The sequence below is a fragment of the Callithrix jacchus genome, chromosome 16 (genome assembly GCF_049354715.1).
Source record: "Callithrix jacchus isolate 240 chromosome 16, calJac240_pri, whole genome shotgun sequence".
Classification (NCBI taxonomy): domain Eukaryota; kingdom Metazoa; phylum Chordata; class Mammalia; order Primates; family Cebidae; genus Callithrix; species Callithrix jacchus.
In genome coordinates, this window is record NC_133517.1 from 55,847,030 (window position 1) to 55,917,981 (window position 70,952).

Sequence of the window (70,952 nt, forward strand, 5' to 3'; positions counted from 1 at the left end):
TTGCCCCAGCCCCTCCATGGCCAACTGCACAGGAAGGAAGTGCTTTCCTGACCAGTCCTCTATGCTAGCCCTATGGTCAGGCCCATGGGCCTCAGTTTCCCCAACTATAGGTTGAGGTGACAACCCTGACCAATGAAGAACAATGCCGGGCCCCAACCCAACAGGGCAGACAGTGGGTGACACGGAGCCCAAACCGGAGTGCTGCCAAGGATGGAGTCTCCAGAGCAGGAGAGAGCGACCCCCAGGGGGCAGATAGAAACAGTCATAGCGGAAGCAGTGGCTATGCCCCAGGGGCTGAGTGCCCAGTTCTGGAGTGCTTGTCTCCTTCATCCATCCCATGGAAACTCCTCAAAGAAGGCAGGAGCAAGCCTGTGTCCCAGGAGAGGAGCCAGATGCCACCGGCCCCAGCCAGCAGCAGGAGGCCAGCAGACACCAGCCTGAACCTGCCTGCCTTCCCCCTTGGCTCCGGGCAGGTGCAGAGAACCAGGCAGCCAGGGGTCGCAGGGAGTAACCACCAGGCAACACTTGGTTCCTGGGTCTGTTTGCTCAGCAGAGAGTCTGGCAGGCACGTGCTCCCTGGTTCCAGTCCCTTTCAAATCAGAGCCACTTGACTTCTCATCTATATTTTGGCAGGGGAGGAAAACATAATCTTTTTCTAATTTTTAAAATTTGAAAGTTTTCAAATTTCAAAAACCATCATCCTCATCCACATGCACTCAGCTCAGATGGTGTTTGGGAAATCAACTCTGTCACTCACACACACAGCAGCACAGCAGGGGTAGGCTCTCCCACCCTGGGCACGCTGTACCCCCCACTTGCCTGATGGGACAGTGCTGAGCCCCCCATGGGCTGAAGGAAGCATCCGGGGACCCCAGAGAGCAGGACTGTCCAACTTTCTGTGTGCCGTCCACCTTGTGAACTCACCTCTCCAGCCTGGATCATCTCTCTGATAAGCAGATGGCCTCACAGGGGACACGTAATGATGTCATCGGGGCTCGCAAGAATTGTGGAGAAGGTCATGGAAGGCCCAAGCACCAGCTGAAGACTTAGACCAGCCATGGCATTACATCTGGGTGTACCATTCGCGTGTTGTCTGACTTGGGGAAGCCAAGGGACCTCGCTGACCTGCAGCTTCCTCATCTGCAGAAGGGTGTTTCTGCCCAGAGTTCTCATGAGGCACATGAGCAGTGTGTGCGTGGCCTGGCCCAGGGTCACACCTCCTGTAGGAGTTCATTCCAGACAGGTTTTGGGATTTCTGTGCTATGCACATGGAGGGCTGCACACTCTGTGCCTGGGAACAGGAAGACTATCAGCTCTGATGACTAGAGACGTTCCATTTGGGGAGCCAAAGACTGACCTCATCAAATCCTGCATTTTCCAGACAGACACCAAGGGAGGTTGAACACAGTGGGGGTGGCTCCAGATATGAGGTCTGCACCCACACCCCCTACCCCACGAGGGAGCCTGAGCCTGGCTCTGCTCCTGAGAGCATGTGAGGGGCTGGCACACTCCCAGGTCTCACCATTATCTCTACAGTGCTACCATCTCCTCCTGCTTTGCAAGAAGAAGAGCCACAGCCAGAGAGGGGAAGAGACTTTCCCAAGGCCACAGACACTGGCATTCCTCGGGGTTCTGGCTGTAAGGGGCAGAAACATGACAAGTGCTCACTTTGACAAAAACAGGATTAATTGGCTACAGAATCCCAGGAAGCTCAGCATGCCTCTGTGTAAAATGTGCATACTGGGTGCCTACAGAGGGCAGGTGCCATTCCCAGTGCTGGAAAAATCAAGGTGACAAGGGGACAGATGGACAACAAGAAAAAGCATAAGGAAGAAGCCAGTGCTCACACAATGGAACACGACAGGGAGGGCTTGGCACTGGATGGGCAGGGGAGACCTCGCAACATCAGAAACGTCAGGCTCAGGAAGCCCTGGAGCCTCATGAGTACTGCCACTGAGGGAACTCTCTCTCCCCTCTGCTTTCTTCTAAATGTCAGCCTAATCTCTCACCATCTGGTGAAGAACAGGGCTGAAGGTTCACACTGAAGTTCAAATAAGGGTCCAGAGTCTGACCTTTATTAACAGAAAATCCCAGGGAAGCACTTTGATTGGCCCAGGTTGGGTCGAGCAGCTGTCTCTGCACCAGTCAACTATAGACAGTGGTTGGGCTCCCATGAGGATTGGCTGGAGCTCCCATGGTACCCACTCAATTGCAATGACCAGGATCCTGGAGACAGAGCGGGCAGCTCTCAACAGTGTCAGAGCCAGATGGAGTGCAGGTCACACACCCCTCCTTCTCATCCTCACAGCTGCCCCAGGAAGGGGCTAGCATTCTCATCTCCCTTCAAACAGCACCAAGACTGCAGGTAAATTATCATCTCCCATTTGGTTTGAGACCCCCCTCTTTGCCTGCTCCATGCCTGATACCCTTTCAGAACCCATCTGTGTGCTCCTGACCAGGTATCTGCCCTGAGCTCTAAGCTTTCCTCCACGCCTCATCCCACCCTCTTTTCAAACCTCCAAGGGCCATTCAGACCCATAACTGAGACAGCTGTGGTTTGCTCTGGGCAGAGCTTTGTAAACACCACCATTTTCCTGCAGAAGAGGCTGGACCACTCTCTATTTGTGAGCACCAGCTTCCTGTCCTGTAAGACGGAAATTTACAGGGCTGCTCCCAATGTCATCACATGGAATAAAGCACATGGCAAGTAGGCTTGATGTGCCCGGTGTGGTGGCTGCTGTATAGGGGTTGCTGATGGCCCATTTGGTGCCCATGATGGCGGGAGAAAGGTGGCCCACCTCAGCTGCCTGGGCGCTGTCCACAGAGGCAAGGTGCTGAAGTCCCAGCTTCTAATGAGCCCACTGGCCTGCAGGGAAATGGTGGGTGGGAGGGGCATGGGAATGCAGCAAATGGCTGAATTGGGAGCAAAAGGTCACAAGTTCTGAGCCTCCTCACTGAAGGGCCAACAGACAGGCCCAGGAGGAGGAGGAGAAAGCCCAGTGTGTGTTCCTGGCCAACCCTTTTTGGAATTGCTTGTTTTTAAATGCCTACTGGTCTGGACTTTCCTAGAGGAAAAGCCTCCCTCCCTCCCTCATGGTCTGTAGACAAGCTCAATGGGGATAGAACCCCCTGCCCCCTGGGAGAACTCAACTCATGAAATTCTTTGATGAGTCATGTGTCATGTAGGCTATGAATTTCAGCCCCTGCCAGGCCACCTTGAAAGCTAGTATGAGTGGCAGCCACACACAGCCACTCTGGCCCAGGAGGTAAAATCAGTGGACAAGAAAGAATGCCCCCAACGTCCAGGGGCTGGGGCAGGGGGTGTGGAGAATTTTAAGTTTAACATTATTACTGGGATACTGTCACTACCATAACCCAACAGCAGCCTTGGTACGAGGGTTTCCTGGTGAGTTCCAGGCAGATACCTGTTTCTCTCCACCTGGGGATCTGGCAAAACCTCTGGTGTAGCATGAGTTCTTACTCTCAGAAGAGCCCAACCTCCATCCAAGATGGCTGGACAGCCACTGAACAAGGTGATGGCAGAGGCCAGTTGCCCCATGAGCCATGTTCCGCAGTGTCTTGTCACACTGTAAAATCCCACCATTAATTCTCTGTTCCTTGAGTCAAGCATTGCCTTGTAGAATGCACTATTAAACACACACATCCCCTGGGGATAAGGAGCTGTTACATTCTCTCATTGCCCAGAAAAGACCCAGGAATATGTCAAAATAGAAGACTTCCTATTTACCACTAAGGTGAGCCTCTGCATGGAGCTTGCTGCGGACAGTCTCCCCCACCAGCTTACTGTAGTGTCTGCCCCACGACCATCTGGCTCAGACACTGGGAATGCTTGATAAAATTGAAACATTCTGCTTAAGAGGAAGACACTAACAGCTGTTGAATCCCTGTCCTTTGTCAAGCACCTGATGGATGTTACCCCATTACCTCCTCTTAGCCACCTTCTGTGCCAGCTAAGGAGCTGGTCAACGTCACGGCGGCACTTAGACTTGGATTTGAATTCGATTCTGCCTCTCTTGGGAAGGACTTTGTGGCACCAGCAGATCGATAGGTGCTTCCAGCTGAAGAGGGGCCGAGGGGTTACAGAGGGAGGGGGAGGAAAGGTAGCTCGGGACCAGAGCGCTGTCCATACTTGTGGTGCTGAAGCTGGATCCTCCATGCTGCAGGGAGAGTTTCAGAATGTGTGCCTGAGGCAGAGAGAACTAAATAAATGCTGAGTGGATGTAAAAGGAAGGTGGAGGTCACAACCCCCTTAATTCTTCCCTGGATTCATGCCTCCCACGGGAAAAGCAAATGGCCCCAAACTTCCTCTGACTCCTCAGTCCCCTTCTTCCTTCCCATCACCCTCATTTTATTTCCATTTATCCTTGTTGACCTCCAAGCCCTTGTTTCCACTTCTTGGATTATCCTCTTAGCATATATTTCTAATTGTCAAAGTCCTACTGCTTTTGGGAGACTAGAACTCAGCTAGGAGAGTAAAAACATGAGATGGCCATTGCAGTGGACAGGGGGTTTCTCCAGAGCAGCTGAAGTCAGCGAATCCAGGACTGAGGGGTTATCCTATGGGGGCTGAAACCATGGTAGCCAGTCTTACATTAAGGACCAGTTAGGATGCAGGTGGAGTGCGGCACTGATTGAAGCAGGGAAGACCGCTCAGAACAAAGTCTGAGGTTGAAGTGGCTGTGGCCCTGGTCACTTTTTGTGCCATGAGCAGGAGTGAAATTATCCAGGTTCAAGCAAGGACATGATTCCAGGTGACAGTCAACTCTAGATGCCCAAGGAAGGTCATGACTCAGTTATTCTTGACCACTATCCACGTCTGTGTCTCTGCAGACGTGGTACCACCAGCTCTTGCAAGCGTTTCCTGACCCCACCAGAGCTGGGGGTGCCCAGCCTGTGCTATGGGGCCAGCACACATTGCCCATGTGATCTGCCACCTTCCACCATGAGCCATGGGTACCTAGGGCTAGGGCCATGGCTCCCTCCCTCACCACCACATCTGCACTGCCTGGAACATTTATTAGCGCATAGGAATCAGTTAACATTGTTGAACAAATTCATTGACTAAATTGGGATATTAGTTTTTCATGTACATGTCAAGCAAGAGCTTCACTGTGGAACAGACCAGATTCAAGGCATGAAGGCTTTCTCTCAAAGGCCTATTTCTGGTGTGAAATCCTGTGTGCCTCCTTCTCCGCTCCTCCATAATGGCGATCATGACCATAACACAAACCTCCTCTTGGAGTTGTCCTGCAAAGAAAGGGAGGTGACAGGCATGCAAGAGCGTTGCCCACAGCAAATGCATGTGTGTGTGTGTCTGCGTGCGTGTAACTTTTTTCCAGATCCTTCTCCAGGAGGAAGCCTCTTTGTCACACATCCTGGAGGATTGTGCCCTGCAGGACTCAGGTGCTCAAAGGTGCCCAGGACAAAATTGAGATCACTCATCCAGCAAGGGTGTCCAAGAAGGAGCTGGAGGGCCCAAGGTGAGCTGAATGGGGTTTGGGTCAAATTGGAAAAATTGACTGAAGTTGGATTAACAGCCAGGATCTGGTTAAAGTAAAAAAAAAAAAAAAAAAAAAACTGGGCTGAGGACAATTGAAATGAATTGAAAGAATCGAATTTAGCCGGACTGAAGAGAGGAAATCCAATTGAATGAAAGGAATCCAATAGAATGAAATTAAAATAAATTGAATTGAGGAGTCAAAGCAAAAATTGGAAGGAGGTAGCTGGGGGCCTGGGATTGAGTTGAACAGAGGGAGCTGGAAGAATTTGAGACGAATGAGATGAATTGAGTTGAACTGAAATGTTTGCAGCCTGAGTTAATTTTAACTGGAGTCAGGAGCACCCACACCAAAGTTCTCCCATCTGCCACGTACGTGTCCCCTGGCTCTGGTTGTTCAAAGAACGACTAAGGGGCACCAGTTGCATGCAGGTGCTGGATGAGGACCTGAATCAAGCCTGGCCCTGCCCGCTGGGTGCTCAAGCACAGATGCCTGTCAGTGCGCTGAGTTCCTGAGGTCAGACCAAAGAAGGGGACCCAGCACAACAATCAGGAAGACCCAGAGAACTCGTGCCTTGAAGGAGGGGGCATCTACCCCCCCACCCTCCTTTGGCAAAATGTTTTGAGTGCATGGTGCAAATCTAGCTTAAGGGCTAGGCAAAGTGGGCCACAGGTGCATAGTCATAGAGACAAGCGCTGGGAAATTCGTGAGGCTTTGGGCTCTGTATCCTCCCTGACCCTCAGTGTTCTCGTCTGTGAAGTGGGGACAACAGGAGCTTCCCTGGAAGAGTGTTTCGAGAAGATGGAGGAAGTCAGAGTTTCTTTCCTGCAACGTCCCTTTTCCCCACTGACAGTGCGTTTGTTAATTTCTGCAACTTTTCTTCACGCTCTCCAAAGGCACTGGAATTTTTTGGAGAAACTTTTGCGCTCCTTTGATGACAAAGTCAAAGGCCACAAATGCCTCCTCCAGGCAGGCCTCCCTTGCTCCCAGAGAGGGCCCATATCACCCTCTGCCCACCCACCTGTGGTCGACCCTCTGCTCCAACCACCTGCCACACCACTGACTTTCTCAGCTCCCTGCAGCCCCTGGCGGACAAAGCAGAGGCGCCCCCACCTTGGAGCCATAGAACAGAACGTGCAGGGCTCCGCTCTTGGAAGGGACAGGGTCCATCTGCATCAACATGGGGCTTTCTTTCTGAGGCCTTTTATCCCCTGGTTTGTTTTCATCTGAAGCTTTTCAAGGACTTTTTAGGACAATTCATCTAAGGACACCTCCCCCTTAACAGCACAATTATGATGAAAATGCACCAAGTGTGGCCTGTGTCTATCCCAGGATGATAAGTTCAGCTGCTTCCGAGTGTTTCTGCATCATCTTTTCTCTGTTATTTTTCCCCAACTTGTCAAGTTCAAGGATTTTGAGTCAATTAGTCTAAGAATACCTCGGCCTTGTTTTCTTATTTCCAGCAAGCATTTATTGCTTGTGGAGAGATCGGCCTGTTTTGTTTCCTATCTGTTTCCACACCTCCCTCCCCAAGTGACAAGGGGTCCTTCAGCCCATCAGCACATGCTGGGGCTCTTCTTCCAGGTGAGGTAGGTTTGCGCTCCTCCAGGTGAGGTAGGTGTGCGCTCCTCCAGGTGAGGTAGGTTTGCGCTCCTCCAGGTGAGGTAGGTTTGCGCTCCTCCAGGTGAGGTAGGTGTGCGCTCCTCCAGGTGAGGTAGGTGTGCGCTCCTCCAGGTGAGGTAGGTTTGTGCTCCTCCAGGTGAGGTAGGTGTGCGCTCCTCCAGGTGAGGTAGGTTTGTGCTCCTCCAGGTGAGGTAGGTTTGGGCTCCTCCAGGTGAGGTAGGTTTGCGCTCCTCCAGGTGAGGTAGGTTTGGGCTCCTCCAGGTGAGGTAGGTTTGGGCTCCTCCAGGTGAGGTAGGTTTGCGCTCCTCCAGGTGAGGTAGGTTTGCGCTCCTCCAGGTGAGGTAGGTTTGCGCTCTTGGGCAGAATGCATGTAGGAGATGCCATGGGACTGCAGAGGGACCCTCCGCTCTGGGCACCACACATCCTGCTGCACAGCTCGGGGCCCGGGCCTCATATGCAAACCTAGCTCTCCCCGTTACCAGCTGTCGTGCCTGGCTGGAGTCCTTCACCTCTTTGGGTCTCGGTTTTCATATCTTTAAAATGGGCATAATAAGTACCTCCCATGGGCATCCTGTGGATTAAATGAGATGATGTGCAGAAAATATTTCATGCACAGCACTCGCTTAAACAGTGGTTATTGCTAAGAATTATTATAAAACAACAATAGATCACAAAATATTAACCAACTCCTATCATATGTTTAGACAAAATGTACCCCTTAAAGAAAATTAGAAAAAAGAAAAAACAGAAAAATGCCAAGAAAAAGACAAATGAATCACTGCCAGCCCTAGCACCTGCCGAAATCGTTCTCATCTTCACAGCACTCATGCAATCAGTTTTTCTCCACGCATAAAACTTTCAGCATTTTAATAACCCCTTCCCCCTTAAAAACAATCAAACTTTATATCATATGCATTTCCATGTCTTTACAGAAATTCTTATGAGGTCTGTATTTAATAAAGAAACTAAGTCTTTGTCATATTTGCTGGAAATACATTTCCCAGGCCATGGTTTTTTTTTTTTTTTTTTTTTTTTTTTGCCAGTTTATTTGATGGTTTAATTTTGACTTGCAGAAGATTTTCATTTTTATGCAATCAAATCTGTCCATATTTTCTCTCCTGATTCCTTGTATTAGTTCTAAACTTAGGAAATCTTCCCTCTCTCCAGGCCTGATGAATATTAAATTCTACTTAATTCTCACTTTTCTGTGCCCTAATTTTTAAAAAATATGCTTAATGCTAATCCTGATGGAATTCAGTTTGTGACAGGGTTGAGATGGAGCTGCGCCAGTCTCCCGGCCCCCTGTGTGGAGGGGGGTTGCCCTCCACGCTCCTGCTGCCCCCTGAGCCCCTTCCTGGGGTCCTGCTGGGCCTCTGCCAATGCCACACCTCCCTGCCTGCTCCTCCCAGAGCACAGCTGGAGTGAGCTCACGTGCTGGATGTTCACTACCAGAGAAACAAATGGACTAAAATCCTTGAAATGCTCAAAAGTGGCCCCCAGAGAAAATGACCTCAAAAATGCGCCAGATTACTGCTAATGTGACACATTTGGTGAGTAACTCTGCTGTCAGCCTCTCCACCTCCCGCACCTGCCTCTGTGCCTTCAGCTTGCTCTGGCCCTGCTGGCTCCAGCACACCATGCCCTTCCCTGCTGCCCTCAGTCGTGGCCCCACCTCGCGGGCCCCCACCCCCACAGGCCCCCACCCCCGCCTGCCTGACCAGCTTCCCTGGAAGCCCTTACCCAGGCCAAATGCTGTTCTGAGGACTTTAGAAAACGCTCCCAATGAATGCAATGTACTGACTACCTCATGAGAGGTGCACCTTTGCCCACATCGCAGATGGCTAAACCAAGGCCTCAAGGGATAAACCATCTCCCACAGTCACTCAGGGTGTGAGTGGTGGGGCTGCACAGCAGACCAAGCTGGTCGGACTCTGGCCCCGTCATTCTGTGATGTGCACCTGCCAACCAACCTCAAGGGACAGCCTGTCTTTGTTGGCCTGTCCCTCCCAGGAGGGGAAGGCAGGAGATGAAGGACGGGGGTGCATGAGGCCCAGGGGTGCTGTGGTCACAGCCCATCATCCCTCTCATGGGAGGCAGGGTATAGGCTGCACAGAATTTGGGATGCCTGACCTGTGCCCCATGAGCCTCAGTTTACCTCCCTTTAAAATGCGAGTCCAGGACTGGGTGCTGATCTTCCTGTCCTTCCCGACAGCCCTGCCATGCTTTCCAGCCCCATAGGTCCCATTCTGAGTGTAGTGGGCTTAGTGGCTGAGCCCAGCCCCACACCCTCCTCAGCACTGTCCTTTCCTGCAGAGCCGACAGGCAGGGGGACTGGAGAGGGCTCCCCACACCCAGTGCAAGGCGGCTGGACCCCAGACTCATGGGCTCCCCACGCCCAGTGCAGGTGGCTGGACCCCCAGACTCATGGGCTCCCCACACCCAGTGCCAGGTGGCTGGACCCCCAGAGTCATGGGCTCCTCACACCCAGTGCCAGGCAGCTGGACCCCAAACTCATGGGCCCCCCACACCCAGTGCAAGGTGACTGGACCCCCAGACTCATGGGCTCCCCACCCCGAGTGCAAGGCAGCTGAACCCCCAGACTCACAGCCTTGGCGGGGGAAGCAGGAGGGTGAGAGGATGGGGAACTGCTGCTGCTGTCTGTCTGGCAGCATGAGGGCATGAATGCTGACCCTTTAGGGTCACCCACAACACATAGAGGACACTGCGTCAAAGCCTCAGACTCCTGCCAACCAGGTCAGCAATGCCTCCGCAGGCAAGTGGGAAGCTGGGGCGAAAGCTGGGGCAGGAGTCAGGAGGCATTGTAAGTGGAACGTGCACCTCACACCCATCTCTGCTCTAACCCCCTGGGCAGGCCCACAGCATGGCAGCATCGCCTCTGCTGTACAAAGGAGAAAATGGAGGCAGGAATGAGGCCCCAGTGCAGGAGACGGGGCTCTGGAAAGGCCCATGAGTCGCCGAGCACTGATGGATGGACGGGCCTGGAGCTGAGCCACTCAGCGGCATTTGGATTCCAGTGTGTTTACGGGGTTCCAAGGCGCTGGCCAGGAAGAGAGGGAGTATTTGGCCTATTAATTTCCTAGTTAATCATGCAGGGCATTCGGTAATTAGCGCACTTACTGTTCCTTCACACTGGCTAGCCCTGGGCTGGGCCATAATTCACTCTCAATGGTGCAAACAGGTGCCAGGAGCCTCCGCCGAGGGGCTGGCTGCAGGGCTGCCTGCTGGGGCCGCCGTCTCCTGCCTTCCAGCTTGAGAGGCTCAGTGCCCCATGATGGAGTGGGGGGCCCCAGCAGGGCAGGGGCTCAGTGTGGCCCCAGGAGTCTATCTGGTCGTGGAGGCAGTGAGGCACCCTGGGAGGCCCACAAGCATCAGCCCCTGCAGGCCGGGCCCCACTCTCTGCAGGAGCCTGGCCAGGCCTCACTCCTCGAGCACTCCTGGCCTGTAACAGGGGTCCTGTGTCTGCCCAGAGGACAGCCACGGGGATGAGGAAGAGCAAGGCAGTTCTTCAGGTTACTGCTGTCAGCGCATCCAAGAAGGCAGGAGTTTCTGAGAGCTCCACCCTGGCCCCCTCGCACCCAGGACCACTCACTGCAGCAGATCACTGCCGTTGCGAACCTCTTTCTACTGCAGCCCTCCTCTGTGAGGGGGCCAGGCCCGGGCCTCTGCCCCAAGCCTGAGTGCTGGCTGGGGAGACCTTACTGCATCCCCACATGTGAAGCCCTCCCGGGCTGTCCTGAGGAGGAACAGAGACGGGAATGTGAGGACAGGGATGAGAGCCGGTGGCTATTTGCCCAGTGCTGACTGGCAGTGTAAGGGTCCATCACACCACACCAGCCGAGCCAAGGCCAGGGAGCGCAGGCCGTGGGCTGCTGGTCTCCTCTGTGCCCAGCAAGACCTGGACGTCCCATGAGGGACCTCGCTAAGGCCTGGCCTATGTCACACATGGCATACTTTTGTTTTCTAGGGACAAGAAATACTCAGAGTAGTTCTAGGATTTGCTCAGGGCGTTGCCTGCAGGACCAGAGCCCGAGATTTAAAAACAACCCTCCTTTCCTAGTCCCTTTGGCTGCTGTGACAAAGTGCCAGAGTCCTGGTGGCTTAAGCCACAGACACATATTGTGGCTGCAGATGGCTTTCCTCCTACTGTGTCTGCATAGAGTGGAGGGCGCGAGAGGGCTCTCTGAGACCCCTTTCATGAGAGCACTGATCCTACTAGTGAGGACCCCACCCTGATGACCCTTGGGTGGGGTCCTCACCTCCCCAAGGCCCCCTACTGATACCATCACATCAGGGGCTGGGATTTCAACCTGTGAACTTGGCAGGGGCATGGACATTCAGCACTGCACCACCAGGCCCTAGGTTCTACGTCTCTCCCTCTCTGCCTTCCCCATGCCCAAATGTCCTGCCTGTGAGGCAGACAGGACAGACAGGTAAGCTGAGGCACAGAGAGCCTATCGAGCCTATCACATAGAAAAAGCACTGGGTTGGAGCAGAAGAGTACAGTTGCCACCACTGGACCCCAGCATGCACCTGTGATGTGCCTGGCTCCAGGGACTCAGGGACCAATAAGGCAGCGCCCGCCATGGGGACCCAGCAGCCTGCAGGGAGGGGGGGACAAAGGCAAGGCCACACACCCTGAGTTCGTGGGCAGAGGCGTGGCAGATGGCCATGCATTCAGTGACATCCTGTGGCCTCTGCCCACAGATGCTTGGTGAGTGCGTGGGGGTGGCTGGCTGGATGTTTGAGGGAACCTAGACAGCAGACTCCCAGGCAGCAGGGCCTTGCTCTAGGCATACTGAGAACCTCACACAGGCACCTGCTCAGCAACCATTTCCCGAGTGGGTGAATGGACAACGGGTCCTCCCTGTAGCCCTCCAGCTCCGACAGCCCCAGGGTTCATGGGGCTGAGGCTGTCTGTGGGCAGCTTTTGCCCACAGCCCCAGGACAGCCCTGCTGTCTGAGCAGCACCACCTAGAGCAGAGCCCACGCTGCCAGCAGCTGTCCCAGTGGTCCCAAGACCCGCTGCTCCAGCCAGCCCCTTCGTCACTTCTGCTCACTCCTCCTCCGCCTTGCGTCAATGGCAGGTGTCCACCACTCTTTCAGGACCACCTGGGGTCCTGGAGCCCTTTGCCCACACATGCCCCGAGGGCTGGAATGTGCATGCCCCTAGTGGGGGTGTGAGCCCAGCCCCCATGGCTGAGGCCAGGACCACCCTTACCCCACCGCCCCCTCCCTGGTCTTTCTAGGTCTTGCCTCAATCCTTCGCTCGAACCTGAGCTGGAGTCTGACTGTGGGCACAGGCCCATCCTCAGGGGTTTGATGTGACGTGTGTGTCTACAGGATCCTGTGACGCGGGGGTCCTGGAGAGAGAGTGTAGATGTGTCAGTGCTGCCACTTGCCACTCAACCTGACCCTGTTGGGGGAAGAACAGAGCCCAGGCCGGGGTGCAGTGGGGGAATGGAAATCAAGCTGTGCAGAGTGGGGAGCCTGGCCTCTTGCTGAGTTTCATGCCTGCCTCTGCCACCCAGATACCCCATCCCCCACCCACACACATACCTGAGTCCCTGCTGCAGCTTCCTGGCCACCTGCCTGCACTGCCATCCCCCCAGTGGGCAGTCAGAGCCACCCTCTCCAACCTAAGTCAGGTCATGCCATCTGTGCCCCAGACACTTTCCTGGGCTTTCCACTCAGGCAGAGTAAAACTCGTGGCCTTGCCATGTCCTGCTGCACCCAGAGGACTTGGCCCACTGCCTTTGACCCTGGTCTATCCCTGTGGTTGCTCTTTGGTCCCCCAGCTGAGCTCCACCCCGGCCTAGCACGTGCGGCTCCTTTTGCCTGGTGGACTTCCCAAGGGCACATGGCACCGCTCTGTCTCCTCTTACAGCCTTTTTCAAATGCCACCTTCTCAGAAAGCCATGCTGCCACGCCTTAGTCCATTTGTGCTGCATAAGAAAAATATCATGGACTGAATAATTCACAGCCACAGAGAGGTTCTGTTCCAGAAGCGGGGAAGCTGGCATCCAGGCACTGGCAAGCTTGGCATCTCCCTGCTTCTAGGCGGCCGAATAAGTGCTGGAAGGGACGAACAAGCTCCTCAGACCCTCCCGTCCCATTCCTGAGGGCAGAGCCTCCTGCAGACCCCACCTCTTCATGCCATCACCTCTGGGGTCAAGTTTCAACACAGGGCTCTGGGGTCTCCGGCTTGCCCTTTAGCAGGCTCTGCCCTGATTTTCCGTCACTGTTCTCCTTGCTTTTCACATCCATATCTCCTCCGCAGGCTTCAGGGGCTGAGGGCAGAGGTGCCTCCATGTTCCCAGCACCCGGAGCAGGTCTGGCACACGGCAGGACTCAGTGCACAGTATCTGATGAATGAATGAATGAACGAATGAATGAATGAATGACCGCCACCCATTTCAGCCCTCAATAGCTTCCAGCAGAACTACTGGTGTGGTAACCCCCACCCCAGCCCATCCCCCCAGCTCCTCTCCTGCAATCCCCAGCAGCTTTCCTGCAGGCTTCTCCCCGGAGAGCTCAGAACCTGGGAGGCCCCCACTGGAGACCCTGCTGTGTGGGGAGTCAGCCCCAGCTGTCTCTGGGGACCCCTCCTGAGGCACAGAAGCTGCCTGAGTTCACACCATCGGGGCTGAGGGGGTCTCCAAGGCAGCTCACTTCAGCCACAGTAAAAACAGCAATGCCCGTGAGGGTGAGACCCCACCAGAGAGCCCATTAGATGCCAGCCACACCCAGCTCCCTCCAAGCCTCCCTCTGCTCCAACCCAGGTACCCAGGCACTAAAGGAGCAGGACCCAGGTCAGCAGCTGATTCACTGGGAGCCCTGGGCATTGCCAGCTGTAAAACGAGAGGTGGAGGCAGGGCAGGCGACGAGGTGACCCTCCAGGAGTTTACGTTCTGTACTTTGATTAACTGGAGCCCCCAACCAGTGAGTCTGAGCAGCCACAGTGTAGCCCTGGGTAAAAAGGGGATTTGAAGGACAAAGAGCCCCAGCAGCAGGCTTCCGAAATCTATGCGGGGCACTGAGAGAGGAGATGCCACGGAAGTGAGGACCTCTCGTTTTTCTCTGGGTTTCAGCTGCAGCTTCAGCACGTTTTCCCTTTGAATAACAAAGCTGCCTCCCCGGCTGGGATCAAACCAAAGTCAGTGACTTCCCTGAGCCCAGAACCAAAACCAAGAGCCCCAGCCCAGGAGGGAGCCTGTGAGCCGAGAACCCCCAGCCCCTGGAGGGAACTTTCGAGCCCAGAGCCGGCTGGCCCGGGAGGGAACTCCCAGGCATCTTGCCTGTGCTCTTGTGCTCTTGGGCCCTTCCTGCAGCTGGTAGCCCTGCCCGCTCATCCTGCCAGCACCAGGGGCGCCACAGAGCACCCTTCCCCCATCATCAGTCACAGTCCCTTGGGGGCAGCAGCGAGGGAAGTGGGGAAAACCATCAGCGGCAGAAACAACGGCTGTAACAGGAAGTGAACCAGGAGCCAAGGTCAGGAAGGGCAGGAGGCGGGCCTCGGAGGGTGAGCTGGCACCAGGCCGAGCCCTGAGGAAGGGGAGCCCTGAGTCAGGGAGGAAGGGGAGATAGCGGGAATGCCTGGGGGAGACCAGCTAGTGCCAAGGCCCTGGGGAAGGAGGAGCTGGTGGAGGCCTCTGCGAGCTTGGAATGAGCAGCATGGAGTCGTAAAGTGAATGCCAGCTCCAGGACTCCATCAGCCCGGCCAGGGCCAGCACTCCCCTGCTGTGCAGCACAGCCTCCTGGACTCCAGCCTCCTCCACTCAGCCTCTCCATGGCGCCCACAGGACAGAGGGCACTTTCTCTCCAGAGTGCACATCTCACTGTGACTCTCCTCTGCTCAAAACCCTTCCATGGCTCCCAGGTACTTAGACAAAGCAAGTTGCCCGGCATGCTCTGGGGCTCTGTGGCTGGTAGCCCTTCAGAGTCCCCAGAGTCCACTCCCAGCCATGCCCTCACCTGTGTCCCAGCCACACTGACCATGCTGGGCACCTTTAGAACCCCTGCTGCTCCCGCCTGGGGACCTTCAGCCAGGCTGCAGCCTCTGCCCACAATGTCCTTCCCTCCACTCTTTCTCAGTCCCCTTTATTCTTCCGGTCATCATCCAGGGACACCTCCTCAGGGAAGCCCTCTCCGGCCTTCCTGACCAGGTCAGACACCCCTGTCCTAGGGCCCAGATCACCGTTCCCAGGTGTCCCAGGACTCACCACAGTCCCAGCTTCACACGTGCCACGTGACAACTTGATGGGCGTCTATCTCCACAGCCTCAGGCTGGAAGGGTCTCAGGGAGGAACTGCCTTGCCCATTTTTCTCCAGAGAATTTCTAGAGGCTCAGGCCACACTGGATGCGCAGTAGGTGTGATATTTGTTGGTAAAACATCATAAACTGTGTCCGGAGTGAACGAACGGCTCCTCTGAGGCCAGTGAGATGAGACTGCCTCGGGGAACAGACAGGATGGATGAGCCAGAGACAGTGAACCCCAAAGAGCTGCAGAGGGTCCCTGGAGAGTGCAATGCTTGGTGATTTAGACTTTTTCCTTGTTCTTTCCTTTATTTCCAAAGTTTTCAACAGAGGCGATCTGTGATCAAAACCCACAGTGACAAGTGGGAAGGAAAAAGGTTCTGACCCAATAACGGAGCAAGCAAGTTGGTGAGTGGGAGGAGCAGGGTTTCACTGCTGGAGAGAGAGGTCACAGGTAAGGAGGGAGGACCCAGGAGATCATGGATGCAAGTTGGTGAGTGGGAGGAGGAGGGTTTCACTGCTGGAGAGAGAGGCCACAGGTAAGGAGGGAGGACCCAGGAGATCATGGATGCGAGTTGGTGAGTGGGAGGAGCAGGGTTTCACTGCTGGAGAGAGAGGTCACAGGTAAGAAGGGAGGACCAGGAGATCATGGATGCGAGTTGGTGAGTGGGAGGAGCAGGGTTTCACTGCTGGAGAGAGAGGTCACAGGTAAGGAGGGAGGACCAGGAGATCATGGATGCAAGTTGGAGGAGCCAGCTGAAACAATGCTTCATGGAGATACCCATGGATACCCATGGAATTACATATAGATATGTGTATATACATGAGCTCACACTGCAGATATGTGGATATACATGAGCTCACACTGCAGATACGTGTATATACACGAGCTCACACTGCAGATATGTGTATATACATGAGCTCACACTGCAGATATGTGGATATACATGAGCTCACACTGCAGATATGTGGATATACATGAGCTCACACTGCAGATATGTGTATATACACGAGCTCACACTGCAGATATGTGTATATACACGAGCTCACATTGCAGACATGAGCTCACATTGCAGACATGAGCTCACACCGCAGATATATGGATATACATGAGCTCACATTGCAGACATGAGTTCACACTGCAGATATGTGGATATACATGAGCTCACACTGCAGATATGTGTATATACATGAGCTCACACTGCAGATATGTGTATATACACGAGCTCACACTGCAGATATGTGTATATACATGAGCTCACATTGCAGATATGTGTATATACATGAGCTCACACTGCAGATATGTGGATATACATGAGCTCACATTGCAGACATGAGCTCACACTGCAGATATGTGTATATACACGAGCTCACATTGCAGACATGAGCTCACATTGCAGACATGAGCTCACACTGCAGATATGTGGATATACATGAGCTCACATTACAGACATGAGCTCACACTGCAGATATGTGGATATACATGAGTTCACATTGCAGACATGAGCTCACCCTGCAGATATGTGGATATACATGAGCTCCCATTGCAGACAGGAGCTCACATCGCATATATGTGTATATACATGAGCTCACACTGCAGATATGTATATATACATGAGCTCACATTGCAGACATGAGCTCACATTGCAGATATGTGTATATACATGAGCTCACACTGCAGATATGTGGATATACATGAGCTCACATTGCAGATATGTGGATATACATGAGCTCACACTGCAGATATGTGGATATACATGAGCTCACACTGCAGATATGTGGATATACATGAGCTCACATTGCATATATGTGTATATACATGAGCTCACACTGCAGATATGTGGATATACATGAGCTCACATTGCAGATATGTGTATATACACAAGCTCACGTTACAGACATGAGCTCACATTGCAGATATGTGTATATACATGAGCTCACATTGCAGATATGTGTATATACACAAGCTCACGTTACAGACATGAGCTCACATTGCAGATATGTATATATACATGAGCTCACATTACAGATATGCATACATACATGAGCTCACATTCCTGATACGTGCATATACATGAGCTCACATTGCAGATATGTGCATATACATGAGCTTACATATACACCACTCTTCCTGGCTCAAGCAACACCCTTGCAGCCGTGAGCACACCTACCATTCTTCAACTCTAAAGGAGCCAGGGCTTTTGCGAGAAATGGCTGAGTCTCAGGCTGCAGCAGGAAATAGATGAGATGAGGCTGGAGCATCTCCTTGTGCCAGAAAGTAAGGAAATGCCCCTGCAAAACCTGATGACAGGCTGTGTCCCACGGGCACAGAAGCCCACTGAAAGTTCCCTATGGCCAGGGTGGAACCATTTCAGCAGCAAAAATCAGGTGGTCATGAATTATAACCTAAGTACAAAATATGTATCCTTGAGTCCACATTGATAAAATACATGATTGAATGGATGAATGGATGGATAGGTAGGTAGGTAGGTAGGTAGGTAGATAATTAAATGCTTGATAGGTAGATGATAGAATAGATGGAAGAAAGATACATAAATGATAGAGTAGATAGATGGATAACAGATAAATAAATGACAGAATAGACAAATGGATGATAGATAATTAAAAGATAGATAGATAGATAGACCTAATCATTTACGTCTAAAGATTTCCCTGTAGATGCTCTGCCCTTGGGGAGATGAAGTATAGCCCCTGCTCCTGGAGTGAGAGCTGTGCACGGTGACTTCCTTCCAAAGTGTGCAGTATAGAAGGGGGGAAATGTCACAGCTGAGAAGCCTGACAAGCACATCCTCAGCCAGGGGACCAAGGCCAACAGCATCGGGGATAAGCCACGTCCATAGTGTGATATGGTGAGAGCGGCGTCTTAACTCCATGGCCTGTCTCCCAGAAACATGGAATCCAGTGTAATAAAAAAACTGTCAAACTCAAATTCTACAAAACACCTGACACTGTGGTCAAAAGCAAGGGAGGTGTGAGAAGCTGTTGCTGCTGAGAGGAGCCCATTCCTGGGGCATCAAAAGAACTGAGATGGAAACTGAAGACATTTGAATCTCATATGTTTAGTGAGTAACAATGCACCAGAATTGATTCATTCATTGTGACCAGCATACCACAGTCACCTGAGACATTAACCATAGGGAAACGGAGGTGGTCTATGCAGGAATTCTTTCTGCTGTCCTCACATTTACTTTGTGAATCTAAACCTATTCTAAAAGAAACAGTGTATTTGCCATAACCCACAAAGAGTTACATTGTACAAAAGCAAAATCGGTAAATGTGGCAAGCCCCAAACCCAATGTCCAAAGAGTCCTCTGTGATGCCTAAGACTCCACAGCACAGAAGCCCCTGAGAAGGGTCAGGTGGCTCCAGTTGACCATAAGCTCATGTGATTGTTGCAAAACTATCCTTGGGCTGCAATAACAAAAGCATAGAGGCCAGAACATGGGAGGGGGTGCACCTCTACATACATTAGCTCATGTAGCAGCTCCTCCCTACACTGGGGTGCCAGGATTGAGGGTAAGAAAGAGTTAAAGCCACCATTTAAAGACAGGCTCCTGTCCCCTCCCTGTCTGGGTGGTTTCTTTCCCTCCCTGACTTCTACAGATAGCAGTGTGTCGGGGACAGGCAGGTTTGAGGCCTCATGGGTAAGGAGACAAGGGGCCCAGGTCTGTGCAGGTGCCCAGATGGAAAGTCCTTCTGCTATAAAACGATGTAAGTGTCCCCATCACTAGAACGTAAGACATTTGTCCACACATATATACCGATACCCAACCCTAAGCTCGACTCAGATAGGACATTCAGGAAGTAACGGTAAATGAATGAATAAGCAAATGGGCTGAAGAATGAATGAATGGCTGGGTGTGGTGGCTCATGCCTATAATCCTAGCACTTTTGGAGGCTGAGGCTAGCTGATTACGAGGTCAGGAGCTCGAGACCAGTCTGGCCATATGGTGAAACCCCGTCTCTACAAAAAATGCAAAAATTAGCCATGCATGGTGGCGCATGCCTATGGTCCCAACTACTCAGGAGACTGGGGCAGAATAATCAGTCGCTGGAACCCAGGAAGCAGAGATTTCAGTGAGCCAAGATTATGCCAGGGCTCTCCAGCCTGGGCCCTAGAGCTGGACTCTGTCTCCAAAACAAAGAATGGATAGATGGATGGAGGGATGCCTCTAGCTCTGGAGCCAGGCTGCCTGTCTTCAAATCTGAGCTCCTGTCCTTACGTGCTGTGGAAGGACAAGCAAGTCTCAAAATCTCCTGGCCTCTGTTTCCCCACCCCAGAGCAGGCACATCGGACACTGGTGGCTGGAGGGCTGCCATCGCAGCTGGGCAGAATGCACTGCAGTGAAGACCCTCACAGAGGCATGTGTCCCCGGAGTTAGGTTTGCCAGCCCAGAAGCGAAGTGACACATCCCTCCTGAAAAATGGAAGTTCCTGAAGACGGAACGTGGTTCAATGGAAAGAACATGCTCGTCGTCAGCTGGCAAACTGGAGCTCCATTCCTGGCTGTCACCCAAGGCTGTATGAAGTCCAGCAAGCCCTTCTACCACTGAGGGCCTCCGTGTCCTCATCTGTGACATGGGGTTGCAGGTGACCACCGAGCGCTGTGGTTGGGACCAGGGCAAAGCCTCCCTCGATGCTATGGGACACAGTGAGGCCTGGGCCCTCCTCTACCCATCCTTCCCTCTGGCAACTCAGGGCTGGGATTCAAAGTGCTGGGTCCCCATGCTCTCCTGCCTCAGATGCACCTGCCCAGCTCTGGTCATCCCCAGCCTCATCTTGAGTCCTGCCTCCTCCTTGGTGAAGCCCTCCCTGACTCCCTCAAGATCAAGTCTCACCCGGGCTGAGGATTTCCTGATGGTCCATGAAATGCCAGGGGTGCAAGCTGGGTCTGAGTCCCTGGCAGGGGCTGTGCTCCAGGAGGGCAGAGGCCTGCCCAGGAAGCGCTGAGGCACACACTGCTCAATCACTGAATGAATAAACCATGAACAGACTCGCATGAGCTGGGGCAAATGGCTTTCCCAACCTGCACCTCAGTTTCCCCACCTGTAACTTGAGGGAAGGGTCTTCTGTTTCTAATGTCCCCTCTCCTCCTGGGATTCTGATTCCTGGGAGCCCAGGCGCATCTTCATCTCCCAAGTAGAAGCTTGGGCCCCACTGTCCTGCTGGGATGGATGGGCAGAAGCAGAGACAGACGGAGGCTGGTGGAGACCCAGGCCCAGCGGGAAGGCCACACCCAGCCCCTATGAGTAAGGCCGTGCTGCAGACTCAGCCCAGAGCTGTAGTCTCAGGGCAGCCTAACCAGGACCAGCAGCTCTCCACACCAGCCCCAGGCATCTTCCCGCCACACAGCACCAGAGACCAGACAGTCTCATCAGCCTGTCACTCAACCAAGGGGACCAGAGAGGGGCGGAAGCTCCACTCCAGTCACACAGCAGCTCCTCTCAAATGAAGGTGGGGCGGGGGTGTCCTGGAAGGCCACGCCATGAGGAGCTTACAGTGGGTTGGGCGGTGTCTCCCCAGACCACACGTCCACTCAGAACCGCAGAACAGGACCTTATTTGGAAAGAAGTCCTTTGCAGATGCAATTAATGAAGGATCTTGAAGTCATCCTGGGTTTAGGGGAGCCCTGACTCCAATGACTGGTGTCCTTGTAATGAAAGAAGAGGGGTATTTGGGCACAGAGACACAGAAAACAAGGCCACGTGAAGGCAGAGGTGGAGACTGGCGTGACGTGGCTGCAAGTCACAGGGCACCACACGCTGCCAAAGCCACCAGCTCCTAGGAGGCAGCGAAAAAGGCTCCCCTCCTGCCTTCAGAGGGGGCTCGGCCCTGCCAGCACTTGGATTTTGGATTCTGGCCCCAGCACCTGGAGACAACAAATGCCTGGGGCTTCAGGCCACCCAGCTTGTGGTAACTGGGGCCGGAGTTCCATAAACATGTCCCTCCAAGACATCCGGGAAAGGGGAGGACTGACTTTCCACATTCATGGCCAAAGCATCTGCAGCCAGGGCACGTGGCCAGGAGTGTTCAGCTCCCTTCCTCGATGGAGCTGACCCTCCCTACTCTGAGCTCATGGCATCAGGAGGCCAGCGTGCTGGGCGCACACCAGTAGAGACACCTATGAGCTGTGTGGCATCAGGCCAGTCCCTGAGCCTCTCTGGGCTGTTTCCTCATTTGTAAAACAGACACAATAGCATTATCTGCTTTGTAGAGGATTAAACGGTCAATACCTACTAAGCCCGTGGCACAGTGCCGTGAATGTCCAGTGTTCTCGGTTCAGGGGGCACCTCCTGTCGCCTGACCCCGGCTCAGGGGGTGGCACGTGCCATGTCAGCAGCACAGCCTTGGTCACCTGACCCCGGCTCAGGGGTGGCACATGCCACATCAGCAGCACAGCCCTGGTTGCCTGATCCTGGCTCAGGGGGAGGCACACGCCACACCAGCAGCACAGCCCTGGTCACCTGACTTCAGCTTAGGGGTGGCACACACCATGTCAGCAGCACAGCCCTGGTCACCTGACTTCAGCTTAGGGGTGGCACACACCATGTCAGAAGCACAGCCCTGGTCACCTGACTCCAGCTCAGGGGTGGCACATGCCACATCAGCAGCACAGTCCTGGTCACCTGGCCCCAGCTCAGGGGTGGCACGTGCCACACCACCAGCACAGCCCTAGTCACCTGACCCCAGCTCAGGGGTAGCACAAACATGTCAGTAGCACAGCCCTGGTCACCTGGCCCTAGCTTAGGGGTGGCACGCGCCACGTCAGCAGCACAGCTCTGGTCACCTGGCCCCAGCTCAGGGGGTAGCATGCACCCCACCAGCACCACAGCCCTGTGATCCTGCTCACAGCCCCTTCTGCCCACCGCACCCCCTGGTACTCACATCAGCCCAGGAGGTAGGGCTGGCAGAGCTGTGTACCCACGTTCCTGCTGGAGAAGCCATAGCCCAGCGTGTGGACGACTCACCCCCAGGACACTGAGCTCACTCCCACAGTCCCACGCTGCCCCTGGCCAGGCCTCCGCCTCCCTCCCTTCCCCAGCCCCAGGCTCAGACAGCCTCCCTCTTATTCCTGCCCATCCCCCACACCCAGCAGGACCTGTGCAGCCACACTGCCTAAGGCCAGGAGAGTCCAATGGTGACACACCTTTCATTGGCCGACTCTTTCATGTGCCTGGGAAAGGAGAATGAATGACCTTCTTCCCACCTGGGCGAGGTCCCTGCTGTGGGACCCCGGGCAGGCCACCTGGCCTCTCTGAATTGTGGGTGGTAACTGTGACTTCGCAGAGCAGCAGCCCAGGGCCCTCAAGATTGCCATGTGCACAAGACTGGCGCTGCGCCCAGCCTGATAGGTGCTCAAGAAACGTCATAAATGGATACTTTGTTCCTTTAAGGTGAGTCAAGGGTGCATTCTGGAGACCAGGCCCCTGCCTCCAGCAATGAGCACAGAAGAGCCACTCAAAAATATAAAAATAACGGTTTTGCAGTTATTAAAGTAATAAGCATTGACTGCAAAAAACATAAAAAACGAAGACAACACCTGAAGGAATGGTGAAATGGAGGAAAATCGCTGGCGCCGCCATCCTCTGGAGCTATTCAGTGTTGGCGAACAGGTTTTTAAGCATCATGTTCCACGTTATTCTTATGCAGAGCTAGCAAGCTGGAGCGACGGAGAGAGAGAGAATTTATGAAGTGGTCCCATCTGGGACACGCTGCCCGTGGCCTGCCTCACACACGATAATATACACCACGGGCACGTTTCCACGGCAATAAACCTGAGTCCCTGCTGCCAGAATGGCTGCCTGGTGAGCCTGCTGTGGCTGCAGCGTCCTCTCGTCACCACCCTTCTGCCTGTGGACAATTTGTTCATTTCCAGCTTTGCAGCAGACAGTGGCTAATAGCGTATAGAGCCCACGGCAGCCGCATGCACAGCCGAAGGCTCCCATCCAGCTATGTCAGGATGAGGCAACCCCAGAAGAAGACTGCTGGGTCGAAGGGAGTGAGTGATATAAAACCTTCTATGGCAGGCGCAGGCCAAGCTGCCTTCCAGGAATCTGGGGCTGGGGCCCCTCTGCCCCCCATGCTGGTCCCCACACCACCAGCACCTGCACCCCCACCAGTCACAGCAGACACTGTCATTGCTTGAGTCTCACATGAGAGGCAGGGCCCACGCGGTCTCCTGGCTGTTTTCAGTTTTCCTTGGCGACTGTCTTGTTCCTGGACTTGGTCCTTTTTCTCTTGGAGTTTGTTCATTTCCTGGTATTTGGCGAGTTGACTTTGTGACAGGCACAGGGGTGCCTCAGAAGAAAGCCATCCTGAGCTGGAACTGTCCTGGAGGTCACGCTGTCAGAGAGAAGGTGCACAATAGGCGCATACTCACACACTTGAATGCACATGTACCCACATGTGCACACACACACACACACACGCAAATAAGTAAACTAACGGGAGGGAGTGCAAAGCAGAGAACTGAAACACAGCCACGTAACCTGCTTTCTGCTACAGACTTCGGGCTCCAGGAAGGCAGCCCCGGACCCCCCGAAGCCCCACCCTTCTCCCTCGGTACCTCAGCCTCAGCTCAGATCCCGCCACTGTTCAGTAGCGAGAGCTGCCTGAAGGACACAGCTGGGAAGCGGTGGGACTGGGGTGGGGACCTGCACTGGGTTGGTTTGACTTCACAGCATGTGAGTCTGCAAGATCGACATCAGCACCCCAAAACCTCCGACCTGCTGCTGCCTCCACTGCACACCCACACATGGGACTGCACCCCCAAACCTTGAAAGCTCAGCTTCTCCCCAACCCAAGGTCAGGGCATCAAACGGTGACCCTTCACCCTTTATCCAGGGCCCTGGAACTCAGGACCCAGAAGCATGCACAGGTTTGGTGACTCCCTGCACACACGAGGCTGCTCTGAGAGCCGCTGGCGGGGCCTCCCGGGAGCAGGATGATTAGAAGCAGCGGGTAGCCAGCTGCTCTGTTCTGGACGCCCAGGCCCGGGACAGGCACAGCTGGGGAGGCCTGCCGCAGCTCTTTCTTCCCGAGGGTCACTTGAGCCTTTCTCCTGCTGAGCTCCCACCCTCCCTCAAGCTGGCCTGAACCCCACTTCCTCCTGGGACCTCCCAGGGCTCAGCCTGGATGGGCTCTGGGCAGGCACTGTGGCCAAGAACCTCAGCAGCACAACAGGAGCAGGAGCCTCTGACTGCTGGGCTCTGGAGCCAACCTGGCCCTCACCTCCAAAACCTCAGGGGGAACCGTCCCATCTAAAAACTGGGGATAGCCCCTTCATCGTGGAGTTGGGGGCACCATCCAATGAGCCGACAGCACGCAGCACCCGGCATGGAAAACGGCTGGGTTCTGGGAGAGGAACCCCACTTACTCCTCACCCACAAACCTCCTCACCAGACCTCACAGGGGAAGCCCACCAGCCAGACTGTCCAAGAAAAGCAAAGAAATTACCAGGAGTCACGCTGCTGAGGACAGAGCCAGGATCTGCCCACAGGCCTGAGCTGGCATGGGGGTCTGGCACGAGGCTGCTGGGAACACCACGGAAAACTCCCTAGAGGGCCAGACACTGGAGGCCTCTGAGGCATCCTCGCTCTGAACAGAGAGAAGGCATCTGGGGTGAGGCAGAGAGTTCTGGGGACCATCCAGGCCTTCATTTCCTCATCTGTGAAACACAGGTCCTTGCCATCCCTTCACCTCTGTGCTGCTGGGTGACTCCGTGGGGTTAATGTTGTGTGGATACACGTGGGAAAATGTCACCTGCTATTTTCTCATCCTACCACTGTGAGCACTTAGCAGTGAAGGGCCCCTTAGCATGCCTGCTATTGACCAGCGGGAAGAGAGAAGGCAGAGATGCCAGCCCTGTGATGGATGATCCCGTGTAACGCCATCTGCAAGGCTGCTCTCCTTCAGGGTCTCACAGGGAGATATGCAGAGGCCCCACAGCCAGGCCTCTCTGAACGGGACATTCTGGCTCCCAGGGAGCTGCTGGCGTGACAAAGAAATATGGCAGTGGTCCTCAGTAGCCTGTGCTAGAATCTGATTTTAGAAACATGGATGGGTAGGTTCCCATCTGCCCTTTGGAAGAAGCCCTGAGGGACAGCCACATGCCAGCCTTATGCATAGCCAGCTAGAGACAAGAGGGTGACTTGCAGGTAGCAGGTATCCTCCATTGCACCAGACACTGCCTCACCTCAATAGCCCTGTGATGTGGTCCCTGGAATTTTCACTTTGAAATGTAGAAACTGAAGTTTCAGCATGTACAGACACGCCCCCACTGTCATAAATCATTGAGCCAGGACCTGCATCCAGGACTGCCTGCCCTGTGGAGCCCAGGTGTCCCCTCTCCTTAGGGTCCAGATGGGGCTAGTTATTATGGTGCCCCTACACCTGCTGTAACATGGGCTCATGCAAGCCAATCAGACATCTTCCTGAGGCCTCCCCCATGGACCCTGAGACAAAGGAGCCTCACTTTCTTTCCAAAGTGGACGTGGAGCTAAAGACCCACTCTTGGAATGGGCTGTCTCGAGTTCCCTGGAGCAGCTCCGTCTTCCATCATCTATGAGAAAGGTTTGAGGACAGTCTTACACTGTCCATGAGACGACCCTGGTGCTCACTCTTTGCTGAACATCGTGCAACATTCAGTGGGGAAAAGGGAAGAAAACAGAAGGAGCTGAGGAAGGGAGAAGAGCTCCATCCACATTTGGCTGCACAATGTCCAGAGAAAGTGAAAGAACATTCCTGTGGATGGGCCAGTGCTGGGGGCAGGGGTGCGGGTTAGGCAGAGGACCCAAGGCTGAGCTCCAGCCAACCCGTCCTGAGCAACAGGCTCCCCTGACCTCTGCAGGTGCATGCTTATGTAGAGTGCAGGGAAAGGCCTGTGGTTACCAGTTCCCGCTGGACCAGGCCTTTGGTGTTAGACAGATTAGAGTTTGAAGCCTGGCTCTACTACAAGCTACCTATGTGAGGTTAGGCAAGTTACTTAGCCTTTCTGAGTTTGAGTTTTTTCATATCAAAAGAAATGATAATAGTGTCTCTCTTATAGGGTTATGATGAGAAGAAAATGAAATAACATAAACAAAATGATCAGCATAGCATCTAGTGCATAAGTGCTCAATAAATGTTTGTTGTTATCACTGTTCTTGTGTTGATATTGTGAGGATGGTGGTGATGGTGGTGATGGTGGTGGTGATGGTGGTGGTGATGATGGCAATGGTGATGATGGTGGTGGTGATGATGGTGATGGTGACGATGATAGTGGTGGTAATGGTGATGATGATGACGATGATGGTGGTGATTATGATGATGATGGTGGTGGTTATGGTGATGATTATGATGATGGTGATGATGGTGGTGGTGGTGGTGATGATGGCAATGGTGATGATGGTGGTGGTGACGATGATAGTGGTGGTAATGGTGATAATGATGACAATGATGGTGCTGATGATTATGGTGATGGTGATGGTGATGATGGTGATGATATGGTGATGATGGTGGTGGTGATAATGGTGATGGTGATGGTAGTGATGGTGGTGGTGGTGATGATTGTGATGATGGTGATGGTGGTGGTGGTGATGGCGATGGTGGTGATGGCGATAATGGTGATGGTGATGGTGGTGGATTATGATGGTGATCACGATGGTGGTGATGATGGTGATTGTGGTGATGGTGATGGTGATGATGATGGTGATATCGGTAGTGATGATGGTGATGGTAGTGATGGTGGTGGTGATTGTGATGATGGTGATGGTGATGGTGATGATGATGATGGTAATTATGGTGATGGTGATGATGGTGATGTGATGTTGGTGATGTGATGATGGTAGTGGTGATGGTGGTGGTGGTGATGGTGATGATGATGGTGATGATGGTGATGGTGGTGATGATTATGATGGTGATGGTGATGATGGTGATGATGATGATGGTGATGTTGGTAGTGATGATGGTGATGATGATGATATGGTGATGATGGTGGTGGTGATAATGGTGATGGTGATGGTAGTGATGGCGGTGGTGGTGATGATTGTGATGATGGTGATGATGGTGGTGGTGGTGGATTATGATGGTGATCACGATGGTGGTGATGATGGTGATTGTGGTGATGGTGATGGTGATGATGATGGTGATGTCAGTAGTGATGATGATGGTAGTGATGGTGGTGGTGATGATTGTGATGATAGTGATGGTGATGGAGATGATGGTAATTATGGTGATGATGTGATGGTGATGTGATGTTGGTGATGTGATGATGGTGGTGGTGGTGATGGTGATGATGGTGATGATGGTGATAATGGTGATGGTGATGGTGGTGATGATTATGATGGTGATCACGATGGTGGTGATGATGATGGTGATGATGATGATGGTGATCTTGGTAGTGATAATGGTGATGGTGATGGTAGTGATGGCAGTGGTGGTGATGATTGTGATGCTGGTGATGGTGATGATCATGATGGTAATTATGGTGATGGTGATGATGGTGGTGGTGATGGTGGTGGTGGTGGTGATGGTGATAATGGTGATGGTGATGGTGGTGATGATTATGATGGTGATCATGATGGTGGTGATGATAATGGTGATTATGGTGATTGTGGTGATGGTGATGATGGTGATGTCAGCAGTGATGATGGTGATTATGGTGGTGGTGATGATGGTGATGATGATGGTGATGTCCATAGTGATGATGGTGATGATGGTAGTGGTGATGATGGTGGTGATGATGGTGATTGTGATGATGGTGATGGTGATGATGGTGATGTGATGATGGTGATTGTGGTGATGGTGATGGTGATGATGGCGATGGTGATAATGGCTTAAGAAAAAGCACACTATTTCTACCAGACCTCCTGATGTGGGGTCCAGTTTGAGTTTAGGAAGAGGAAGGTAGTGGGTTTCTCTTGCCTGTCTACTTTTTGTAATATCTTTCAAGGTCATGTTGTTCCCTCTTCTTGTGACACTATAGTTACTATGTGAAGAGTTGTCTGGGAGGCTTCTGAAGATTAGTGATTTGAGTTGGGCTGGGATAGTCGAGTCAAGTTCCTTCTCATTGCAACAAGTTAGGTGCACCAAGAAAATGGTAGCCAGTAGCTGCACTCCCCCATGAGAGGCCTAGCATAGTGAAGGATCTAGCCAGAGGGCACTGCTGGAGCCACCAGGCTTCACAACCCACACCTTCTGCATAACCCACTCCCTTGAGAAGACAGAAAGCCTGCCACTGTCACCCACCCCTCAGAGTCAGACACCAAAGAAGAGCCCACCTCAGATCTGTGGATGAACCAACAGATGAGTGGGTGGGGAAGGGATGATGAGGCAGAAGGGCATTCCCATCTAGGAGAAGAACTTGAGGTTATCTCAGGACTCCTCAGCCAGGTCCTCGGGGTTTCTCTCTGAGACAAGCACCCTCTTTTATCTTGGTGTGGAAGGAAGGTCTCTGGCTCACTTTCAGCCCCCAGGCTGTATGTGTGGCCCCGCATTCTCCTGCCCCCATCTCTGCTGATGTGGGGCTGTCTCTGTCTCAATAAGTCTTCTCTCTATGAATCTGTGCCTTGACTTCTCTCTTTCTCTTTCTCTCTCTCTCTCTCTCTCTCTCTCTCTCTCTCTCTGAAAATCTCCCTCTCAACATCTGAGTTAGTGGCTCTACTTTCTATGTTCCCTGTTGTTGTCTCTTCCATTTTCTTCTTGCTCATCTGGTATCTTCTTCCTCCTGAATGTCCTTTGCTGTATCTCCCTTTCCCTCTCCTATCAGGGTAGTCTCAGAGAAGGCCAAATGGAAAGCCAAGATTTTCACCCCTGCCAGGTGTAACAAAGTCCACACAGGGTGTCAGTGGAGAAGGTTTCAATAAGATCCAGAGTCTCATAATCTCCAAAATTCCAGGTTTCAACCAAAAAGTACTCATCAAGGACCAGAAAGATCTCAAATTAAATGATAGATAACAGGCAGTAGATGCCAACAATGAGTTGACAAAGACGTTTGGATCATCTGACAGAGTTTAAAGCAGACATCCTAAAATGCTTCAGTGAACAATTACACACAAGTAACAAATGAAAAAATAAAAAGTACTGCAGATAATTAGTCAGCACAGAAGAATGAGATATAAAGAAAAATCAAATTAAAATTTTAGAACTGAAAAATTTAATAACTGAAATTTTAACACTCAGCGAATGGACCCAGCAGCAGAATCAGGAGACAGAGAGAAGAATCCAAAACTTAAGGACAGAACAGTAGTGCTGACCCAATCTGAGCAACAGAAGCAGAGTATACTGAAAAAAATTAGTAGAACCTTGGCTACCTGTGGACATAACAAAAGATTTCTGTCATCAGAGCTCTGGAAACACAGGAGAAAGAGAGAGATGCCGAAAAATTGTACTTGAAGAAATAATGACTGAGAACTTCTCAGGATCCTGGTTGAAAAGGATGGGAAATGATATATTATGCAAATAAAGATACAGATTCAAGGTGTATGAACCCCCAACAGGATGATCACCCACACAAAAAAAAATCATACAAAGACACACCATAGTCAAACTTCTGAAAGCAGAAGGGAAAGAGAAAAAAATCTTGAAAGCAGACAAAGAGTGACACTTCATCTATAGGGGGAAAACAAGTCAAGTGACAGAGAGTTTTTCATCTCTAATCTTGAGGTTGGATAGAAGTGACACCACTTTTTTCAAATACTGATAGAAAAAAAGCTGTCAACCAAGAGTCATATATCCAGCAAAAACATCTTTCATAATGAAAAAGAAATCAAGACATTCTCAGGTGAAGAATGTCACCAGCAGACAGACCCCTAAAAAATGGCTAAAGGAGGTTCTATAAACAGACCAAAAAAAATAAAAGAAGAAATTGTGGAACAAGGGAGGAAGAAAGAACAATAGAAGGAATGAAAACATGGCTAAAGGCAATAAATTTGCCTTCTCTTAAATTTTCTAAATCATGTTTAAAAGTTGAAGCAAATATTATAACACTGTATGAAGTTTGAAATTTATGTACAGAAAATATTTAAAACTATTATTATGAATAGGGGAAGGTAAAGTACCATATAAGCAGGTATGCCTTCCTCACTTTACTGGAACTGATAATGCAATGACACCTGTACGCTGTGATCTTATATACGTATAATGTAATACCTCGAGTAACCCCTAAAATACAGAGATACACTCAAAAGCTCTACAAATAGATGAAACATGACATTTTTAACAATATTATTCAAGTAACCAACAGCAAGACAGAGAAAAGAAAAGAGAGAAACTGAAAAAAAGAATACACGTAAAATGAAAATAAAATGGCAGTCCTAACATACCAATAATTACATTAAATGTACATGATCTAAATACATCAGTTAAAAGACGGGATAACAGAGTGGATTAAACAACATGTCCCAATCTTAAGCTGCCTACAAGAAGTTTGCTTTCAATATGATAATACAGACAGGTTGAAAAGGATGGGAAATGATACATATGCAAACAATTCTAAGAAAGCAGAATTTTGTGTTAATGTCTGATGAAATAGGCCCTAAAGGGGAAGATGACAGAAACAGACACAGAAAGGGACAGTCTATAATTGTAAAAGTGTCAGTCCACTGAGGAGACATAGCAATCCTAAATGCACATGCACCAAACAACAGAGGCACAAAATACAGGAAGCAAAAACTGATAAAACCAAAAGGAGAAACAGGCAAATCTGCAATTACAGCTGGAGACTTCCATACTCCTGTGAGAGTAATAGCACACTAGACAGAAAATCAGCAAAGCTATGGAAAAGCTTCACAACGCCATCAACCAATAGGGTCTAACCAGAAATTAATAGAACACTCCATCCAACAACAGTGGAATACACATTCCTTTTGAGTGCCCACAGAACATATACCAAGACAGAACCTGCCTCGGGTCATAACACCTCAACAAATTAAAAATAATTGAAATCATAGAGTGTGTGCTCCAACAAAATGGAATCCAACTAGAAATCAATAGCAGAAAGACAACAGGAACATCTCCAGACACTTGGAAATGACTTAATCCATGAGTCAAAGAGCAAGCCTGAAGGGAAGTTTTTAAACCTGCATTGAACCAAATGAAAATGAAACTATCACACATCAAAATTTGTGGGACACAGTGGAAGGAGTGCTGAGAGGGAATTTTATAGCGCTGAATACTCACCTTGGAAAAGAGGAAACATCCCCAATCAATAGTCTTAGCTCCTACCTCAAAAACTAGAAAAAGAAGAGTAAATAAACCCAAAGCAATCAGGAGGAAGGAAAGAGTAAAGGTAAGATCTGAAGTCAATAAAGTTGAAAACAACAGGAAAAAAAGCAGAGAAAATCAATGAAACAAAAAGCTAGTTATTTGAAATGATCGATAAAATCGACAGATCCTGAACACGGCAGATGAGAGTTCCCTCCTCTTCACCCCCTCCCACTGTTTCAGACGGAGCCCATCCCCAGGAGGCCCCTCCAGTCTTCAGAGCACCCCAGAGTCCACTGCCTCATTGAATCATCCAGGAAAACTATAGCCTGTGGGCAAGATGCTGATGGCCACTTTAGCACTGATGAAATAAGGGCTACAGGGAGCTGGGTGCTTTGCTCAAGATCACCCAGTGGTAAGGAGCAGGGTGCCAATCAAAACACGGGCTAGACAACCCTTGGCCCCACCCTGGCTCTCAGTAGACTCGGTGTGGTGGGGTGGCGGTGGACAGCAGGGCATTGCGTTTTCCTCAGAGAGGAGTCCCTTCCTCTTCTCAGGCTGGAACGGGACCCAAAACTGGGCAGAGAGCCCCAGAATTGACTGGGGAAGGCCTGAAGATGGCTCCCAGCTGTATCATCCCCTGTGTGCATTCAGCTGGCACTAAGGTCCAGGTATACTTGGAGGGTCTGTGGCCCATCCCCAGCGCCAGCAGATGCCATCAGTGGGGGCTGGCAGGGAAAGTGGGGGTTCACTGCATGGCCCCTGGAGCCAGCCTGTCGAGTGAGAAATGCAGCCCTTCCTCTTGCTGGTTGTGGGGGCCTGGGGCAACCTACTTAGCCTCCCTGTCCTCCAGTGTCCTCATCTGTAAAGTGAGAATCACAGTCCCTGCCTCAGAGCTTATCTGAGAATAAACTGGGTGAAGGGACAAGTGGCCAAGTTTCGGTACGTTCTGTGAATGTGTTCACCACCACTGTTATCCAGAAACACCTGAGCACTGTGCAGAAGCTGAGGCAGGAAGCCACCATGTATGAAAGGAGGCCCTCCGACCCCCAGGTCCGGCCTGCTGGAAATGCCCAGCCTGGCCAGGCAAGCTGGCCCTGTGTGTGCTTACCTCCCCTCCTGCTCCTGGCTTTGCATTTTTCTTTAATGAAGTGTTCGTTTTGTTTTTTTGAGACTGAGTTTTGCTCTTGTCACCCAGGTTGGAGTGCAGTGGCGCGGTCTCAGCTCACTGCAAACTCTGCCTCCTGGGTTCAAGCAGTTTGCCTGCCTCAGCCTCCAGAGTAGCTGGGACTACAGGCACCCATCACTATACTCAGCTAATTTTTTGAATTTTTTAGTAGAGACGGCGTTTCACCGTGTTGGCCAGGATGATCTCAATCTCCTGACCTTGTGATCCTCCCACCTTGGCCTCCCAAAGTGCTGGGATTACAGGTGTGAGCCACTGCAACCAGCCTGATGCACAGTTTTAATAAAGAGACCTGTTGCCTGGTCTGCAGCAAAAGCTTGAAGGAGGGGAGGGACATGCTCACAAAGTCCCATGAAGGAGCTGGCTTCAGGTCTTCTCTCTCCTTTCCCTGGGGTCTGGATGCTCCCTTGGAGACTCTAGACTCTGCAGTCAGGGCTTGGTGCAGAGGGGAACCCACTGGAAGTGCAGGCCTCCCCCGACCAAGACCATCAGCTAGGGTGGGGGAAGGGAATAGTCAGAGACCACTCATTCACAAGATGCCCAGGAAACCTCCCAGGCCACGATTCTCCCAGAGCTGCCTGGGCCACGGGGAGCTGAGAACTGCACAGTACCTCAGGGGCAGAGTCAACACAGTGACCAGGGTGAGGATGCACACCCCACTTTCCAGCTCAGATCGATGCCTGATCCCACCCCTACCCCTCAGAGAGTCATACTAAACCCTGATCCTGACCCATGCTGAGCACTGATGCTGCTCATACTGAGCCCTGATCCTGGTCCATGCTGAGCCCTGATCCTGCTTACAGGCTAAGTCCTGACCTTGAACACAGGCTGAACCCTGACTCTAATCCTAGACTAGGTCCTGACCCCAGCTATAAACATAAATCCTAACAGCCACCTGAAAAGCAGGTGCTCAGTGCAGAGGGAAAGGACAAGCATGGCCAGGTGCAGCCCTTGCCCTGTTGGCCGCAGGCTGGATCCACGTACTGGAACCTCAGAGCCACTCACTGAAGGCGGCTGTCCCATTGCCCCTGTGCTCGTGGCTCATCCCGTCAGTCATTGCTGCTCTCCTGGGACCCTGAGGAGAGGGCTGATCTCTCTATCCCTGCTCCTCATGGGGGCACGGGTGAAAAGTTCAGGAAAAACTCTGAAAGGAAAATGCTTTTCTGCAGTTAGGCCTGAAATAGCACTCACTCCCTTTCCCCAAGTTAATAACCGGTTGCCGGAGAGTCAGTGCTATTTTAGAAATAAGCGTCTATTAGTGCCGTTCACCTTCCAGGCTGACTCAAGGTCGTCCCTTCACCTCTGCCCCTCAGAGGTCGGTGTCTGGATGCTGGGGCAGAGATGGAGAAGCCCCTTAGGGTCTTAGGCCATCAGTGGGCCCTGATGCCCACCTCAGGGTTACAGAGTGGGACCCGCAGCCAAGTTTGGCCCCTTCTTTGGGTTCCTTGACTGCCCGTCGGCTGCCACAGCTCACACAATGCCAACAGCGATGGTGAGGATCGTGCAAACGCCAGCCCGATGCTTAATCATGGATGAAGCCAGCGTGGACTCATTCAGTCCTGCTAGGAGGAGGCCACAGGCCAGAGGAACATGACAGTCCATACTATCTGCTCGGCCTGGGCAAGGCCATGTGGCCAGTGGTGGCCCTGAGTCCCAGTGCTATGGTGAGTCCCATGTACGATGTGCTCCAGCTGAGGTCAGAGCCTTGGGCTCTAACCCTGGCTCTGCAATGAGCCCCCGGGAAGCCTGGTCCCCAGGATCAGCTAAACAACTTGCAGTGTCCAGCGCAAAATAAAACTATGGGGTCCTGGTTTAAAACCAAGGCCACGGCAGAGGGTCAAACAAAGCGTTGAGAACCTCTGCATGTGGCCTCTGGGACTGCCCAAGCCACCTCCACAAAGCTGGCCCCTCTGCCGCTGCCCTCTGTTTCTTCAGCTGCAGAACAGGTGTGTTGGCAGCCACCCTGCCCTGCCTCAGGGCTGCTCCGAGGGTGAGGTGACTGAGACACAAAGGAACAGAGAGAAGAGCAGTGTGCCCGGCTCCCCAGGGTTGGAAGAGCAAGGGCCAGGGCTGTAGCTCCTCATCCGACATCGCCGCCCCTGCGATCCACTGTGCCTGCTTGGTCACGTGTTCTGGCTCTTCCCCCTGTGACGAGGTCCTCACCCGCATGGGGCTGGTGGTCTATGGCGAGGGTACAGGACGTAAATCATGGATGCTCTATTCTATCACATTGAATGCCGTTGATTCTAAGATGCTATGATTCTGCATGACACTCAGACACTACAAGTGCGACAATGCCACCGGCTGTGACACTCCTGTGATGCACACTCAGGGTTACCACAGCATCTCTTGGCTGGGCAATTGCTTCTGTTTCTTCCCAGGTGCACGGCATTTCTCCTGCCTCCAGCTGCCCCGCTCGTCCTGCGCTAGGCAGCCATTGTATACACGTCTGTGCTGAGCAGAGCTCCCGGGCACAGCAAGCACCTGGTGGCTGCTTTACAAAAAAAATACGGAGCCATGGTCATCTCCAGGATGAACACTTGCCTCCCTGATGTAGAAGGGAGCCCCACGGCTCTGTCCTTTCTTCTGTGTGTGATAAGCTCCACTCCAGGCAGAATAAGTGTCACCTTTAAAGCAATTCTATGTGGTCATTAGACCCGACCCGGCAATGTCAACAGCACACAGAACTCAACTGAAGGAAAAGCAGCGTGAACATCTCTGCCTCGGCCAGGTACCGTGGCATCACAAACCACCCAAGATGAAGAACTGCGTCGTACGATACAATTAAAGCAACGGCAGTGCTTAAAACAACAGAAAACAACGAGTTCGGGAGTGCACAGGTCAGCGCCTGGTTCTCGATCAGCAGGAGTAACCCTGCATCTGAGTTCAGCTGTGAATTGAGTGGGCAGCTCTGGCCTCCCGTGTATTTGGGGGTAGACTGGCCATAGGCCGGTCCACAGAGCCCTAGCTGGGACCACGTGGCCCAGTCTGCGTGTTCTCCTCCAGCCGCCGGCCCGGGTGCCCACAGGGCAGGGCAGGTGCCGGGTGCCAGGAGCAGAAGCCCACAACACGACGACTCCACTCACGAAAGCTCCCCCTGCCACGTGTAGTGTGGAGCCAGAGAGTGGTGTGCACGTCACCTCCCAGCTCCACCTGAGCTCCCTGGCCTCACACTGGTAGCTGGAAAGCAGCTGTGGTGGGGGTGTGGGGGGGGTGCGACATGGAAATACGCGACCAGTGAGGGGCTGGGCTTATCAGGGGCAGGAACCCAGTTCCAGCACACATCTGGCCAGCCACAGTGTACTGGAAAACCCACTCACAGGACCAACGCTGATTCGAGGGATGGAGGACAAACAGGATCAGCTTGCCTCAATTTGCTTCAATTTTTACAATTTTATCGCTGAAAGTCCCCCATCTCTTAAACCCCTTCTGTCTCTGGGAAACCTTGGGAACTGATGCCACCTCTTTATGGGAGAAGCAGCAGCATCGTATGCCACAAAACACATGGAGACTGGGTGAAGACTCACACGCATGTTGCAATCAACCCTCACAAGTTCAAGTTCACACACTCACAGGCCACGGCAGTTGAGTCCTGACTCCCACCAGACAGCAGCTCCCATCAGACCCCAGCTCCCACAGATGCATCCCAACTTCCTGCCAGTGAACATGTGGGAAGTGACTGCCTTAGAAGTGGTGAATACATTGGTTAAACAGGACAGTGATGTATCAGCCGTGCTGAGCAGGGAATGGGAAGTAATCAGCCCACGGGGGTGGGGCCGGGGCCGGGGCCACGAGGCCAGGCACGGAGGATGCCCCCCAGCCGAGCTCTGAAGAGCCACAGCTCACTCCCAAGTCCCAGAACAAACAGCCACTGGCCTCTTTTCTTCCTCCCTGATCAAGTGCGTACCTCAAATGGCCCTTTGAAGCCCCGCAGGCTGGGGCCGCGTGCTAGCATGCGTGGTCAGGGGAGCAGCAACGTGGGGCCTCTCCGACTAGGGCATCCCTGGGGGTGACAGGCCAGAGGTGACTGTGAGTTTGGGCTTGAAAGGCTTTTTCTACAGGGATGAAAGAGAGGCAGGGAGGGCGGGAGCGGGCAGAGGAGCCAGCACAGCGCTGGAGAGGCAACACGCAAATACAGCAGCCAAGCACTCAGCAGCAATGGCTGGAAAGAGCTGCCGAGACCAGGATGGTGGGTCCTGCCCCTGGGGGACGCTAGTCACGTCTGGAAGCCTCTGGCTGACACAACTCTGGGAGCTGGATGCTGCTGGCCTCTAGCGAGTGGAGGCCCTGGATGGAGCTGACATCCTACAGGCTATGGGATGCCCCAAAAAGACTCCCCACCCCACACATCGGGAGGGCTTAGGGTAAGAAGCCCAGAGGGAAAAGACAGCATCAGGCAGCACCAAGGCAGTGCAAAGGGTGGGGAGGAGGAGGGGCCCGCCCACCGGGTGGCCCCATGCTCCAGAGCCCCGGCCTTCCAGCCAGGCTCACCGGGACTCCCCAGCCCACGGTTCCCAGGCCCGCCAGCCGATGCGCAGGCTCTGGAGGAGGCTGTTTGCTATTCTGCCCCACGCCCCCGGCACAGCTGGCTGGAGCCCCGGGACGCGGAGGGGCTACCCTAATTGCACTAATGGCTGGTAATCAGACATAATGGGGTGTTTGTACACACCATCGAGCCCAGCTGCAGGTGTGGCAGGCGGGCGAGTCCCGCGAGGCTCCCAGAGACTCCACAGCGTGGCAGCTGAGAGGCCAGGGCCCGTGGGCTGCTTCACCCCACATAGGTGGCTAAAATCTCCCTTGGGCTTCCCACGCTGCACAAAGCATGCCAGCTCTCCACAGACACTCGAGATTTCCAGATTTCCCAGGTGGCCCATTGGCTGCCATGGACTTAAAGCCCCTCGGATTGGTGGCTAGGAGAAAAGCAAAGCAAGCAGAGCCTGTGACAGTCCCCAAGTCACCAACTCCGTGGGTGCAGCAGAGAAGAGGCCATCACTGTCCCCATGTCGCCCACTGTCATGTCTAGGGGAGCTCTAGGTCCCCAAGACCACCAGGACAAACAACACTCACAGTGATTGCTGTTGTCACCATAACCAGCCCCAAGGAGAGAGCCCTGTTCCAGACGCCACAGAACCACCTTACACCCACACTCTGTGGAGGGGGTATGACTACTATCACCCCTGTTTTCCAGATGAGGGAAACTGTGGCTCAGGAGGACTCACGCCTGGCCCATGGCCACACGGCTACATAGGGGTGCAGGTGGCAGGCTGAGGCACAGGCTGTGCTCTGAGCAGCAGGACTAACTTTGCTGAGGCAGGTGAGCATCAGGGGAGGACTGAAGAGGAAGTGTTGTCTAGCTGGGTTTTGAAGGATGTATAGGAGTTGTCCTGCTGAGGACTGGGAGGACATTGTCCTTACAAAGGTGTATGATGGTGGCGGCATCTCTTAGGCCAAGTGATGAAGGCTGAGTTCCAGGGAGTGAGAGAGGGAAAGGACAACAGTAGGTGTGTCTGGAAAAGTAGGTCAGAGGGCAGGCTAGGGAGCCTCGACAGTGGGGATAAAGTTTCCATGTAGAGAGATGGCTCTCCTGGCTCAGGTGAGCATTGTCAAGAGGCCACACATGTCTGAGCTCAAGGGAGAGAAACAAAGAGACAGGAAGCATAGCTGGACCCAGGATCCTGCTTCAAAGCTCGACTCTGCCGCTAATATGCTGTGTGACCTTGGGCAGATCCCTTACCCTCTCTGTGCTGCAGCCCTCTCACAGGGCTGCCACGAGGCTCAGTGGGATAAGACCCTCGAAGCAGCTAGAGCATTCCTGGCGCATGGTTAGAACCCCGCATGTCAGAAGTCACATGGTCCGGCGAGCCTCTGAAACCAGGACAGAGCAGGGGAGAGGGACCCTGCGCCTGCTGGTGTTAAAGCTCAGGATCTCACGAAACACTTGCTCAAGGACGTCTGCCCAGCAGCTTCCTGTCCAAACTCAGACTCATGCCACCCTTGCTACTGATTTTGGAAGGCAAGAATAATTGTCCCAAAACAATGACGTAATCCTCCTCATTTTTCTTTCAGAACTTTTGTCTTCCTTTACCCCCCTGAAGATACCCATAGTTGACTGTGGCATGGGGATTCCCAATAATGCCTATTCCCAGATAAACGTCATTTTCTCTTAGAGAGACTCTCTGTGTTGTTTAGGTTGGCACCTCATAACAGTTGGGGCTACTGTTATCACCACTGTCACTCGATGGGTGATGAAACTGAGCAGCAGGTGAGGGGTGGAGCAAGGATTCAAACCCAGGCCACCTGGTACCAGAGCCTCAGTCTTGCTCCCAAGCACTGCGCTGAGAGCTCTCTGAAGAAGGGAATGGGACACAGGAGAAACAGGAGGAAACATAAGAACTGGTCCTGAGCTGAACTGGAAACCAGGGAAAGACGTTTAAAGTAAGATCAAGGGCCCCCAAGAAGTTTGCCAGCGCAAGGCGCCAGGCAGTGTGTGCAGAGAAGAATGCAGACAGCAGGAAGAATTGAAACCCACGTGACTGCGGCTGTTGACCTAGGGAAGTGAGGGAGGGCCATGGAGGGTGAGGCGGGGGCAAGAGGAGAGGGTAAGTCTAGGGCCACATCCCCCAGGCTTGCCACTAAGTGCCGTCATCCTGGGGCCACAGAGGTTCCAGTTGGAGCAGGCAGGGCCAAGGTCCCCGTGTCACCAGGTTTGGGAGGCCCAGGCCTTTCAATGCCCCAGCTGCAAGAGCCTTCTCCATGGACATCTCGGAGGCACCGTGGCCACAGAGGCAACCTGGGCTGCTGTGACTCTCAGGGTGACTCAGCCCTGGGGACATCCTTGGTCACTCAGGGACCGGGGGACAGGGACACAAGATACACTGGTCACCTTGAGTTCCCTCTAGAGTGGAGGCACAGCAGAGCCAGGATTGCAAGCCTAAGAGGTCGGCCCTGGGTGTGACGCGCCAGGGCCTGCTAACGAGGATGATGAGGAGACCCCAGCCAGAGGCAACAGCAGGAGGTCAGCTGAGGCCAAGACAGCAGGGAAGGGGGACCACCTGGGCCCTCCAGGGTCCCTTTTACCATAGCCTGTAGGCTGCAGGACGGGTGTGGGAAGGGAGGGAGCCTTCCTGCGGGACTTCCTGGGCTAAAGACCTGGAGTCACTAAGAGCGACGGGGGTGGCTGTGGGGAGTGATCTCTAGGAACTGCTGGTGAGAAAAACAGGGGTAGGTGTGCAGGAGCTGAGCCAGGGCACCCGCAAATAGGAGGGACAGGGAAAGCAGAGCCATTTGCATATATTTAAAACAATGGAGGGCCGCAGCAAAGGCTGAAGGAGAAAGCACCTAAGCAGAGGGAAGAGAGTGAAGGAAGAGGACTGAACAGAGCGAACAGGGACCAGAGCCAGGATCTCTGAATCTCCCGAGCCAACACTCATGTGATTACACAACAAAATTACATTTTTGGAAAAACAATCCCTGAAAGTTAAAAGCAAAACAGAACCGTGTATGGAGTGGTAGCATGGCCGCACGGAGGGAGCGTTTGATGTGAGCGTCAGACACAGACGTTCTACGGTGTATTCCTGCGGGCTAGACCCCAAGGACAGAAAGAAACGGAAGCAAAAATAAAAATAAAGAAACTGGCAATATCGGTGGCTATTCCAAGGCTGCATTTACACAAAGATAAAATAAGAAGACTGACCTCACCAAGTCCGGGAGCCCCCTTCGTCAGCCTGAGAGAAGGGACGGACGAGCTCGAAGGGCAGTAACGGAGTCAGATCCTGCAAGCCTCAGTTGGATCGGCTGGAATCTGCATAAATTTGTGATTTTTTTAATCTTTAAGAAAGTAGGTTTTCCTAGCCGGCCTAAGAACAAACCAGCTCAGGAGCAGTGAGCACGCAGCTCCCGGTGCCCAGGGACTGGAAAGCTACTTGGAGAAATGGCCGGTTATCGGGCTGGGCCAGGAAATAGCCAAGAGGAGCCTGGAGCTTCTTGAAACCGCCAAAGCAAGGAAGCCATCAACGCTTTCTGGAATCATGTCAAAACCATCAGGAATTGAGTCGAAGAGCTTTCCCCAAGCCGAAGGTGGGAGGAATTACGTATCAACGCAGATCCTAACCCCGGAGGGTTGAAACCCATCAAAGACATGCAACATCCCACATTCAGAATGAAGAAAAGCCTCATGGGCAACCGCTGGAGGAAGCAAGACCAGCTTGTTGTTTGGGAAACCAGCAAATAAAGGCAGAGGATCCAGCGTGTCTCCAGACGGTCCGTCCTACAGACCCACAACCCATGTCGCTGACAGCTGAGTGAACGAACGCTCCTTCCTTGGGAGGCATTACAGCCAAGGAGAGCAGAAGGCTGAGAAACTCTCATCACCAACCTGTGACTCCCTGATAACGGTGGGATGTGGCAGGCAATGGCAGATAATGTCACACAGGTGAGGGACAGGCAGTCACCCTGCACTTCCTCACTGAGGAACACCAGTGCCCAACGCTGATATGGCTCAGAACTCCCCACCAGGGACCAGGACTGCAGGGTCCCAGGACACAGGCTGCCTCTCCACAGGTTACCTGCAAAGAGAATAGAGGAGGCAGGGAGGGATAGAGGGGACCCCGTGAACTAGGAGATCTGAGGGGCCTCTTGAGGATTCGTGCAGGCCTCATTTTGAAAGTGATTATTTTTTTCGAGATAGAGTTTCACTCTTGTTACCCAGGCTGGAGTACAATGGCGCGATCTTGGCTCACTGCAACCTCCGCCTCCTGGGTTCAAGCGATTCTCCAGCCTCAGCCTCGAGAGTGTCTGGGACTACATACATGCGCCACCACACCCGGCCCTCATTTTGAAAATAATTTTAATCGAAATTTTGTTTAAAAAGCATTCATGATATAAACAGAGAAACTGGAAGCCTGACTGGTGGAGGGCATTATAGAGAAATGACTGTTCTTCCCTTCAGGTGGGAGACTGGTGGAGCAGTTGTATATTTTTAAGAGCCCTCATCTTTCAGAGATATACTCTGAAATGTTTATGGATAAAAAATGAGCAGCTCTCTATGCAGTGACATGGAAAATGTTCATAATTTATAACCTGAAGTGAATGTAGCGTGCCACAGATCAATGCATTGAATGCCATCCAATTTGTTTTGTAAAGAAAGGAACAGAGAGAGCTGTCTAGGAGGCATCACACTCAGAGAAAGATCCGGAAGGACCTCGCGGAGTGTTGGCACTGGGCATTGTTGAAGAGCCCGACCACAAGGAGAGTGAGGTGAGCCCTCGCTTCTTCCTGGCAGGGAAATGCTTCTTTGCAGAGAAAAGTAAAATGACATCATCATTCTGAGGCCTCTGGTAAGCTAATGGACGGGGTCCGGACCATCAGCAACATCACACCAGCGGGGCCGCCAGGCCCACGTGCCCACCGCGAGCACCGGACCCAGCACACGAGCGCAGCCCGGGTCCATCCGCTGAGTCCAGCCCTGTGTGGAGTCACCTGTGTCTCTGCCCAGGGCAGTCTGGCCCTGTCCCAAGCAGCAGTGGGCTGGGCTAAGCTGCTGGGGCGATGACCTGTACCATGTCTTACACATGTAGGGAAATGTCTCCTCCGAGCCTGTGTCTCCTCCCTGTCAGGGAGACCATCAGTGCAGTAACTGAGGCGCCTTGGTTCGGGGAGATAAAAGCAAGGTTGTGTACTTGGGATGACTCATGACAGCTGAGAAATCAAGTGACCCAGCCATAACTCCAGTTCTCCCATTATTTCACCTGTAGAATAGAGGCCAGCGGGAGCCCCTCCACCCTGCACCCTTCCCTGGACCCCGAACTCCAGGCTCACCCATTCACAGTCCCCTGCTGTCCCATGCGGTATGGCCCGGGCTGTGCTCTCTGCCTGGTGTGAGCTGCCCAGGACGCCTGAGAACGGGGTGGGTCCGGGGCTGGAGATGGCGCCTCTGAGCAGGAAAGCCTGGCCTGCAGCCTCCTTCTTGCCCCGAAGTGAGAAGCACTCTCTCTGCTGGAAAAGCTAGGGCCTCATCCCCCACACCCACATCCTCTCCCCACCCCAGCTCTCTCCCTAATCAGGAAGCAGGTCATTACCGTCAAGGAAAACAGTCCAAATCAACCTAGAGTCCTTCGCCTTCTTCTCCCGCCCAAATCCTCTTCGTCCTGCAGGTTTGGCTGTGGCAACCCCGCCTCCAGGAAGACCCGTTGCTCCCCCTCCATCTGGGCTGAGGGTTTCTCAGCCCCTGCTGCTCCCACAGATGCCATCATGGAGCCTCCCTGAGTCACAGCCCGCCTGCCCCTGTGCTTCCTGCCTTGCCCAGAGGGGAGTCCTGGCTGTTGTCCCCAGGGTGCCATCTCCTAATGCCCCACTGTCCCTGTCTGCCCCAGGATGAGGGCCAGACCTGTGCCAGCCACAGCTGCAGACACTCCAGGGGCCCCCCACCCTCGTCACCCACCTCCTTATCCTTCTAGACTCCATGGGAGCACTGCTGTGGGGCTGGGGCCTCCCCAAAGGGGAGGGTGAGAGCTGGAGGAGTCGCAGTACCAGTGGGGGCAGACACTGGCAGACACCCTCCAGCCCTTCCTCCCTGGAACCACTTTGCACTTGGGGGGTGCCCAGGACATGCTCTGCGTGAGGGAGATAGAGCTGTACCTTCCCTTGCAGCAGCCGCCAGCCCAGGAACAACCCTCTGTTCTCTCCCACACTCCCTGGCCTCGCTTCCCTAACCCTCCTTTCTTGTGCCCTGGGGCTGCAGCTTCCTCTGAGGTCACAGCACACGGCCCTATGTCAGGCTTTGTGAGCTGCTCCTTCTGAGCACCTCAGCTCACCCAGGCCAGGCCCTTTAGACAATGCTCAGTAAGCATTAGCTCAGCCACCCGGGCTATGCACTCGGGGGCTAAAGAGTGTCACCATTACTGGGACTTAGTCTCTGGAGACCAGAGGTGCTCCAGGGAAAAGGGAAGGGTCATTAAGATGAGCCCGAGGCCTGTGGCCAGGGTGATTTTCTCATCTTGTAGCCTTTTTTTAAATCACCTATAATTTAAAAATGCAGACATTCTCCAACTCCAGGAGCAGTGACACCGGGGCACGTGGCCACAATGAGCAGGTGGCACAATCCCCACCTGGGATTGCCGCTGGGGGCTGCCAGGCAGGTGGGCTTCAAGCAGCTCTGGTGGGTCCCGGCCCCATCACCTGGCACAGCAAGAATTTCCTCTCACATCTACCTGGGTCATGGCCGGGCAGCTGCTATGTGGGTAACGTGGGGGAGGAGTGGGCAGGAGAGGAGGGGAGGACGAGGAGGAGGGAGGAGGAGGCAGTGAGGACAATGGCGACTCTCAGCTCCAGGGAGCCTCCGCAGGAGGGCTGCACATTCTGAATCCAGATCCCTGTGGCATGGCCCGTGGGGACCTGCCTTCCTGTCGTAGCGTTTGTCACTCCACAGTGCTCTGTCCACCTGCCCAGCCCTGCCCCCACTAGCCCGAGGGGCCTGGGAGCCGCTCTATGTCTCGTGCACCCCAGGAGAAAGACCTGTTTGGAGTGGGGATATTGCACCACCGGTGACAGTGGAGGCCCCGCAGCATGGTGCCCACGGCCACTCTCTTCAGTGCCCACACCCACACCCCACAGAGCACCCTGCTCCTTCTTGCCCTTCCCACGAGGTCTCTCCCCTCCCCGTCCTTCCCCACCAGCTGCTGTGAGGCCCATGGCCTCGAGAGAAGGGGACAGACATACCCAGCCTCCTCTGCAGGCTTTCCAGGGCTCTCCAGGCACCTCCAGCCCGTGGCTAAGTCCCCCTCCATTGCCCTTATCCTTACACCAAAACACTGCACCTTATTCAGCCCGTCCTCACGAGAAGTTTTCCAATTCAAGGCTCATTCCGGAGAGGCCCCTCCAGCCTCTCTTGAGTGCTCCATGCTCCACTTCAAGTCCAGATTCTCCAGCTCAGATAATGACCTGGAGAGGAGAAAGGAGAAGGAAGATTACCTCTCCACACATCCGCACTCTGCAGCCTCCCGCATGAAAGCCACCCGGAGTCCAGGCGATTTTCCTGTTTAATTGAACTCCGCAGGGTGGGAAAGAGTGAGAGACAGCACCCCAGCCTCGGCTGACCCTAGCAAAGCCACCCGATGGCTCTTGCAAGAAGGGTCTACTATTCCCATCTTGCAGAAGAGGAAGGCGAGGCTTGTAGAGCTTCTGTGACTGCCTAGGCAGGTGGTAGCCGGACAGAGGCCCCTGAAAGCACAGCGCAGCTCACCCAGGTAGGGAGGCTCCATCAAGAGCACCCCACCTGCCCCTGTGCAACCCCCCCGCCTCCCAAAGGCACTCACAGGAAATGCTGGGTCTGGAGCCAAGAGCCCAGGCCTCCATGGCCGTGTCCTCAGACCCGGCCCTCAGAGTCTTGCTGAACGCCTTACTCCACCTGCTCATCTCACAGCTGGGGACATTTAGCCCAGGCACGAAGACCAAGCCCCCCACTCCAGTCATCCTGCTTGGTGAGCCTCTTGCCCCACCATGGATACTCCACTCCTTCTCTGGGCCTCAGTTTCCCCATCTGTAGCAAGGGTCTCTAGGCCCTCCCTCTGCCCAAGAACTGCAGGGGAAGCCTGCCCTGGCCATGCAAGGCTCTGAGCCTATACTGATGCCCTCCATCCTCCCCCCGGCCCCCCACTCCCAGCCCTGCTTCCAAGGAGCACAGCCAGGCCTGTCTCCCTGCCCCAGTCACTGCTGCTCCGGGGTGGGGGCTGAGAGGGAGGAAAGTCCCACCCGCAAAGGGCTTTGCCGGTTGAAAGGCTGTCATGTTTTCTGCAAAGGACAAGATTTGCTGGGTTATTAAGCACACGCGGACCCGCAGACTGTGGCCAGGAGATAAGGAAATCTCCTCAAATGACTGTGGGAGGGAGTCTGCGTCCCTTTTTTCTTTCTTTCTTTCTTTTTTTTTCTTCTTCTCTCAACTTGGGTATTTTCAAGCTTAGAAGTGACTGCTCTAATCAAACCAAGAGGCCAGCAGTGGGAGGCGGATTTGCACACAGAAAATGGAAAGTTTAAGAAAAAAGGAAGGCAGGGGTGGGGGAGCTTGTTCCAGAAACATGGAAACAGCATCTCATGGCTGGATAGAGATGGCACAGCCACAGCCTCCATGGTAGGAACCTAGAAATGGAGAGTAGAGGCATGGCCTCACCTTTGGAAGCTGTGATCTCAGGGGGGAGGCAGAGCTCCTGCAGGAAGGCCCTGGTCCAACGGCAGAAACACGGCCACACTCAGGCATCATCTGGTTAGGGCATCAAGGCCCTGTCCTGGGCAGGAAGCCCCAGCACCCCCACCAGATGGTCTCAGGGGCTCCTCAGGGCATGAACCTGCTGCACACCAGCTGCCGCCTCCACCCCGCAGGCTACCCTGAGCAGGCTCCTCCATGGCAGAGCTGGACCCCTCCCCACAGCTGCTCCCAGCCCATTTCTTCCCCCCAGTGCACACCACGGAGCAAGCCACAGCCTGAGTCCCCTCTTGGGAGTGTCATGTTCTTGCTGCAGGAATCCAGGCAGGGTGTACCTAGCCACCAGTCCATCCAGGTACGGGCCGAAGTGGTCCTCACCTGTCCACTCCTGGGCCGCAGGGCATACCTAGCCACCAGTCCATCCAGGTACGTGCCGAGGTGGTCCTCACCCATCCACTCCTGGGCCGCAGGGCGTACCTAGCCACCAATCCATCCAGGTACGGGCCAAGGTGGTCCTCACCTGTCCACTCCTGGGCCGCAGGAAGTGTTGGCCTGAGCCCAGGAAAGTGCCGCGCCTTCCACTGTTGCTGTGGTCCTGACCACAGGGGAGCAGGTAAGCCTTACCCACCCGGGACAGAGGCCCAGATAAGTCCTCTCAGGGCCTTATCTTATCCCTCAGATAAGCAGCCTTTAGGTTTATCCTCAACTTCCATGCGAAAGCAGACTTGAAAGACGCCAGCACATGTCTGCAAACATTTAAAAGGTGACCAGTGACCTGGAGCAGCCTCTCACTCTCCCTCCGGAAAGTCCACTCTCGCCACATCTGGCACTCAGGTGTCCCCACACACTGTTCCTCTGCCCAGAATGCTTAGCCCTGCCTCTTCGTAGGGAAGCTGGCTCCTTTTCCTCTCTTAAGTCTTGACTCCCTTGTCTCCTCCTCCAGGCAGCCCTCACAGACTGCCCTTCCCGTGTCCTCCACCCCAGTCCTTGCTGCTTTCCCTCGCCAGGCACAACACGACACTCAAGCTTGTCACTTGAGTCAGTTTGCGCCCAACCCCCTGCCCCACCAACAAGAATATCAACTCCATGAGGGCACAGGTGAGCTCCTTGCACCCCAGGGTCTGGCCCATGGTAGGTGCCTCATAAATGTGTGCTGAATGAATGAGGAGTCCCCTGCAGTCTCCCTGCGCTCCCTGGCCACACCCACCAGCTATGCACACATCTCAGACATCTTCCTGCTGAGCTTTCCACGCCTGCCAGGTGAAAGCCACCACAGGCTGGCAGGGGGCATGGGGGACCCCCCAGGGCATCTGTTACCTTTCTCAGGAGACTTCCCTGTCAGTGTGCTCGCCCTGCAGGGGGTTGAGAATCATGAACACAGCATTTCGCACCCACTTTCATTAAGAGATAGCATCAGTCGCTCCTGCCTGTGACTGCAGCTGTTTGGAAGGTCAAGGCAGTAGAATCACTTGAGCCCAGGAGTTACAGACCAGCCTGGACAACACAGCGAGATCCCTTCTCTAAAAAAATCTAAAAGTTGGCCAGGCATGGTGGCATGTACCTGTGTGCTCAGCTACTCGGGAGGCTGAGGCAGGAGGATTGCTTGAGACCTAGAGGGTGAGGCTACAGTGAGCTATGATTGCACCACTGCACTCCAGCCTGGGTGACAGAACAAAACCCTGTCTCAAAAACAGTAGTGGTATCAGCTGCCCAGCCCTGAGTCTGTGGCACTCTGTGGCTCACAGAATGTAGCAGGGCTGGCAATGTAAGCTCCAAGCCCTGGCGGTGAGGACCCAGCAGTGGCCACTCTCACCCTCTTGGAGACCAGCACCACACAGGGACATTCCACTGACCACTGATGCCTTGTCACTCCCAGAGTGAGACCTGTCATTCTCCTACCTAGAAACCTGCCCTCCGCCCTCCCGACAGAGCCACAGAGTGCAGCAGGGATGGAGGGGCCCAGCCGGGGGCAGGTCTCAGGCCTCATGACTGACAAACACGTGCCCGTGGACCAATGCAGGGCCTGCACACGGCTGAGCTGCCCTGAGCCGAGGGCCTTTGCTGGCATTTCAGAAATGCCCCACAGCCAGCGCCACTGCAGCAGCTGGTCATTCCATAGCCCTGACTGCCAGGAGACACCTCTTCTGAACCCCACTGTTGTGTGATTTCTTGATGAATGTTGGAAGCCACCGAATGCAGGCAGTGTCTTTTCTCAGAGAGCCCCTAACTCTATCTCGTTCTTTAAATGTGAGTGCTTTCCGCTGTCACTGAGGCGAGCAGCTCCTCCCCAGCCCAGGAAGGGTCCCGGGCTCCGTGCTTGGTGGGCACGGGATTGTCGCCCGTCACTTTGCCATCTGGGCAGCAGCTGCAGTTGGGGTTGGTTTTGTTCAGTGAAGTCCCTTCAGGCCTTCCTGCAGCTGCTGGAGGAGTGAGTCTCTGCGCACCACCTGGGAGCAGAGGCCTGCCTCCGTCGTGGCCTTTGGTATTGGTCCAGGGTCCGGGGCCTAGCGTTCTAGGGTTCCAGCAGGCAACCCTCCTGCACCACCACCCAGGGGCCTGCCCAGTGTGCTGAGGGTGCTGACTGCTGCGCCATACACGGGTGCTGCCTTGCAGGCACAGGGCCCCTGCCTGGCCCCAGCTCCAGCACAGGCTCAGGCAGCCCTCACCACACCTGCTCATTCCGCCTTGCCCATGTGGCAGCATCCTAGCTGGGCACTTCCCCAGAGCAAAGCAGCCCTTTGTGCAGCCTCTGCTTCCCGGCAACCCTTGCTGCCCACCGATCAGAGGGCAGTGCCTAGGATGTGAGTGTCCCTGTGTCCCTACTGAAGAGCAGGTGTCTCACCCTCCACACCAGGGACACCCAGGTGGGCAATTCCTTAGATTGAGGCCACCCTACGTACAGTCGGGTGCTCAGACACATCCCTGCCTCAACCCTCGAGGTGCCAGTAGCACCCCAGCTGCAGTTGTGACAATTAAACATGTCCCAGGACATCGACAGACAGAGCAGACATAGCCAATGCCCCTGCAGTCAGGACCCCACTGCAGGCAGTCCCTCCACGTGTGACCTCACACCATGGGCTCAGGCCACCACAAGTGACCAGCATTTTCCAGACCCCTCTGGCTGGTTTGCACTTAATAACTTTGCATCTACTGTTCCTTCTGCCAGGAATGTCCCCCACCAACTCCCCAACATCCTAGAACTCCTCGAAAGTTCAAATCAGCTCCTGTCACCCTCTTAAGTCCCTAAGAGGCAGAGTCAGGATTTTTTTCAGCTTTGAGTGACATAAACCCAGCTCAAACCAGCTCAAGGGAAAGGGAGGGTATCAGTCTGAATCCAGCCAGGATGGAAAACCCTCCAGGGGCTCCAAACAGAGTAAACATGACGCCAGAAGTGTTCACGCAGGAACCTGAGAGCCGCCCAGGGATCAGCACCCGCAGCCCGGCTGAGCGGGACAGGTTTGTAGAGTCTCCAGGCCACCCCCCCCCCACACACACACACACACACACGTGATGGAGGCTGCCCACAGGAACTGGGACATGGAGGGAAGAAGGGCACCCGGCAGGTACTGGAGCCAGAGGACACCCTGCCAGCACCGGCAGACGGGCAGAGAGGAGGGGAAGTACCCTGACTCTCCTCCCACACTCTGCGGCTGAACCTTCAACACGGTTGAGAAGCTGCGAACTGCACCGAGCCATAGTGCTGGCTTGCAGGGAATGAATGTCCCCACAGAAAAGAGGACCCTGGGAGACCCAACAATGACTGACCTTCACAAGCATCTGCCTATGTAATCAGGATGAAGTCCAAACTCCTGAACATGTCTACAGGATCCTGAGCTCAGAGTCCTACCTGCTGCTGCCACGTCCCAGCCACAACGCATGATTTCAGCTTCTGAAACATGTCCCCTCTTCCTGCCCCAAGGCATTGCCTACACCATTCCAGGGCCTTTGCCCATGCTGTTCCAGAACCTTTCCCATACTGTTCCCAGGCCTTCACCCATGCTGTTCCAGGACCTTTCCCATGCTGTTCTAAGACCTTCGCCCATGCTGTTCCAGGACCTTTCCCATGCTGTTCCAGGGCCTTCACCCATGCTGTTCCAGGACCTTTCCCATGCTGCTCCAGGGCCTTCACCCATTCTGTTCCAGGACCTTTCCCATGCTGTTCCCAGGCCTTCACCCATGCTGTTCCAGGACCTTTCCCATGCTGTTCTAGGACTTTCGCCCATGCTGTTCCAGGACCTTTCCCATGCTGTTCCAGGGCTTTCACCCACGCTGTTCCAGGACCTTTCCCATGCTGTTCCAGGGCCTTCACCCACACTGTTCCAGGACCTTTCCCATGCTGTTCCAGGGCCTTCACCCACACTGTTCCAGGACCTTTCCCATGCTGTTCCAGGGACTTCACCCACACTGTTCCAGGACCTTTCCCATGCTGTTCCAGGGCCTTCACCCATGCTGTTCCAGGACCTTTCCCATGCTGTTCCAGGGCCTTCACCCACACTGTTCCAAGGTCTTTGCCAATGGTACTCCAGACACTTGTGTGCATGCTGTTCCAGGGCCTTCATCCACACAGTTCCACGCACCTGTGCCATGCTGCCTATAGCATGGTTGCCCAATCTTCACATTTCCTTACATGTGAGTTTCCCTGCAAGGCCTGCCCTGACTTCCAGAGGGAAAGGAGGTCATCCTGCCCCACCCCACAACCTGGTGGCCACCCCACATCTGCAGTGTCCCCACACTGGTGCCTGATAGATATATCTCCCTTTGCCTGATGGGGCCAGGCACGTTGCCACTTACAGCCCTGAAGGGCTGGCACAAGGCTGAAGGTGCAGATCGCTTCTGTGGGGCCAGAAGAGAGGCAGGGCATGCTGGGGAGCCTGGCTCGGTCTTGTGGGGAAGCTCACAGGTGGAGGAAGGGGAAAAGCACGTGCCTGGTACCTCTCGCAGCAGCCTCGTCCAGCCCCCAGCCCCTCAACACAGGGTGAAGTCAGTGCGCATGATTTTTTGTAGCCCCTCCATTTAATAAACAGAGGCTAGAACATTCCATGGAGGGAGCGGGTTGCACTGAAACAGACGGTAGTGAGGCCCCAACACAAGAAGCTGCCTCCCAGGGCTGCAGGTGCACATGGCAGCCATGTCATGGAATGTTCCTCAAGAGTCTCAGCTCCTAAAGGACCTCTGAGGTGCAAATGGAATCGCTCAGAGTCGGGGACAGGCAGAAGGACAAGGAGACACAGAGTGGGGGCGGGGGGCTGCCCAGCCAGCTCTGCCAGGGAAGAGGGCCAAGTGCTGAGGCCGTGTGCACGAAGCAGGTCACAGAGAGAGCGTGTGGCCCCATCTGGTGAGCAGCTGAGGCCTCCAGTGAGGCCCAGCTGATGAGGGGTTCGCTGCCGAGGCCCCATCAGCCTGGAGACAGAGCAGCTCCAGAAATGTCCCTGGCCTCTGGCTGCCAGTGGTACCCTAAGAAGGACCCTGGCCTTTGGAGGGAGGAAGCTGGACCACCACTGCCACCCAGAGGCTGGCTGGGTGCCAGACTGCCAGCTCAGGGACAGCCCTAAACCAGCCAGCCAGCCCAGCAGACCCTGCAGAAGGGGCATGTACTTGAGCCCTGCAACTCCCTCCACAGGCCCAGGGGGTCTTCAGGTCACACCCTGAGGCCCAGAGAGAACACAGAGATGCCGAAAGACCCTGAGAGCCAGCGGCGGGCAGCACCGGCTCCAGAGCCTTTGCTCTCTTTCCGGAGCTCACAGACGCGCCTTCCAGGACTCACAGCCTCAGTCAGGAAGGGGAGCTGGAGCCTGGGAGGCCCTCCAGCCATGCCGGAACCCAGCTTCTCCCCATCAGTGCCCAGCAGCCCCAGCTTCACATGCTTCTCTCCCCAGACCTGGGCTTCCTGGCCACACCCAGCAGACTGCCTGCCAGGTGACACCAGCTGCTGCCCAGACCCGCACCAAGGCCAGGCCTGGCCTGTTAGTTATCTCAGGATAATGATAAGAATAGCAACAATAACAATGTCATAAAAACAGGCCAGGCCCAGTAGCACATCCTCCCAATCTCAGTGCCTGGGAGGCCAAGATGGGAGGATTGCTTGAGGCCAGGAGTTTAAGACCAGACTGAGCAACACAGCAAGACCACCACTCACCCTGCAAAAAATTGTAAAATTATCAGGTTGCAGTGCTGTGCACCTGTAGTCCCAGCGACTTGGGAGACTGAGGTGGGAGAATCACTTGAGCCCAGGAGGTCGAGGCTGCAGTGAGCTATGATCACGCCACTGCGCCACTCCTGCCTAGGAAACAGAAACCCTGTCTCAAAAGGAAAAACTTTTAAAAAGTCATAAAAACAAAAGCATAGCCCAGCCTCCAAAGCATGGGCTGGATGGGACAGAAGAAGCTGTATCCCGCACCTCAGGTGAGCTCCTCAGGACCCATGGCTGCCCTGGGTGCCCTCTCACTGGCTCTCCCATACCCTGCAAACCTCTCAGCGCGTCCCCAGTGCTGCAGCACAGTGAGGCCTGCCACTGGGAAACCTCCCAGGAGCACCAGCAGGTCCAGTTCCACCTGTCTCCAGTGGAGCTGCCTGCTTTCAGCCACACTGCAACAGTTTCACAGAGGACAAGCTCCAGGCTATGAGGGCAAGTGACAAAGTGGTGAGGCCAAGCCAACAGAGCGTGGCATCCAGCAGGGGGAGGGGAGCAGTGGGCAGCTCAGCCACGGGTGTGGCCTACACCCACCACTGCCCTTCAGAGGCAGGTGTCCAGCCAAGGCACCACCCGGGGGAGGAGCCATGAGTGGCGACGTCCCTGCAGCCTCCACTCTCCAGGCCACACTCGGGACTTGAGTGCCCTCTCCCACAGCAGCCCCTGACCTGCTTCCAGACTCAATGACCAGGACTGCCACCAGGCACTCGTCACCTCCCAGCCCTGAGCCTCAGCTGTGTCCAGCGCCCCACAGAGCCTCATCCTCAACTGTAAAATGGTGGAAGATACCACTCAGGGGGAGCCATGGGGGCTGCCACCTCGCACAGCTCCATGGAGGGCTCAGCTGTCACTGCAGGTCCTGAGACGTACATGGGCCCTGGCACAGTGGAAGTGCTCGGTGGGAAGTTTCCTCCCTCCTGCAGTCTCAGAGGCAAGAAAACAAGACTGAAAGTGACCTAAGATGGAAATCCGTCATCAAATGAGCAATGGATGCCCAGAGAGGGGACAGGGCCTGGTGCTGGAGACACAGCTGTGGTGCAACCCTGTCTCCTGTCCCATCCCTCCATCAAACACATTGGTCCCTGGGTCTGTGATGGTCCATGCTCTGCCCTGGGTCCCAGGGAAGCCGGAGTGGGCTGGAGGTCCAGCGCGAGGGCTGGGGGGCTCTGGATCCAGCTGGCAGGGCCACGTCCCACCAGCAGCACCTATGAAGATGGGAAGGAGGGGACAAGGGCCTTAGCACTGACAACCGTGGCAGGCCCTGTGCTCCACGGTTGGGAGGCAGGCATGCTCCCCACTCGACACAGGAGGAGGCAGCCCCAAGGCCACCCATCCACTGGGAGCAGCTGGGGAGGGAACTCTGGCTGGCAGAGCCCAGAAACCTAAACCGTCCCACTCAGGTCCTCCACTCTGACACACGCAGTTCAGTGCGCACGCTCAGAACCACACAGGCTCTCCCGTGCACAGCATGTGTTATTATTATTCCAGTTCTAATTCTGTAATCATCCTGGAGAAAATGTCAGTTCTTCTCTTCCTTTGCTCACTTTTCCCATGGACACCCTGCCACTGGGGCAACATGGAGTGGTTGACCGAATGAAGGCAGGGCTCGGGCTGGGGAGGCAGGCTGCAGTGTGTCCAGATAAATACTCATAAAAGTAATCATAACAAAACAATATGATTCCCCACCAAGGACCACCACCACCAGATGGCAGCTGTCTGGGGCCACAGAGCGGGCTGTGTCCTCAGCCAGGGAGGTCACACAGACAGACAGCCCCCTGCAGCCCTTAAATGACAACCTGAAACCGGCTGGGCGCCTGCCCAAATCCAGCCAGGAGCTGGCATTGGCAGTCCCTGCTACAGATGGCATCGCAGCAGGCCCACCGGTCCGTCCTTCGCCACAGGTCAGCTGAGCTGCCATCCCCAGGAAGGCCCTGAGTCTCAGGCATGCTGGAGGGGGCAGGGAATGGGCCCCACCCAGAAAGGAAGGTGAGAGGAGGGGCAGAGGGCAGAGGGCAGAGAGGGCAGGAGCCTCCTGGCTGCCTCACAAAGCAAGGACACCTGGAGGCAAAGACTCCAACCCCTTCATTTTGCAAATGAACGAAACATCAGAGAGGGTAAATGACTTATCCAAGGTCACAGATGACGGCGAAAATTATGCCCAGAGCTTCCATCCACCAGACCAGGGCTTTTGCTGGGCACTTAATAGGAGAGACAGCCCAGTTTTACTGCTGGAAAGGTCACAGGCACCATCCACCCCTCACCCAAAATCTATTCATCCAGACATCCTCCTGCCCTGCAATGCGTCCACCCATCTGTTCATCTACTCCGTTCTCCATCCACATATGCTTCTATAGCCATCCTCCACCCACTCATGCATCCATCCACCCCCATCCGCCCATGCACCCATCCACTCACCACCCACCTACTTATCCATCCATCCATCCATCCTCCCACTCACATCCATCCATATACGCATCTATAACCATCCTCCACCCATTCATCTGTCCATCCGTTCTCCCATCCATCCACCACTCAATCTATTAATGCATGCATCTACCCAGCCACTCACCCATTCATCCATCTACCCATCTACCCATTTATCCAGCCACCCATCCACCCATCCATCCACCCATCCAACCATCCTCCAATCCATCGGCCCACGCATCCATTCACCCACACACCCATCCTCCCATCCATCCTCCCACCCGCCTGCCATCCATCTATGCATGTACCCATCCATCCACCCATCAACTCATTTATCCATACATCCGTATACCCATCCATCCACCCCTTCATCTTTACTCACCCACCCATTCATCCACCCTCCATCCATCACCACTCAACCACCCTCTCTCAGGGCCATCTATTCATCCAGCGTTTGCTGAGCATGTATCTCTGTGCTCCTGGCTGTGCACTCAACAAGAACGACATGACGTTATAACTGCAGAAGACCCAAAACTCATCTGCCCTTTATACATGCCAGGGAGCAGTATTAGGAGGGAGCAGAAAATGAGAAGGAGTAAATTGTTCTGAAAAACAATGACACTCCTGCCACTCCCCGCCCGCCGCCCTGTCCAAGCTCCTCGGCCTGTTGCTCTACCACAGCCTGCACTTACCAAGTTCCGCACCCCCCATCCCCACCCCCCCCACCATGTTACCCACCAGGGGGAGGGGCAAGCCCTGGACCTTTTCTTCCTCCCCTCCCTCAGGCTGTAGGCAAAACCAAGTAGCCCCGGACCCTGCCTCCCACACCTAACAAGACCCTATGGAGCAGACAGGTGAGTCAGGTGGCCCACACACCTGCCTCCTGGTGTGAACACCAGGGGCCACATGCCTGCTGTGTCTGGCTCCTCACCTTGTCCCTGCCATGACCGCTCTCTGGACCTCAGTCTGTCCACCAGTGCAAGGTGACACTAGGACCAGACAGGCTCTAGGGCCCAGGGCATCCTGACTCACAGAGCAGGGTTGGTGGGGAACCGGAAGCAAGAGGTGGGGGCGGGGTTGCGGGTGAGTGCTCGGGGCTGGCACAGGCTAGGCCTCCCAGGCTGTGCTGTCAGTCAGCCCTGCTCTGAGCCAGCATCTCAGAGCCTGGAGACCAGTCCCCAGCTCCCCCTCCCCGATGACTCACCCCATCAACACCTGATGAGTCACACTGATGGCAACAGGGGGCCCTGCTCCAGCCGCCCCCACTCTGAGGACTCAGCCCAGCCAGGGCACAGCCTGAGTAATCACTGCCCCCGCCAGGGAGAGAAGCCCTGGAAGAGGAGACAGGTGGGGCTCAGCTCTGGAGGGGCTTTGGAGCCCACTCCTCGAGAAGCCCATTCCCGACTCTTTTGACAGTGAGGCCACCATGGCCCTGAGAGGGGCACTGACTTGCCCAAAGCCACACAGCTCGCCTGGGCAGCGAGGGTGGGATCCCGGGGTGCCTCCTGAGCACAGCTTTGCTGCCCCTGCTCTGTTCTCTCCCACCATGTGGGTGGGGCTTATGCCACCAGAGCCCGATGCAGGGCAAGGACCCCCTCATCCTGGCCACACTCATGCCCACGTCTTGGCTCTCAGTCCCCTCCTCACCCTTCACTGAAGGGAAGGCGCTCTTCCCCTGCAGGTTCGGGGCCAGCCACAGCCCCACAAAGGGGTATCGCTGCCCCAGCCAGGGGAGCCAAGGTTCTGAGACACTGCAACCACCTGTCCAGGATCTCAGGACAGGAAGTGATGTGGCCGCATTGGCAGCTGGGGGATCCGTCTGTCCTCAACACCCACTGCTCCCACTACCCTTCCCTCTGCTCGGGAGCATACTGGGCCCCAGCCTGAAGGCCTGCATGCTCTGGAGCGGAGGGAGGGGTGGCGGGAGTGCCTTGAAGGGGGCCCTGAGGTGCTGTCGATTTTCATGTGGCCTGCGGATGGGACAGGGCTGTCAGCATGGTCATTGGCACAGCTGGCTCTCACTCATTCATGTAGCAAGGATCTATTGAGCACCCACCCTGGCTGAGCACTGCAGAGTGCGGAGAGGCCACATGTCCACTCTCCCAGACTCTGCAGGCCACAGAACAAGGGCCCCTATCCTCAGCTAAGAGGAAGCCTCCCTGACCGCCTCTGACCCTGCCCCCACTAGGGCACTCCCAGCCGTGAGCCCCATCTGAGCCCTGTCCATACCTCCAGCAGGTACCCTTGGCACCACCTAACTGCCTGCCGAGATCCAGCCCACCCCTGCGACCAGGAGCAGGGCCAGGCTCACAGCAGGTGTTTGGCCAGTGCAGCTGAGCACATGAGAGCAGGAATGAAGCATTGGGAATCTGCTCCTGTCATTTCAGCAGACCCTCCTAGGTAGGAACCCACAGGCAGAGCCAGCACCTGTGTTAGGGAGCAGGGAAAAGGGCCGGAATGCTATGTGGTGCGGAGACATGGGAGACACCTCCTGAGAACACCTGGAGACACGGGAGACGCCTCCTTAGAGCCTCTGGAGACATGGGAGACGCCTCCTTAGAGCACCTGGAGACATGGGAGACGCCTCCTTAGAGCACCTGGAGACATGGGAGATGCCTCCTTAGAGCCCCTGGAGACACGGGAGACGCCTCCTTAGAGCACGTGGAGACACGGGAGACGCCTCCTTAGAGCACCTGGAGACATGGGAGATGCCTCCTTAGAGCCCCTGGAGACACGGGAGACGCCTCCTTAGAGCACGTGGAGACACGGGAGACGCCTCCTTAGAGCACCTGGAGACATGGGAGACGCCTCCTTAGAGCACGTGGAGACATGGGAGACGCCTCCTTAGAGCACCTGGAGACATGGGAGATGCCTCGTTAGAGCCCCTGGAGACATGGGAAACACCTCCTTAGAGCAGCATGTGCAGAGGTCTTGCCCCAGGAGCTGGTGGAAGCCAGGCTGTGGCTGAGGGAGCAGTAGGGGCTGGAGTGAGGAGATGTGACAGCAAGCTGGGAAGGAAGGTCGGGGCCACGGTCCTGCAGGAGCCATCCTCAAATAACTGGGGGATTGTGGGATCCAGTCAGCACTTTGTGGGTGTTCAGATTGAAGATGAGAACTCAGAATCTCACCAGGTCCCTTCGACCCCATAAGAATGCCAAGAATGGCAGCCAGGCGGCTTGGGCATCTCCAGGGATGGGTACTCACTCCCCCAGAGAGTAGAAAGAGCACCCCTTCCACCAGCAGCGTGGAGAAAAGCAGCACTCTGTCCCTACTATAATTTTCTATGCCTCCTGGGGACAGAGGGTCAGGCCATGACCTGGGCGCTGTCACCAAAGCGCTCATGTCCACATGGAGTGCAGGCCTCAGAGCCTGGCAGCTGTGGATGAGGCGTGAGATAGTGTAGAAGAGCCAGCTGATACAAGGCCTCAGAATCCAGGGCCTGCTCTTGGGACCTGTGAGCTGGGCAGATGAGTGCCTGTCCACCGGTCAGCACCCGGCGCCTGCTGAGAGAACCCATCCATGGCCATTTCCAGGAAGCCAGCTTGCAGTGGCCCAGTTAGGCCTGTTGGCAGTGGCCTCACGGTGCTGGGTGAGCAAAGAGGGAACAACCCTGGGGAAGGGCGGCACTGGCCCAGCTGAGGATGCTGGACAGTCAGGTGCATGGGGCAGGAGCGCCAGCCAGGAACTAGCTCTTCTCAGGCTGCAGAGATGTGTACACAGCCGGGCCCGTGGCCCAGCCCCATGCACACACAGCCCCTGGGATGTGGCAGCCACAGGCCAAGAACTTGGACTCAGTACCTGCAGACCCGGGCCACGTGTGCTCCTGGTGGGGCTGTCACAGCTGCAGCAGCCCCGGTAGCCTCGGTGCCCAGCTCTCCCTTCAGCAGCCACCCCTGGGTGGGCTCACATTGGCCCCACCCTCTCTGGGCCTGGACTCAGGGCTCATATGTAATGGGCCAGCACAATGCCCCAACCCCAAGGCACTGGGACCCAAATCCTCCCCAAAGGACCCCAGGTGAGAATGGCCACATTCAGCCCTTGCACCAGAGGCCTCCAAACAGAACTTCGCAGGGCCCTGCACAAGCCCCCCGGCCAGGACCCAAGAGCAGATTGGCGTGAGCAGTGGCACTGGGTAGGTTCCATCACCACCCGAATGACTGAGGGACAGTGAGCATGAAGAGTGACAGGATGATGGGAGTGGTGGCCGCTCAGGGACGGGTGATGGCAACGGAGGGGTGGTGGCAGTGATGTGGTGATCTGATGGCAATGGCAGTGCTGATCATGGAGGCAGTGATGGTGACAGCAATGGGGACATCGGTGGTGAAGACGAAAGTGACAGTAGAGGAGACAGGTGACAGTGAGGTTTTGGTGAAGATCAAGGCCCTGTCGGAGACAGAGGGGTGGTGGCGGTGGAGACAGCGTGGGTGGTGCTCACAGTGCTGGGGCTCCCCATGACCTGCAGAGGTGGGAGACACCCCTCATGCTCTGGCAGCAGCTGAGGGCTGGGAGGAGGCTGGAGGAGCCCCACCCCTGGACAGATGCGGCCCCTGCCGCTGCCTCCACAGTTCTCTTCTCACCTCCCTGCCTCCCTTAATCGGTTTTATATGATCTAATTCACGATATCGGTGTTTTAATACTTAAAGTGGATTTGAATTAGCATAACTGGCCCTAAGTGGAAATAAATTAATGTTAGTGTGTATGAAGTTTCTCCAGACAATTAGAACTTGAACTAAATTAAATTAATGTTTCTTATCTTCCTTATTCTTCCTTCAGAGCCTTCGTTTCCAGATGGTGCAGGGTCTCCAGCGGAGAAGAGACAGGCCTAGGCCGGCGGGTGGAGCTGGCCTGACACCACCCTGCCCACAGCCTTGCAGAGAGGCTGGGACGCCAGGAGTCGGAGGGAAAACTGAGGTTCTGAGGGCCAATGCGCCCAACCACGGGCATGCCGTGGGAGGCTGCTGGGCGGGGCGGAACTCGGTGGGAGGCTGTGGGCCTCTGAGTAGAGGGGTGGCCTCAGGAGCCCCAGCGGGAGGGAGAGTGACTGCAGTGTGAGTCACCGCTGTGGACACTTGAAGTCAGATTTTCAGTGTCTTGGACTGTCTTTGAAAGGGGTCTTGAGGCAGCCACTCTGAGCTAGACACGAATGTCCATTTCTGTTCTTTCCCCAACAACCTCAAAAGGCAAAGGTCCTAATCCCCACCCCACACCTAGAGAAACCAGGTCTGAGCCTGAGGTCACCAAGGGGTGAGGGGCCGGCAGGAGCTCCAACCAAGCTGCAGGGTGGCATGTCCTCTGCCTGGAGCTGGGATGCCATAGAGGGACCTCAGCTCTCCACAGGCAGCAGCCACCCTCTCTTGGTCAGCATCCAGGTCTGTGTCAGAATCTCTAACCAGACTCGCCACGACCTGGCCCGGTGAGGCTGGCAGCGGGGAGAGCTGTGTCCAGAGGCCATCTGGGAGCTTCAAGCCCCTCCAGGAGTCTGGGTGGACGATCGGGCTGCCATGTGCTTGGCTCAGCCCTTCGGACCCTTGAGGACGACCCAGATGAAGCTGGGAGGCAGCTCACAGCCGCACAGGCCAGCCTTGAGCAGAGGGGCTCCGGGAGGGGCGACGTCCACCCAGCCCCTCAGAGGAGCCGCAGACACTTCTCAGTCCCCAGGAGTCGGCCTGTCTCTCTCCTTAGTCCCCATCTCCTTAGGATGGCTGCTGGGTCGTCTGAGGTCCCTGTGCCCCATGGCCTGATCCCATGCCTCCTCTGTGATTGGCTGCCAGTGAACTCAGTGCCAACCTGCCTGCCCCTAAATGTATGGGGCCCCAGAACATCTTCCTCTGCTCAGTTCCTCCCCATCTAGGCTGCCTCTGAGTCCCACTTTGCAGAGGACATTTCAGTTGCAAAGACACGAATTGACTTGTTCAAGGTCACTCAGAAGGGACAGAGCTAGGCCCAAACCAGCGGCCCCAGAGCTCAGCTGCATGGAGGACTTGCCTCCATGTGAGTAAAGCTCCTTGAAGCCAGAAGCTTCTCAGCAAGTGCCAAGCTCCCCACTTGCAGTAAGAGAAAGTGCACTCCATATTTCAGTGTCTGCGCTAAAGCAACCAGAGGCTGGCGTTGAAGGGCACCACCCTGGGCTGTACTCCCAGTCGTTGAATAACTGTTGCTCAGGGCCTGTCCTGTGCCAGCTGCTCCCAGGGGACAGGGAGATGGCAAGGCCTGGTGCCCGCCCTTGGTAGCCCACGGTGCAGGTGCTGGTGGCAGAAGCCCATGTCCACGTGAGGAGCCACAGCACAGGCTTCCAGGATAAGCACCACGCATTGCCCCATGCAGGCAGCCACAGAGGAGAGAGGGGTGAGGAATCCTGCTCGGAGCCCTGGCTGTAGACACCCTGAGAGGTGCCACATGGGTCGGATCTTGAACTATTGTAAAAGCATTCAGCAAAGCAGTGTGGGGGTGGGGTGAAGGTGGATGAAAAGATGGTGTCCTCACTTCCCATGCCAAGATCTTGCTCAGCAAAGACTCTGCTGGGTGAGGTGAAGAAGTCTGACTGGTGGAGGCAGACAGACTTGAACTCGAATCCTGTCTGCACTGCTCACTACTATGTGGCCTCAGGCATGTCCCACCCCTCTGTGGTCCCCACTTCCCCATACACACACAGTGGTCATGGTGCTGTATGTGAATTGGCATAAACATCTCCAGCTCATGGGCTGCCCACGGAGCTCTGGGGAGGGCCATATGGAAGGGAGAAAGCGCAGATGGGAGAATGGGGGGGGTCACATTCCAAACCCCAGGAACAATGCCCAGTGAAACTACAGAACACAAGCCAAGGAGCTGGTCACAGCAGTCACTGCCTTCTACAAGGTCCTGTGTTAGCTCAGGAGGCAGGCTCAGAAGCAAGCCCCTTGGGGAAGATAGAACCCAGATAGGCCACCTGGAAGCAGGCATGTCCAGGCATCTCAGGAACACCAGAGTCAGGCAGGGAGGAAGTACAGGAAGACTGCTTGGTGGAGGTACCATTGATCTGCATGTTACAGGGTGCACTGGCATGAATTGAGGGGAAGGCAGGCTTTCCAGGCAGGCTGTCAGTGGGAACAAAGGTGTGGAGGGAAAGGTGCAAGGCCTGCCAGTGGGGACTGGCGCTGCAGTGCATATCAGCTAGCTGGTGCTGTGTAACAAATTTCCCCACAACTCAGCAGCTTCAAACAGCAGACACTAATCTCACCATTTCTGCAGGTCAGGAATGCAGGTGCAGCTTTGCTGGGTCATCTGGCTCAGGGCCTCCCCCAAGGCTGTGACCATCTTGAGTGTCCCCTTGGGCACAGGGTTGGCTTCCTCCGGCTCCTAGCAGGATCTGTTTCTGACAGTTGATGGGCTATGGGGCCCTTGAGGTGTCGCTGGCATGGATGTCTCATTAGGGAGCCCAACATGGAGGCCAGTTTCTCCAGGGTGAAGGCCATGAAAGGGACAGTGAAGTGAGAGTCGCTGCCTCACTGTAACCTGGTCTCAGAGGTCACATGGCATCATGTTTCTTGAGTTTTGTTCACTGAGGGCAGGTCGCCAGGACCAGCCTGTGCTCAAAGCAATGGATACCAGGAGGTGGGGACCACTGAGGACTGCCTTAGAGGCTGCCCATCATAGCACAGAAAGTGTGAGGCCACAGAAGCAATGGGCACACTTGCCTACAGGGCAGCCAGGGATGAATCATGAGGGCCCAAGTGCCGGGGCTCAGGTGCAGAGCCCAGGAGGGCTGCAAGCAGGGAGAAGACGTGGCCAGGCAGGGCCACAGGACAGAGACGCTCAGGGAGAGTTGGGGTGAGTGAGGCAGGAGGGAGCTGCATGGACTGAATTGTGTTCCCCTGGAATTTATACACAGAAGCCCTGATCCCCATCATAATGGGGTCAGCCCAGGTCCATCCTGCTGCCTGATCCATCTTCATCACCCCAGGGACACACACCTGCAGCCTGGTCTCTATCACCCCAGGGACACACACACCTGCAGAATGACTGCCTCCATCACCCCAGGACACACACCTGCAGCCTGGTCTCTATCACCCCAGGGACACACACACCTGCAGAATGACTGCCTCCATCACCCCAGGACACACACCTGCAGCCTGGTGTCCATCACCGCAGGGACACCGCATTTGTAGCCTGGTCTGCCTTCCAGAACTCAAACCTGATGGGAACGCATTCAGGCCATGGGGCAGGTTTGGGGAATACCAGGTTCCTGGCGCATGGTCTAGAACTGGTATGAGCTGCAGGTGTGACTGTTTCACTGTGCGACAGCCTTTTCATGCGGTTCTCACAGATGCAACACCTGTCCCTACCCAAATCTAACGCATCCCAAAGTGAGCACCCTGGCGCCTTGGAAGCCTCCCTTTGCACCATCTGGCTGTGTTTGCCGTGAGCCACATGTGTTGAGCCTGCTGGGTGCCAGCTGCATGCGGGACGCAGGTACTTGGCAGACCACAGCCTCTGGCCTCCAGAGACTTCCGGGGTTCCAACTGCAGAGCATTTCAGGAATCCCTGGGTGTGGAGACAGAGGTGCAGATGGGGGCTGGCACCTCTGCCCCGGAGGGGGCCTCTGCCATGCCTGCCCTCACGGCTCCCCCAAGCGGCTTTGCTTAACACCTCTTACATGTTGGAGTCTCATGCAAGATTTTCTTCCAGAAAAAGATTTGTGCTGCTCTATAAAAAGTCAGAGGAACCGTAAATCTGTGAAGACACATGGGGTAAAGTAGATAAGGAGGATAGGATCGCTGGGACAGCACGGATGAAAGGCGCTGGCCTCGTCACTCCCGTGGGAGGACAGAGGCTGCTGTGGCAAGGGATCTGAGGGACCCCGTTGGACTCCCCTGTCCTCCATGGCTCGGCACTCAGTAGATGCTCAGAAGCCATGTACTGGGTAGATAAGTGTTTAAAGAATGACTCTAAAACCACAGCATAGGTGGCAAGGAATTCCTTTGCCTGAGAAGAGGGAGGGCAAAGAGCATAGTGAGAGAGTCCTCGTGGCAGAGACCACTTCATTCCTGAGCACAGGGCATGGGGCCCGGCGTACACCTGCCTCACAGCAGCTTGCAGTAGAACAATGGGATGTTTCCAAGCGACACAGAACACCAAGAGCCTGGGGGGTTATGGCACCCAGGACATGCCAAAACGGCAGGGGCCAAACGCCCTGCAGGTTCCTGGTTCTCCAGACCTGCGGTGCCCGTTCTGTAGGCTAAGGAGGGTCTCATCTCATTCCCAGAGCACCTGAGCCACAGCCTCACTCTCCAACAGCTTCCTTGGGCTCCCCTAGGTAGGTAAGTGCAGGCCCGGCCTACACATGCGTATTCGTGCACATGTTGTGGAATGTGGTGCCAGCATGAGCTAAAGGCACAGTCGTTACTGACAGTGCATGCAGGGCACATCTCAACGGATTTTTCAATTATTTGGAAGCATTTTGCCCATTTTTCCTGGGAGCTAGTTAATCGTGACGTTTTGGGTGGCATCTGCTGGCAGAGCTCTGGTGTGGAGATGGACAGGAGCATCAGCCCTGCTCCCAGGCTGGGGGTCACACCCTCTGCAGCCACGGCCTCTGGAGGTGTGGCAGGCAGGCAGGCTGGGTTATGCGGCAGGAACAAGCAGCACCACAAGCCTCAGGAGTTTCAACAACAAAGCTTAGTTCCTGACGCACACTGTGTGCCCATCTAGGGCTGCAGGAGGATAGGGCGGTCTCTCCTTCCTGGGGTCACCCAGGAACCCAGCAGGAAGAGCAGGCCTGGCTCCAATGCTGCCATGGACGGGGGAGGGGAGAGGGAATCTGGGAGCCACGTGCCCGGAAGGGGAGGCACTTAAAGTTCCTCTAAGCAGCCCTGGCGACCTCCAGGGACACGTTCCAGGCCATCAGTCCATTCTGTGAAATATGGCTGGAGAAGTTGGTAAATAAACCCACAGCAGTGGGCTCTCATAAACTGCAAAAGGCGAAGTACACTGGGAGGAAAGGAGACAGGGTGCTGCTGTCCATCCTTCTGCACTGCGGACCCCAGTCAGGGGTGTCCCGGGGTCCACAGCACACAACCCTCTGACATCAAGCAGGATCAAGGGCCAGGCAGCCCCTGCCACAATGCTATCACTGCAGCTCCACAGTGCATAGGAAAATTACCCCACACAGAAACTCTCATCTGCTCCCTGTTCCCTGATGGGTGGTCCTGCACATCCCCATGGCCATGCATCCTACTTGAAGACCACCACTCCCCAGGACGGGGCCACACTCACTGCAGTAGCTGGACAGTGAGCTGCAGACACACCTCCCAGTGAGGCTGCCAAGAGCCCCTGAAGCAGCCATTCCCGGGAGACCGTGTCTGATGGCTCCTGCCAGACCCCTGCACGCTGCCTGGTCAATATCTCTTCATCCAATTAAATGGGAGCCCAGAAACCAGGGCCACAGTGGATGCTGAGCCATCTGAGCAGCCCAGGGGACCTGGGCAGTGACTCGAAAACAGTGTGTGATGCTTTCTGCCTGAGTGTCCACAGAGCAGGGCTTTGAGGTCACCGGGGCAGCGTGAATAAAGCCTGTCTATAACCAGCCTTTCCTGGGACACAAGGATGGGAGACCTGGTGGGTGCTGGGGACACAGAGCTGGCTTTGTTATGGCCCAGCTCTTGCTAACAAACCACAGCCCTGCCCTTGGAGGAGAAGGGAAGCTCCCCAAAGCACCTCTGGCCCGAGCGGCACCCCCAGGGTGGATTGCACCTGATTCTGCAGGAGGTGCCCCCATCTCACCTACCTGGGATCGCAGCTGGAGTTGGAAATGCACAGAGGTGTGCATTTCCAATGTTTGCTTCCAGCCACCTGAAGAGTTTCTTACAACTCAGGGCGTAGTAACAGAAGAAATGAATTCATCAGGAACTACTTAACCCACAGTGGAACAGCAAGCATTCAGTTTGATAAAGTCATTGATCATTAGTCTACAGGATTCACTACAAAACGATGAGGAATCTCTTTCCCCCACCTCAAGATTGTTGGAAACCATGACAATCCATTTTGAAAACCTGGAGGTCCTCGTACAATGTCCTCCCGATTCTCTGCCCTCCCTGGAGCCCCTGGAGGACTTCCAACACATTCCATGGGCCTTGCAGGCCTGTCCGACCCCAGGGCCTGGAAGCCAGTGTAGTCAGGAGCTGGGCCTCCTCTCCAGGCACACTCAAAGCTAAGCTGAGCCTGCCCCACTGGACAGCTTCTCTCTGATCATCCCCTGCTCCTGACTGACACCAGCTGTTTCCTAGAAAGGTTGAATCCTCCCATCCTCTGTCCTTGTCCACCCGTCTGGACCATGGTCACAGTGGAGAGCTCACAGATCCTCTGAGCCTCCAAGGAGGAGGAGAGCAGCTGCCATGATGAAAACAGCCCCGGGGGCCAGGAGCCAGAGGCCTTTCCTGTCACTCCTCCCTGAACTCTCTGATGTTGGGTCATCTCGGCCTCTCAACCTGCGCCTCTAAAACAGCTATTTGGTTCTTGATTAGACTTTGGGATCTCAAACTGATTTGATTAAAATATAACACCTTCCCTTTCCCTGCTCCAAGAAAGAAGGCCTGAGATTGCTGGCTCAACCAGACAAACTTCAATCTGTCTCAGATCCTGCAGCATGTGGCTGAGGACAGTGACCTCACCCAAGTGCTTACAAGAGGAAGGGTTCCCATGACCCGAGGATATGGAAAGGAGGCCCAGAAAGCAGTAGCCAGTAGCCCACGGCCACATGGCTCACGGGAGGCATATCGTCCCCTCTGCCTGTGCATACCCCACCTTGACCACCAGATCCAGCAGGTGCCTTCTTTCATCCGGGATGCAGGGAGCACACAGGGCAACCGAGCGACAGCTGAGGTCACCCAGGCCTGTGGTGTCAAGATAGCAAGGCTCCGTTCGAGACAGGAAGCAACACTTGGCCAAGTCAAGTGACCAAACACATTTAGAGTTATTCGATTCCTAGAAGAACATGGAGAAGAGGCTCCGCGAAATCATATGGAAAATGCATCCATCCGTTCTGCTGCAAAGATGCTGCGGTCTTATTATGAACTTCTCTGTGGGGCTACCCATGCAGTATGGGCCCAGACCCCCAGCCCCGGCCAAGGAACTACAGACGTTGTGAACACAACGCTCATTAAGCATGGCCACCAAACTCCCAGGTCCCAGCTGAGATCCCCATTCTCCTCCCAGCCTGCTCTCCTGCCTGGTCTGTGGGTCAGGGGAGGGAAAGCCACTTCTCTGAGTTTCCCCCAAGATTCATCAACCAAAATTACAGGAATTTTTATTTTTTAATTTCAGAAAAACAATGCATTATTTAGTATAAGTATGTCCCAAATTCTGGATGGGATATACTTATGCTCAAAAAATATTCATTAATTATCTGAAATTCTAACGTGACTGAGCATCCCTCATTTTACCTGGCACCTCTAGAAGGTGCACTAGGCTGATCGTGACTAATTCTAGGCCACTCACAGGATGGCTATGCTCCCCACAGCCTGCCCATGGGGCGAGCTGTCCCTTCTACCAGGGGTCCCCAGCCCCCAAGCCACAGGCCTGGAGCTGTCGGTGGCCTGTTAGGAACCCGGCCGCACAGCAGGGGGTGAGCAATGGCAGAGCAAGCATTCCTGCCCAAGCGCCACATCCCACCAGATCAGCCGCATTCAACTCTCACGGAAGCTCAGCTTTGTGTACGAGGGATCTAGGTTGCGTGCTCCTTGTGAGACTCCAGTGCCTGATAATCTAACGTGCAACAGTCTAATCCCAAAACCATCCCCCACCCCGTCCGTGGAAAAACATCTTCCATAAAACTGGTCCCTGGTGCCAAAAAGGTTGGGGCCGCCACACTGAGCTCCTTGCCCCCTGGCTGCTGAGTAGGCTGGGCTGCCCCATGCTCAGCTGGAGACAGCCTGCTCACAGCTCAGCCTCTCCCTCTCCTCCATCACCAGGCACATACCAGGTACTCAGTTACTACCTGTTGGGCTCAGCAGATGAAGAGTCAGATGCCAGAACCCAGCTGCGGTGAGGCTGAGAGCTGGCTGGGAGCAGGGATGCCGTCCTGAACCCCAGGCACAGCCAGCCCCTCGGTTCCTCAGTTAGCCTGTGGCCCCAGGTGTGGGCACCGGCGTTGCTCACCGTGGTGATGTCTGACCTCTCCCTGCTCACTGTTCACCACCGACACGCAGCAGGAGGAGCTTGGAAGGGAAGGAGTGAGGCCAGTACATCAGGGGCCAGGCTCTGCACCCCAGACACTAGCTCCGTCCCCTCCACCTCTCTCCATCCTCCCCACAAGTGTCCCCAGAGCCTCCAAAAGCTGCAGCCCTCCGGCCCTCCCCTGGCCCCTGCTGGAGTGGTAAGTGAGGCTGGGCCTCTCCAGCCCAGACAGAGCCACAGAGTGGAGAGGCCCATGGTGGGGCTGACCCAACACTGGGAGGGTGGCAGCAATGCCATGGCCCCAGGCAGCAGCTGAAGGTGCCCAGTTATGGGTGGGGCCTGTGGCAGCACCAAGGCTGATGTAGGACCCGCAGGGCTGAGCCACAGCTCTCAGCCTGGCCAGCACTGAGCAAGTGCAGGCTGGGGGGCTCCAGCTGGGGACAGCAAGGATGGGGTGTTGGGGACCACACCCAGCAGTTCTCACAGGCCCCCCTCTCTCTCCTCACCGCCCTCCAGCAGGGTGAGCCCCCCCAGAGGCCGCTGACAGTGCCTCTCCCTGCTCAGCCTTCCACGACACCTCTACACTGGTGGGATGCCTTCCCTGTGACAGAGAAGCCGCCCTCTCTTGCGGCTGGGCTGCGGGGCGCCCACCAGGAAGGCTAAAGTCGCTGCCCAGGAGCGCAAATCTCTCAGAGCCTGCAGTTACCTCTCCAACAACCCCATTTGCTCTGCTTTTAATAAGATGTCAGGCCTCCCACTGCCAGGGAGAAAATCTCATGTTCTGAGCAGCAGGGATCCGGCAGCCCTGGTCTATTTTGTGGCTGAGTTGAATCCAATCTGAAAAGGAAGCAGCGATGATGGGGGCTGAGGAGTGGGCTTGGGGATTAGGAGGAATTCCTGGAATTTAGGAACCAGGCCAGGCATAGGCAAGTCACAGCTCCTGGGCTCAAAGCAACCAATTCACAAACTTTGCTCTTGAAGTTCCTGTGAAGATGGCATCCCTTGCTGGGGCCGCTGGAGTAAGAGGATGGGGTCTCTGAAGGCAGCGAGCAGCCAGCATGTGACATCAGGAGCATGAGGGGCCCTACTGTGTGCCAGCAGGATAGGGATTCGGGAAGAGAGACAGATGCCATTGGGACCCCTGCCTGTCCCCTGAGAGCACAAGGAGACAGGGAAGCGTCTGTTGGATTCAGCCCCAGGCCCCCACCTGGGCCCCTCCGCAGAGCTGAACATCCTGCCACAGGAGCTGGACTTGGAGTGAGGCCGGTGATGGCAGCCACTGGTTGGTGCATGCAGCGGTGCCTTAGGCTAGGAAGGGCCTCTGCCAACGTTCTGGTGCCTCATCCTCGTGGGTCTAGACAGTAAGTGATTTTTCTGCTGCCACATGCTCGGCCTCTCTGGGGCCACCCTCTGATGAGCACCTCGGTCCCTGCAGGGCACCATGGATGGGCATCCAACTTCCGGAGCCCCCACCCAGAAGTCCTAAAGGCCCCAAGCTCAGCACGTCCAAGCCCAAACCCAGTGTCTTCACCCACATGGGTCCTGCAGTGGTTTTCTATTCTGTGTAACAGATGGCCCTACACTTCGTGTCGTAAAACAAATCCCTTTTTAGCTCAGGTCTTTCTCGCCATGTGGGTTCAGCTGGACTCTCTGCTCAGGGTCCCATGGGCCAAAATCAAGGTGTGGTGGGGCTGGACTCCAACCTGGAGGCTCCGGGGAGGAATCTCCGCCCAGGCTCAGGCACTGGCAGAATCCGGGTCCTTGTTGCAGGGCTGACGTCTGTTTCTTGCTGGCATCTGCAGAGGCTGCTCTCTGCCCCAGGGCCCCCCACTCCTCCTTGAGTGACCCTCCACCGGCCAGGCAGCCACACACACTGCCTCCTCCTCCAGTTCCAACCTATCTTCCCCGCCTGCTGCCTGCCAGAGAACATTCTCCAAGTACGGGATCACCGATGACGTTGGGCCCCGGGACAGTTCAGGCTCTGGCTCCTATTCCAAAGTCAGCTGTACCTAGAGGGCCCAACATGGCCAGGTGGGCATGTGTGCACAGGGCACCACGTGCCCCACAGAGCCAGTCACAAGACCAAGCCACATGCCAACCATGAGGTCAGCTGTGTAGGTTCAACCTATGGAAGAAGAAACAAAAGGTCAGAGTGGTGAAGGAGCTTGCCAAGGCCACATGGCCAGGAGGCAGGGCCAGATTTGGAGACACTGTTCAATGTCACAAGGACAGTGATGTGACTTGGCACCATGTTGAGGCATCAAATGAATGATATCTGGGGAGAGTCAGACAGGTCCTGTGGGCACCAGAACAGTCTTGGCACATCTCAATGCCGGGTCCCTGTGCTCACCTGGGCCACCTCTTCTGTTCTGCGGAGGCAGAACCTGGCCCAGGGCAGGAGCAGAGGGAGGCGGGCACTGCCAGGGTCCTGGGCTGAGAGGGGTGGGGCCAGGTGTCCAGGACCCACCGGGGGCTCTGTTCACACCGTGACCCTGAGCACCATCACAAAACTCTTTCATATTTGAAAATTACAGTTGTCATGAGTTAATCATTCATGTTATTGAGTGAATTCAAGATAGACTGACCCTTGCTCTGAAGCCTGGCAAAGCTGCACAGAGACTGGCCAGCGTCCGCTCGGCATCTCGGCTGCTCCTTGCAGGATGATGCGGTTCCGGCTTAGACCCCTCTCAGAGCCCGGCCTGGCCTCCAGCCCCTCACGCTGGACTCAGAGCCACTGGCAACCTGGGGACCCGTGGCTGCCCATCAGGAGCCACCAAGGATCCTGGCCATCACAGTCATGCCTTGAAAACACCTACCCTGGCCTTCGGCTAGAAGAAAAGGAGCTGGTAGGGGAAGGCAGGGACATTTTAAATAAAAACAGAAGAATTGACATAATTTACAACACTGGAACAACTAACTTTTCACTGGCATCTGCTCAGAAAATGTAGTCCCAGCTGCTGAGGCTAATGACACTATCAGCGCATTAGAGCCGGAGAAACTGGCCTGCTGGTGGGGGCAGCAGGGCAGGGCCCCCGGCCGTCACTCCTAGGCATCGGATTCTATAGGTGCCTAAGAAATACTGCAGTGACTGACGGACCCCATGCTGTGGCCGGTTGGTACAAGCCGCTGCCCGAGGGCCCTTTCCATCCCTCACTCTGGCCTCCTCCAGGGTAGCCCCGCCTTGGGAA

General features: G+C 54.9%; 1 protein-coding gene across 6 annotated transcripts; it reads right to left on the reverse strand.

Annotated features, from left to right (window-relative positions):
- Window positions 1-2,053: 2,053 nt before the first annotated feature.
- LOC118148472 (uncharacterized) lies at window positions 2,054-55,623 on the reverse strand. Of its 6 annotated transcripts, none has more exons than XR_004735288.3 (4): window positions 45,118-45,516; window positions 40,500-44,743; window positions 15,383-23,781; window positions 2,054-13,525 (listed from the first exon to the last, which is right to left on the reverse strand). XR_004735288.3 is itself a non-coding variant. In XM_078353660.1 (4 exons), the coding sequence occupies exon 3, from the start codon at window positions 28,372-28,374 to the stop codon at window positions 26,554-26,556; it is 1,821 nt and encodes a 606-aa protein (XP_078209786.1). In that variant the 5' UTR covers window positions 28,375-41,370; window positions 44,620-44,743; window positions 45,118-45,516; the 3' UTR covers window positions 2,054-13,525; window positions 15,383-26,553. The 6 variants fall into 6 exon arrangements, 5 of the variants coding, with proteins under 5 accessions (XP_078209786.1, XP_078209784.1, XP_078209785.1 ...); XM_078353660.1 differs by having other exon boundaries at window positions 15,383-41,370; window positions 44,620-44,743; XM_078353658.1 differs by having other exon boundaries at window positions 15,383-41,370; window positions 42,623-44,743.
- Between the last annotated feature and the right edge of the window lie 15,329 nt (window positions 55,624-70,952).

Excerpts from the sequence above, each read along its gene's own strand:
- LOC118148472 (XM_078353657.1), bottom strand. The coding sequence starts at position 28,374 with ATGACCTTGAAAGATATTACAAAAAGTAGACAGGCAAGAGAAACCCAC.